The sequence below is a fragment of the Dipteris shenzhenensis genome, chromosome 12 (assembly GCF_047967505.1).
Source record: "Dipteris shenzhenensis isolate YYH24624 ecotype China chromosome 12, Dip_SZ_1.0, whole genome shotgun sequence".
Classification (NCBI taxonomy): domain Eukaryota; kingdom Viridiplantae; phylum Streptophyta; class Polypodiopsida; order Gleicheniales; family Dipteridaceae; genus Dipteris; species Dipteris shenzhenensis.
Window position 1 is genome coordinate 17,462,511 of NC_141607.1, and position 72,089 is coordinate 17,534,599.

At 40.1% G+C, this 72,089-nt stretch overlaps 2 protein-coding genes across 2 annotated transcripts; both read right to left on the reverse strand.

The window, feature by feature from the left end:
• Window positions 1–6,985: 6,985 nt before the first annotated feature.
• On the reverse strand, window positions 6,986–11,041 carry LOC147895905 (putative F-box/LRR-repeat protein 19). The gene is made up of 2 exons (XM_087383242.1): window positions 10,668–11,041; window positions 6,986–7,857 (listed from the first exon to the last, which is right to left on the reverse strand). The coding sequence occupies exons 1-2, from the start codon at window positions 10,991–10,993 to the stop codon at window positions 7,173–7,175; spliced, it is 1,011 nt and encodes a 336-aa protein (XP_087239368.1). The 5' UTR covers window positions 10,994–11,041; the 3' UTR covers window positions 6,986–7,172.
• Window positions 11,042–37,626: 26,585 nt separating this feature from the next.
• LOC147895906 (silicon efflux transporter LSI2-like) lies at window positions 37,627–40,911 on the reverse strand. The gene is made up of 3 exons (XM_087382582.1): window positions 39,543–40,911; window positions 38,704–38,893; window positions 37,627–38,303 (listed from the first exon to the last, which is right to left on the reverse strand). The coding sequence occupies exons 1-3, from the start codon at window positions 40,773–40,775 to the stop codon at window positions 38,038–38,040; spliced, it is 1,689 nt and encodes a 562-aa protein (XP_087238708.1). The 5' UTR covers window positions 40,776–40,911; the 3' UTR covers window positions 37,627–38,037.
• Between the last annotated feature and the right edge of the window lie 31,178 nt (window positions 40,912–72,089).

Sequence of the window (72,089 nt, forward strand, 5' to 3'; positions counted from 1 at the left end):
TTCATGATCATGTGATTTACCTAGCATTTAGGAAAAAGTAAAAAATTTCATGTTTACATTCATCAACCCCAGGTGTACTAGTACCTAGGAGTACAAAAGAAAATAGAAGGGAGGATCCCATTTGCCTTCAAGTATTCTGAGCACTAGATGCAAAGATACCAACACTTGTGAAAGCCCATCTTATGACCAACAACACTAACCCTTATGTTAGTATAATTCCACCAATGAATGCCCGTTTTTGTGTTCCATTAGATGATGAGGAGGTGTAATAATTGCACAAGACTCACTATCCATTTGGCTATCTTCATACTTAATAGCTATAAAGGCTATAGCCAAATTGCAATACAAATTACTATTGTTGTTGCTATTATTGCTAGCTCATTCTACTTGTAATAAAAACTACAACTTTTGCTGATCTACAAGGCTATGTGCACATGTGTTTCCAAACTTTCTAAGGCTAAATCTGTTTACAAGTTGTGCATGCATTCTACAAAGAAGTAACATTGACTTGTAATCTTTCCATGGAATCTATTGCAAGTTTCCACCAAGTATGAAAACTATCATATGAATGAATGCGTACGATGACATAACGGATTTTTGTATGTTTTTTTTGTTTGTGTGTGAAAATGCAATCATTTTCAACATATTAGGGTGTAACCTTGTAGCACTTTGGTGACCACAATCTATAAATGACCCATGACCTTATCACAGTTTTAGAATAGCCAACAATTCCCTAATTATCCATTCAAGCACATGAAATGCAATGATGGGAATGATTGAAGGTTGCCAAGACATGCTCAATTTTAATTAAAGGACCAACCTATTTTTTTCTTGATAGTTCCCATTAATACAATCTCATATGGTCTTATTGCCATGTTTGCCTTTTGAGGAAATGCAAGAAGGTCAAACATGATAATAAAACAATTGGATCCATTTGGTGACATCTTTCGGTTGTATACCTCAACGGATGGTTTTAGAAAGATGCATAATCATCTAGTTTACCTTGCTTAGGGGAAAGTCAAAATTGTACATGTTCAAAGTAGTTAATCCCAAATTTTGTGCTGAGACCTAGGAGAACAAATGATAGCAAAAGGGAGGATCCTATTTTCCTTTAACAGTTGCAAGAGCTAGATCCAAATCAATTTAGCAATTGTAACATCCCGTTGACAAGCCAATATTATGACTAGAATTGACCCTTATCTTAGTACAAGTTCTTATTCACTTTATGTCCTTGGAGAATACTATCATAGAAAGAATTTTCAACGAAATAAAAAAGTGTCAGCAAACCATTGTTCCATCAAGCCTGCAATCTAACTGATTTTTACTATGAAGAATTGCAACTCATATGATGTGGAACAAAGATTAGATGGTCATTCCCTGAAATTAAGAAAAGGGGATTTCTTCTAAAGCTAGTGGTTTGGTCCTTATTTTCTATTCATAGTTTTGTACTCCATTGGCTCAACAGTAGCCACGTTTATTTAGATCAACAACAAAATGTTTACACAAAGGCTAAGAAGAGAACTCAAAGGAAGTACATAATCCTAGACTTGTAAGAAGAGAACTCTATGAAGCACATAATTCTAGACTTGTAAATCTACTAGGAAGTGTAAATTTCTGCAACTACACCTCACTAGAAGTGTAAAAAAATCTTAACAAAATGATGAACAACCTGTGTTTTTCTCAATCTTCATCCCACTCTTTTATCAATGCGAATATTAGAACAATAATGGGCTTTCTCTTTGAATACACCCACCCATGGGATCCCTTTACATGTCTTCTCTATGTTATTAGTTCTCTTTGCTATCTTGTTAACCTTCCTCTTCATTCACCCATGACCAGCCTCTTTTAGAAGTATGTAGACCCTCCCCTAAGCCTAGGCTTGCCACTTGGGAGGGACCTATTTGAGTTCTTTGTGTCCATAATGAACAATAGTAACTCTATTCACTCGTCACTCCACACAATTGCCTAGGCTTGGGATTACCCCCATTATAATATTATGATATTGTAGCATTAAATGGTCAAGTCCATTGATGTCCCATTCATGCAAACACTATCAGGATCTCATGGTTTCCCCCCTACACCATGGTCCCAAGATTATAGTTGACACAAAACATATCCAGATGTTTTACTCTCATCTCTAGGGGTTTTAATACCTTGAGTTCCTAGCACCTTCATATTGGGCTTTGGCGATGAGCCTTAGTGTCCTAGGCAAATTTAATGTTCAATTGTTATGAGAACAGAATGAGATTTTATAAGAGTTAACCATAAGGGGCATAATATTTGGAACCAGTAATCGTGAATGTATTCCATTTTAACCACTCACATGCGCATTAGATAGTACATGATGAACCCTAACTATTGGTTTTAGTTTGGGTGAATTTTGAGAAATGTAGTATGTGTTATGATCATAGAAAGCCTTGGGTGTATTAACTTTTCTAGGCCATAATGTGTTATAAAATGTGCACATAGAGGGAGGGATCTTGGGGTACAAATTACAGAGATTGAAGTTGATTGGAAATAGGAAATTTCAAAGATGAGTCCAAACCCAAAAGCTAGAATAAGTTAATCTAGAACGTGGAAGAAGTGCATCCAAAACTTGGATAAAATGGTTCAACACCCAACAGCCAAAACAAATTAATATAGAGCTTCATACAGATTTTGGAAGAAGTGCATCTAAAACTTGGAATCCAGAACAGTTCATCCAAACACATTAATCTAAAACTCAAAATTTGAAACAAGTTCGAGATAGCTATGGCTGAGGATCAAATAAGCCTCAAATGTACAAGATCATGCTAGAATAAAAAATTAAAAAAATTTTACTCCTCTTAGGCTTTTGTCATAAAAATGAACTAAAGAAAGCACCTTTTAATTTATTTTCTATAAATACATGTGTGTTTTATAAGAAATCTATCCTAAAGGATTGGAAATAAAAAATAGTTAGTTTAATTAAATAGCTTTTTAACACTTGATGCTTTTCAACTCTTTAAGGTTGAGATTTATCTAATTGGAGATAGAAATTTTCAAAGATGACTTCAACTATTTTATCAAATTGACACTTCGTGCTTTTCAACTCTTTAAGGTTGAGATTTATCTGATTGGAGATATAAGTTGTCAAAGATGACTTCAACTATTGAGAGGGCTACATGGACATCTACAAAGTAGGAAAACATGGAACACACACATCTTGAAAATATATTATAGCAAGAGATTAAATGGTGCTAAGATGTATCATGATGTTTGTAAAAAGAAATTTGACCAATCATCAAAGTATGAACTATAGCCTATGCTTGATGTATTTATTTTCCAAATTCAACATATATCGAGCAAATAAAATTTTATTATAGATGCCTTGTCTTGAAGACCACACATTAGTATAATTTTTGTAGCTCATTGTGAGGAGCTAGCTACCATAAATGAGGCATATAAAGGTGATTCTCATATCTCACAAATTTTGATGTAGTTGAGCACAAGGAATGAACATATATATTATTATTTACATGATTGCTACATTTGAAACTAGAATCATAACATCTATAACAAAAAATATGAGAGAAAAGGCACTGGCTGAATGTCATAATCCATAATTCGCTAATCATGTAGGTATGTTTCCCAATCTTGCTCAGTTGGAACATCATTTTTGGCCTTGGATTAAAAAGGATGCCGATGGATTCATCACATCATGCTAGTTTGTCAAAAGGAAACATATAATAGATCAAGGCCATAAGGATTCTTGCAACCTTTGCAAGCTCCTAAAGATAATGGACTTTGCCATGGGTGTTTTAGGGTCTCTCCATGGACATGGCATGATTTGGACTCTGATAGATAGATCTAGTAAGCAAGCTCAATTTATTCATGCAAGAAAAACTTAAAAGCCATTGAAGTAGTATCCTTGTTTATCTAATATATTTTTATGCACATGAAGTCCTTAAGATAATTTTTTCTAATTGTGATAACAAGTTCACTAATAACTTAAAAGTCACTGAAGTAGAATCATTGTTTATCAAATATGTTTTTATGCATCATGAAGTCCTTAAGACAAGTGTCTCAAATCGTGATAACCAATTCACCAGTAACTTCTAGAAAGCACTTTTTTACAATTCAGGGCCCAAACTAAATTCCTTTCCATGGAGAGACAAGTTGCTAACATGCGACCTATAAGGTAAATGGTCAACATGAGGTAGCCTTCTTCTTTCCAAATAGAGACAAATGGTCGACATGAGGCGGCATATAAGGTATTGCTTGAGCTTTTGAGAAGTTATGTTCATGATCATCCAGAATGTATTTGCTAATGATGGATTGTAGTTGTAGCAATAGTCCCATTCAGCTACACCTACTAAGATAATTATGGTAAACCCATGCCCCTACCTGTTTTGTGCACAAAGAGTTTTTGCTCTTAATTAGTTTATAACGACCAAAAATTAGCATATGACTATGTCAAGAGACACATTATGCAGTCACAGGAGTCATTGAGTATAAAGAAGGTGACTAGGCATTGTTGCATGCATAAATCAAGGCTTGAGACAAAAGCTAGAAATCCTGCTATCCATATTAAGCTTGCTTTATGATACTTTGGTCCTTTCTAGATAGAACACATAATTACTGATGTCTCATTTTGCTTGCAATCCCATAATGCTTTTCATTCAACCACAACTAGAGGTCATACATGGAAAGGAGGTTATAGTACCTAAACAAATTCTCTATCATCAAGATAAGTGTACTCGTGCAGGAATGTATGAACACAACTATTGATGCTAAGTGCGTAGATCTTTTTGTGTACTTTCATTAATGAGGAAGCTTTATAGTTGAGCACCTTTACTTAATAGTTCCCAGTTTGGGACAACTACTATCGCGATGGAGGAAATGTAGCATGCCAACACTTTTTGATGGACATTGGTACTACCTTTTCTTCTCTTTTTTTCTTTTAGGGGGAGGGGGGGTCACGTTTTACTAATCAAATAAGTAAGTATTTTGTGTGAATTTTCTTCTTATAAGACTTCACACATCGACTAGTGATTACTTTCCATGGTTTATACACCATCAGCCTACACCATGGTATGATGGTGATGGTCCCTTTCGCAAGGGTAAGCCACAACTCACTTTTTTATAGCGTGTAGCTAGTCACATACAAGTGATAGGATGTTAGGAGCTAGTGCATGGGTTGGACTCCACTATATATGAAGTTATAATATAACTTCACTACTGCATGGGTTGGACTCCACTATAAATGAAGCTATAATATAACCCATAGAGTTGTCCAAGTTTGCAAGCATTGATTTTAATGATTTGCCTCCACTATCGATATGCCTCATGAGAGTAGGATGCTCTGCACATCCATTGAGTTTCCATACCCATCTATAGGGCTATGTTCCTAGTATCTTCATACTGGGCTTAGTAGGTGAGCCTTGGTGTGCTAGGCAATAATGCTGAAATTTTCATGGACAGACTGAGATTACATAGGAGTTCACCATAAGTGGATGTAATCACTGAAACCAATAATCTTTGAGTATTTTTCCATTTTAAGCCGAACATTCATGTGCACATTAGATAATACACGATGAATCATAACCATTGGTTCAATTCGGATAACTTGGGTAAACTTTGAGGAGTCTCGTGTCTGTTATGATCATAGGGTGTATTAGACGTACTAGGCCCATAATGTGTTTCAAATCATGCAAAGCCTAGGGTGAATTAATTGTACTAGGCCCATAATTTGTTTGAAATGTGTGCAAGGATAGCTAATCAAAAAAATATGTATTTATTGAAAAAAAAAACTAAAAGCTATTTTTCACTTATAGTTGCTTTCTTTCTTTCTTACAAACGAGGTGTCAATTTGATTTTGTTTTTCATTCTAGTATAGAGGTTGTTTCCCATGCATAGCAATATCTCATACTTTATTCTGGGTGTCACACTTATTTCGGACTTAGGAGTTCTAGTTCCTGATTATTTGCTCCCGCTTTCGAATTCACCTGTCGCAGCTTTTGGCTTCACCACTTTCATGCTTCGAATTTTCTTGTTTCGTGTTTCATATTTACCTATGCATGCAACTTTTGGAGATATATAGCTGTTAGGCTTCTTTTGGTGGCACCTATTTGGCATTTTGACAGTTTTGAGGCTATTGGGCATTGATTGGAGTGGCCTGCCAAAGTTTGCCGTCGTTTCTAACTGGGACTTGTGTTTCTAGATTGACAAGGCTGACGTGGGTAGTGATTTTTGTGTTGTCATGGAAGATTGGTGGTAGAACCTGAGTTCTACATTCAGCCCATTCTTTTGGCTGAGTATTGGCATCTCCCGGTGGCTGTCAGAGTTCTACCTACATACTGGCTATTGCAGGCTATTTTGGAGGTGTCCTATTTTCTTATTTCATTGTATAATCTCCTCCCTATTCGGACTGGAGTGATATTTTAGTTAGTTTCCTCCTCTAGTTCGTCCAAAGGTCTGCAACATCATTGTATTCAGAACACCAGAATTATTGGAATATAGATATACTATGTGCTTAGCTCTGGCAGGTTCACACCCCATGGTGACGTCATTTCTGTGTTCATAAAATTGAATGTTGTTCCAATTCTCAATTGATGGCTACTTAAACTTCGGGTGTTGATTAAATAAATAATTGGAAACACTATGACATATATCTTAATAGAGCATTTCATGCTTGTCAACTCTTTCTTGTACCCATCTGTTTCATGTCGTACTATAACAGGCCCATTTCGGGCAGTTACTCAATGATTTATAAAACTGGAAAAAAGAAAATCAAAAGCACCACGTGCTTTAAGACGGAGGGAAAACAATCACGTGACTGAAAGAGAGAATAGACAAAGTTGCTCTTTCAAGTTCTGAGAACACATGTTCAGACCTGTCTATGAATTTAGTGACCTATACACACTAAAATAAGCATGTTTAATTGTCCAGTATTCTTCACCTACGTCATGCAATTACGCTGTAACCTAACATTATCACATGCACACCACTGTGAGGTCAACTTGGATTTATAAGAGGCACAATTAGAATAAATTCACTGATAGCATGAGGACAGTAAGTACATAAGTTTCAGTACAATTTTTACATCTGTTTCAGAGAGAGTGTCTCCAAAGATAGTGTAGGAAGCCCACCATTCTCTCCTAATATATATACATATTCAACCCAACAGCACACGAAATGTAAATGTATAGCCCTCACACAGTGAAAGAACCAGAATATGATGGGGTATTCTCCATAAGCTCTCGTTGCCTGTCTGTATGAGTTGGAGCATACCCAAATACAATTCTGGGGAGTGGCAGAATCGAAATGTAGGGCAGATGGAACCTTCTGTATGCTGGATCAGGTAATTGCCAACGATCATACCTGGCACCACGAGGATGGCTCGATTTGGGAAGCCGAGGCCTGATAAACTCTTTCAAACTCTTCAACCTATCTCCCGCATTATCCAATGCTCTCCTTGTCATATTTGAAGATCCGTAGAAGTCCAAATATTCTAGGCTGGAGCATCCATGGACTAGTGCATCCAGGCCTTGATCGGTCAGCTCTGAATATCTCATGACAACACTCTTCAGTTGTGGTGATAATCTTGACAATACAATTGCTTCCTCATCAGCATTCACTGACGAGAGAGCTTCCAGAATTTTCTTAGGGATGATACTCACTCTGGTAATATCAGAGACATGGTTCATCATGCTCCTTTTAATAACCGTCAAAGTTTTGCAATTCTGCCCAAACTGTTGCAGTGAATAACTTGAAATTTGTTGACATTCAGTGAGATCCAAATATTGCAATTTTGGGCAAGCTGCAGCGACTTCAGAGGCAGATAAATCTGTAACACTTGGGCATGATATCAGTGACAATCGCTCCACATTGGGACACCTGCAACGACATAATTTGCACGACAACGAACACCCAATAGAAAAGATATCAGTGAGCAGACGGATAACTTCTGGTGTATATATAACCTTTCTTACTCTTATTCCAGGAGGGCATCCAATATACAACCACTGAAACCACAAACATTGAACAAGCTCCAGCAGGTAGACTCAAAGGACATGCCTCCCTTTTTTATTTTAATAAAGCACAGCCTTTCATCCAAGTATGCCCCTAGTGCATTGTCACATGGACCGTGCTAGACACCCTCCAAAACCCCAGCAACAGCTAGCCGATTGGATTATTCAACACAGGCCTCGATCTCCAGAGAGGTATTTTACACTCGGGTAGGAATTACACGGAGCCTTGGTTAGGTAAACCCTTGAGGCCGCTGCAGGATATGATTTTGGTTCTACAATTTGGTCTGGAGCAGTTGGTCGAAGTGGAGAAGTGTGCATCTAGACTAACCGATCCTTATCTCCAAAGATCTTTGATGAGGGAGGGGTCAACGAAGGAGAGCAGTTTGGAATGGAATATGATTTGGGACCTCAGGACTGGCATTGAATGTGTGGAGACCGTTCTGGCGCTGGCTCATAATACTTGTACAAATAAAATGAGAGACATAAATTGAAAATCAGACACTAGATTCACACTTCAAAGCCAAGCCTCAAAGCTGTCAGCAAGAATACTATGATTGTGAAATATGTATGATGTATCCAAAGGCAAGACTTGGGACTCATACCTTAATGAAGGCTCAATAAGATAATAGATATCACTTGTCTTCCCATGAAAACTTACTTTGAAGATTGGATATATTCAACTCGTTGCCCAACTCTATGGGTCTAATGTCTGATCTAAGTTAGAGACATCTGCTGCTACATTCCCACTGTGTGCACTACTACGATCATCAGCTTCCTCCCTCTCACTCTTCCCCTCCACCTCACCAAGCTTGAGTTCTTGTGCTTCCTCAACATTCCAAGGATCTTCAGTCCTCACATGTGAGGCCTTCAACCCTGGGCTGTACCGCTGTAATTTTCCTCTAATCATGAAACCCATGAGGTCCTTAAAAGCTGCCCATGTCTAGGGCGTCCAAGATGAAGTCCTCAGGTGTGGGGATGGTGCATGCCATTATAAAGAATCTTCTCCTCATCCTCATCATTCATAGGATATATCCTTCCAAAGTTGACAGCCATTCTTCCAGCTCATTAGGATTTTTGTTCTCTCCTTTGAATCTGTGGACCGTCAAAATATCTTGTTAGTATGTACCACACACTGTTCAATCAGGCCCCTGCCAGAATCTAAGAAAGGCAAATTAGCCCTGAACACGATGATAGGCCCATGTAAGCATATGCAACTCTAACAAGGTAACATCAATGTCCCACAAACCCCTTTGCTTATGGCGCAGATGGAGTCCTTCCACATAAACCTGTCCTGGTATAGACTCGTCTCATTGAGATCGCGACCAACTCCTCTCATAGGCCCTGTGCTGAAATAGAGCTGAGAAATAAGTGGTAGAAGGAAAGGCGATGTACAATGCTCCCTTGGCTGGCATGGGCTGCTCATACTGGCATATCTCCCTTTGCTCATAAAAATAGAAAGCAGTCTAAAGGAAAAAGTACCTAAACCCAAAATAACCCCGATAACACTTTGGCTGCTTCCTACATGTGATTGATGCACAACAAGGTATTCTGCACATTTTAAAGAAAGCCTATAAAGAAAATACACAAATTCGTCAGAGAAGTCTTGGCCTTCCACATTTGTCACTTCACAACAAGCTATATCATGGTATAGCCAAGCCTTCGAGATTCCTGCAGGGCTGGAGGGTTGACGGTAAATGCAATGCAGTCAGAAGCTGAAGACGGGCAAAGATTCAGAGGCTCAGGTTTGGGTTCCAAGTCCAATATAACTGCGGTGAATGGACAGACCACAGCACTGTACAGGTGGGGTTAAGAGAATTGAGGAAGGAGGGGAGGGAAAAAAATGACTAATATTCAATTGGCCTACAATTCCCAACATGGGGAGCACCTGTGCCGTGCTCTCACTCATTTCCACTCCTCTAAATCAAAGTACTACTGCTCCCCTCTTTATTGCAGCTTTGCTGGCTTGAAGGTCAATAGAGGCAAGTCGCCCGACCCTTGAGCGAGAGGTACACAATAAACTTTGCATAAAGGCTTGGATGCTGGTCTACATAACCTACCTGTCATTCGAAGGATGCCCAGAAGGGAAAGTCCTCCATCCTGCCCTCTTATTCCCATTATAAGAGTAACCTGCCCCTGATAACGCATTATCTGGCCTTTCTCTCTGCGTGATCAGTTGGCTTCCATAACCAGGTTCTAAGCCCAATCTTCAGTTGCGAAGGCAAACATGAAGCACAGTTTCATCTTATTGTACTCTGCTCACTGGACGAAGTGCCAGATTGAGCTTTTCGCATAATCAATTGGTCGGAGGCAAGTTAAGCCACGCCCGCAGTCACAGCAGGATCTTGTTGTGTACGTGAGCCGCCTATCAGGGCCTTTTTTTTTCCATTTATCAAGCATTGAACTGCAATTCCACAAGCAAGACCAATGAGGCACGTACGAGTGCGCAATTGTTCAGGCCATAAGAGAGAGTATTGAAACGCGCTTCAACCGGGCGTGGACGAAATCATAATATTCATATATTAATCGTCTCGTAAGATTCATGTCGTACTAGGAAACTTTAAGGAAGAACAAATCCATAACACAGCAGCGCGGAAGTGCCTTCCAAGCACCGGAGAAGTGCAGCTGCGATGCCCAATTTGAAAAGAAAGCAATCCAAGGGCGAGTGATATAGCATACCGGGCCGCCAAGTAGCGAACGGGTGCGTCAGAGCAATGCCGGGTGCGAAGCTGGCGCAAACGACCACAGCTACGATCCACGGCAAGAGCAACCATACAATCCATTTTCTTCTCAAAAGCGGAGAGCCACCAAGAAGTGGTCTCCTGACGCTTCAGAAAGGAAGGCTCCATGTCGACGAGCTCCCAGCAGGCGGGGTCGAGGCTAGCGAGACGCCAGCTACGGCAGACGAAGGGGATGGAAAGGTAGAGGTCCTCGAAATCAAGTTTGAGGAGGATCTCGACAAGGGCTTCATGGATGAGATCGGACCAGGAAACGTTGAGCTCCATGGATGCTGCAACAGCGGGAAATTGCTGCTTCAACAACACAGAGATCAACCAAGACGAAGAAGAAGATGAAGAAAATGAATGAAACAAGAAGATGATGATGAAGATGACACTAGCCACGTGTCCATCGCTTGCGTGTCCTTCCCACCATAGCTTGCGTGTCCATCCTAGTCAGCTTCACCTACCCCCTTGCTTGACTGACCCCTTGCGTTTACTTAAGTCCATAGCTTGCTTCTACATCCCAGTAAGCTTTACCTACCCCCTCGTCATCATCTCCCTCCCTTCGTCGTCGCGGACCGGTCTGAGGACTCACCCGCCGCCGCCACCGACCTGTCTAGAGACTTGCCCGCCCATTGTGCATTGAACGCACCTCGCCCGTTGATCGTGCGTGAGCATCCTTTCCTGCCCTTGATCTCGGGGCATGCCCATGATGGCGTATGTCCTTGACCACCCTTAGACAACAAATCGGAGCATCAACGAGGAGATAGAATGCAATCGCGGGCAAAGAACCGAAGCAAAGACATGCCAAAAATTGATGATGAACCAATGGAGCAAAACAAAAGCAATGCAACAAGTGAGTGGGGGCATGGGTGTAGGGCAATTTAGGGGTGCCCACACATGTTTGTGTGTGTGCCGGGGTGCAGTAGCCTACCCTTTTCTCCACCTGCATGTAGTGGATGGAAGGTGTACCAAGGTACACGAAGAAGGCGATGCAAGATGGCTCATGGAATAGAGCAAATCGGCACCTAATTTTGGCCAAGGTTAGCAAAGAAGTGCATTAGTGAACAATTTGGAGAATTGTTATCCTAATGTTATCATCCTTGAAAATCACCCGCATTTTGCAAATTTAGGAATCCCATTAAGAGTGCATTCCCGTGCAGCTGTAATTCTCTTCTAGAACAAGAAAGTAGCAGAATTACTACTATTATTGGAACAATCCACAAGGATTGGGAGATTTCAAGGACTTTCTATTTTCAAGGCTAGCATCAGGCTTTTGAGGGACGGACCCCATAGGGATTGGCAAATTCCAAGGACTTCCTATTTTCAAGGCTAGCATCAGGCTTTTGAGGGACGGACCCTGCAGGGATTAACAAATATCAAGGACTTCCTGTTTTCAAGACTAGCATCAGGTTTTGGGCGATGTTAGCCTTGATAATAGGAGCCCCAAGTTTATCGGGTCATCTCCACCAATGAAACCTGACAGTTCATCTGAGATTCCCACATGAGACAACAATAACTTCAAGAGATTCCCAACCAACCTTGTTCCCACCCATGGTGCATATACTATTAACTCATGTAAATCTATAAGCCAAAGCTTTCCTATATTAAGCATCTATGAGAGAAAGGCTAGCTCTAAATGGATCTACTATGATGAATTGTAGTTAAAGGAGAGTTGAGAGAGCTTTATTGTACATGCATCTATATATAAAATCATAGCAATGAGGTTTAGGTACCGTATTTGACAACTACAAGTATTATTTGTAAATTGTAGTAGCTACTCATCTCTCAACACAAGTAAATGGAGCAAAGGACATCCTCTCAATAAGATGACTTTTGGAGAAGAAATTTACTATATTCAAATAATTACAATAAATTAAGCTATGATGATAACATGAATCCAAGGCGATCAAACCCTAACCAAGGCCATTATCTTTACTTAGCACAATATTTTGTAATAGCACCTACTAGAGAAGATCTAAAGCACGTCAATTAGTTTAACACGTAGTGTTTAAAATATAACAATCTTGTAGCATAAAGCTAACTCATGTAGCCAAAAGGTAAACAAAACCTTGGGTTAACAGTTCTACAGAAGGCGAGTGAAAGATTAACCATATTTGTTATTCTAAAGAGGTATTCACAAGACTTTCCAAGATTATAATTGTAAAGCTACAATGTTTAAAGGTTTGGAACTAGTGTTAATAGTATGGTCCCATGAGGAAATTTGTCTTGGAAGGCTATTTCCAAAAGCAACACATCACTTCATCACTCTAATTCATTTTAATAGATCATCACATCTCTTATATTTTAGCTTGAAATTGCTTTCACGCACTAAGCAAGATTCATGTCATTACTAGTAAATGTTTTAGCTTGAAATTGCTTTCACGCACTAAGCAAGATTCATGTCATTACTAGTAAATGTTTTCAATGCCATATTGAGATTAGTTATTGTAGAGGGCTACAAGAAAAGCACTTGGTCGAAGTCAATAGTGCAAAACTTAAAGAAGCTCATGTTTCATGAGTAATCTAATGAATGATCACTAAATTCATAGTAATTGAATCATTCACAAGAGAACTCAACAAATTCAACCAAAATTTTCATCATTACTTTTAAAAAACAATAGATGAGTGTGTCATTTGTATCCATTTTCAATCCAAAAATCAAGTAGTGCTCATTGAGCACACCTCACCATATTGTTGATAAAGAAGCCGATTAACTATTTTAAATAACTTCTATTGATTGTTCAATGTAAGGAACAGTACATATAAGTGCATGCTTATTGACATGGACATTGTGCATTAGAAAAGACCTTCATTTTACAATAAGCTGTGGAAATACCACCTGACTCCACTCAAAATATACAAGGAATTAATGCACAGAGCTTCATTTTACAAATAATTATAAATAGGCTATGGAAACTCCACTCAAAATGTACAAGGAATTCTTAACTAAGCATGGACATTATAGAGCTTCATTTTACAAATATCTATAAATAGGCTGTGGAAATACCACCAAACTCCACTCAAAATATAATAGGAATTCTTTAATTCTATTGTAAGCACAAATACAAAGCTTTGTGGTTAAATAAGGGGTTGGTATCTAAGGACAACAGAGTCAATATAATAGATTGGGTGTTGATGTAGCTTATTATTAGAATCAATCATCCAATCGATTTTACTGCATGTCATCATCTTTGCAATAAAATCAAAATATACAAACAAACTATCAACTTTGATACCAATCATTATCAAAATGATTGTTTGTTAATAAGGTGGAAAACCTAGTATAAGACCTACTTGAGCTAAGGAATCAATGTAGCATTAATGCATATCTATGTTATGGATTGATCGATCTAGTATGCATGTAATGATGATCCAATTGTGTCGGTTAAAGGCCATTGTGCCTTAACCCCGATTATGTACAATACTTAAACACATATATATATGGATGACATAGAAGATTAGGATGTTCTGCACCCACCAAAAACTTGTGTGGCTCTCTTTTGGCTCTCCCTCTCTCTCATCCTCTTCTGTTCCTCTTCCATTGAGAGCACTCTCAACTGGTATCAGAGCCTGGGTGGTCTATCTGATGCTTGTGGGTGGTCTAGCTGAGCCCTTGTGGGTGCCGAGAGCCTAGAGCCTGCTACTGTAGCTCTATGGGAGGATGAAGCAAGCCTCTGGGTGCTTATTTGAGCTACCCAAGTGGTATTGGAACCTTGTGGAAGCCTACAAGTGGTTTCCAGATGTCTCTGAGTGATTTTTTACAAGCTTGCAGACGGTTTTGGAGCAAAAAGACGTTTTATCACCATTCCCCTATTCCTTTTGACGATGACGATGACTAAGAGTTCGGAATGACTTGCAAAGGCAACCATTGCTTGCTTTTGGTGTCCATTGCACTTCGGGAGTTCGAAAAACCCTTCATTCTTGAATTTGGGATCATTTCATTGGATTTCTGGCTCACTATCTTTGCTTCAACGTTTTTCAACCAGTGTGTTGGAACTCAAGTTTGAAGTAACCATTCACAGATTTGTTAGTTTTAGTGGACTAAGGAGGTCCTCAAACTTTTGTGTTGCTCATCATTCGCACTCCGGTGGTGTTTACAAACAGATCGGTTTGCTTAAATGTTTTCAATTTGTGTGTTGGACTCGGTGAGTGGGACCATGGTGTCCAAAACCATTTGTTCCATTACACTCCAGAGGCCTGAAAATCCCTATCTGTTAGCTCTTGCACGATTCCATGGAGATTTGGAGAAGTTTTGTCTCTCTGAGACCTCAAATCGTCTGTTTCTCTGTCAAAAATCCAAAGGTTCAAACCTTTGATTTTTTGACTCGCGGCATTTTTTATTGAACCGTAGGCTTCTAAGGTTTCATTTACAAGTCCATTGTAAGCTTTGACTTGAGTTTACTTCACATCCAGAGTGATTTTATGAAGTATTTATTGAGTTGCAAAAGCGCAGGTCATGTCATTGATGCCGTGTATGCAAAGATTACAATGGTTTTGAGGCATCTCAGGTTTTATTTTCAGCACCGATCGTTGCCTTGAGGTTGTGATTTTGAGCATACCTTATGCATATCACTTTGGTTGCAGTTTGAGCCATGTGCGCTCATTCGTGGTGTGCATTAGATTACCGTGGATGCATTACAAGCCATTTGGATGCATTGTGATCCTTGTTGGATGCACTGATAGGCCCAAATTGCCTTGCGGGATGCTTTATTGATGGACATTTAGCAAATAGATGCTATTTTATGCTCAGGGACAGCTTTGACACATTGTAGTTGATGCACTAATAGTGCTATGCTCTCTTGGAGGAGACATTATTGGTGCTTATACCCATGGACGGTGTTTATGCTTGAGGCATTTGGCTCTTATTGCATTGGGTTTGCCATTGTTTTTGTCATTGCAAGTTGGCATTTTCTTTTGGGCCAAATTTGCTCATATGGATGCATAGTATATGCACATGATGCTTTGATATTTGAGTTCTTGGTGATATTACCTCCATTGTGGTAGAGATAATTGGGTGCACCTAGTATTTGGTGTGATTCTTTCTTGCAGGCGCTAGCATTTGGAATTTTGCTTTATTTGCATCATGGCATCCTCTTACATGTCTGAAAAGGAGTTTTTCAGCATTTAAAAAGTTTGATGGGACAAACTTTTCTCTGTGGAAAGAATAGATAAGGGATGTGCTTATTCAAAAGAAGCAGACTAAACCCTTAGAAGGGATTGCAGTTAAGCCTGTTGCTATGTCTGAGGATGATTGGAATGAGTTGGATGCATCAGCAAAGTCTATTGTTAGACTTCATCTTTCAAAGTCAGTTTATTTCACAGTAGTAAATGAGAAGACTACGGAAGATTTGTGGAAGAAATTATGTGCCACTTATGAGAAGGAAATTGCTTCTAATAAATTTTACCTCATGAAGAAGTTGTTTGAGCTATAGATGAAGGAAGGGGTCTCCATTGTTTCTCACTTGAATAAATTTGATATTATTTTCATCCAATTTCAGGCTCAGAAGCTGAATTTTGATGTGGAGACTAAGGTGATATTCCTCTTGTGTTCATTGCCATCCTCAAGGGATACCTTCCATACAACTGTAAGTAAATCTGCACCTGGTGGAGTACTGAAGTTTGATGATGTTGTGGGTAGCTTATTGGCTGAGGAGATTAGACGGAAGTCTATGGATGGCAACAAGTAGGATGCAGCCTTAAATGTGCAAAGGGGCAGATAACAGTTTAGGAAAAAGTCCCAAGAAAGAGGGAGGTCTCATAGCAAATCCAGGGTGTGGAACATGTAACCATTGTGGCAAGAAGGACCACATGAAAAAGGATTGCTACAAGCTGAAAAGAGAGCAAAAGGATAAGAAAAAGAATGCATATTGGGGTGCAAATAATGAAAGTGGAGAGATGGACTATCATCTCTAGGATCCAGAAGCAAAGAAGATCATACGAAGCCATGATGAGGTCCTTGATGAGTTGAAGATGCATAAGACACCCATGAGGAATGTGGAAATGAGGAGGATCACTTTCCAAGATGTGAATCCAACTGCATATGTTGATAGATAGCAAGATGTACATGCACTGAATGTGCAAGAAATGGTGCCACCAGGTACACCCAAAAGTACACAATCAAGGGCAGATGATGGATCATCTATTGGTGGATGAGCCAAATGTGGCTGATATGCAGGCAAGATAGTAAGATGAAATGCCCTTGAGAAGATCAACTAGAATGTCTACACTGCCTGATATATTTATTCTAGGGGTAGACTATGTGTTGCTTATTGATTGCAGGAAGTCTTCTTGCTACAGAGAGGCTATCATGCATGAGGATCAACACAAGTGGGAGTATGCTATGCAATCAGAGATGAGTTCACTCATGAAGAATAATACTTGGGACTTGGTTTCTTTGCCACATGGAAAGAAAGCATTGCCACATAAATGGGTCTACAAGATGAAGGTCATAGGTGATGATGTGCCTAAGTACATGGCCCTTGTGGTTGCTAAAGGGTTCAAGAAAGAGAAGGGTGTGTACTTTGATGAGATCTCTCCGATTGTGAAGATGACCATACTTAGATGCGTACTTTTGGACTTGGCAAAAGAGGATATGGAGCTTATGTAGATGGATGTCAAGTTAGCTTTCTTGCATGGGGATCTGCATGAGGAAATTTACGTGGTATAGCTGGAAGGCTTTGAAGGAAAGGGCAAAGAAAAATCAGTTTGCAAGCTGAAAAGGAGTCTCTATGGCCTTAAGCAAGCACCTAGAGAATGGTATCCAAAGTTTGATGCATTGCCTCTACAGTAAAATGTCTAAGGATAATAGTCTGAAAAACTGGCACTTTATGTGGATGATATGCTATTGGATAGCAAGAACACTTATGAGCTGGATGCATCGAAGGCCAAGTTGCATGAGACCTTTGACATGAAGAATTTGAGACCTGTATGTCATATTATTGGTATGCACATCACGCATGACTAGAGTAGAAAACTCCTTTGGCTTTTACAAAAGGAGTATGTTACAAAAGTATTGCAGTGTTTCAATATGGAGGGGGGGAAGGCTATAAGTACTCCATTGCCTCCATATGTGAAACTGAGTTAGGTAGATAGTCCCAAATCAGATGAGGAGAGATTCATTATGCATTAGTGGTTGGGATTCTTATGTATGCTATGATAGCTACTAGACCAGAATTGTATTTGTAGTGGAAGTTGTTAGTGAAGAGGCACTAGGAGGTAGTTAAGTGCATCATGAGGTACATGAAGGGTACCAAGGAGATGTGTATCCACTTTGGCAAAGGAGAGATGTGTGTACCTCGATACATAGATTCAAACTATGCAAGGCATTTGGATAGTAGGAGATCCACTTTTGGTTATGTGTTCACCTTTGCAAGTGGTGCAGTGTCGTGGATGTCTCGTGCACAAAAGTGCATTTCTTTGTCTACCACAAAGGCCGAGTATGTTTCAGCCACCGAGGATTGCAAGGAGGCTATATGGCTTGATTGGCTAGTGGGAGATTTGGGTATTCATATAGGTGTACCGACATTGCATATGATTCCATGAGTGCTATTCAACTAGCATGGAATCCAGTCTTTCATGCAAAGACCAAACACATTGAGGTCAGGTACCATTTCATCAAGAGGACAAGCATATAGATCTTGTCAAGGTTCATACAGATGATAACCCTGTAGATATGCTGACGGAGAGTCTACCTAGTCAGTGGTTTGAGTATTGTCATGTTTTGATGGGCATTGGATAATATGCTCATTGGCTATTCTCCCTTAAAGGCACATTGGCCTTCAAGTGGGAGGTTGTGAGGGTTAAAGGCCACTGTGCCTTAACCTCAGTTATGTCCAATACTCAAACACTCACACACACACACACACATATGTATATGGATGACATAGAAGATTACAATGTTCTACACCCACTAAAATCTTGTGTGGCTCTCTTCTGGCTCTCCCTCTCTCTCACCCTCTTCTGTTTCGCTTCCGTTGAGCGCACTCTCACAAATGATGATAGTCTTTGTGGCTATATTGGACCATATGTGGTACTCAAATTGGTTATATAAAGTAGTTAACTCTAGAAATTGCAAGATGCCTTTGTGACCTATCATTACTTATTTAAAGCTAATAATTGAGGTGTCAATCTGTGCTAGGTGTTGAAGTCTCCTAGGATAACAATTTCCATGTTTGTGTCAATATGCGCTACATGTTGGTGGTTGATAAATATTGATGTCTCTTAGAATACTAATTTCCATATTTGTGTCAATATGTGCTAGGAGTTGTGGTTAACAAATCATTTGATTCATGTTATTTCAAAATTCTTTTCATTGTATATAAATTTGTTTGTAGTACAAGATAATGTGCTTTAATTTTTTCAGAATGTTGTTTTAAATGAAATGACATGTTCTTCCTTATACTATCAAAAGCAACAATACATGGCAATCGGTTTTTCTCAAATTTTGACAAATACCACTATTGCATTCAACATTTTTCACTAAATTTACTTCTCTCACACTGATAGTTCATAAATAAAGTACACAATGCACACCTGTGTCAACTATGTTCTATCCTGTCACTTGAACATTCTTCTAGAATCTGTGCTTTTGGTTTATTCCCCTTCTTACTTATTTTTAAATATTTTTCACAAGCTAGGTCGTCTAATAACCAAAATTATTTCTCGTTTTGTTGTTTTCCTTATTTAAAATGAAAAATCACATGGTGCCACACAGTTTGTCATGGGTTGCAAGAGAACTAGACAAAGGCTATGAGATATGAAAGTTGATACACCCGATCAAGGCACAAGGAGGAGGTTGAAGGCCATGGAAACCAATGATACAATATCCAAATGATAATGGAAGAAAAATTTGCAACGAATGCAGAGGGAGAGACAATGCCAGGAAAAAAACCTCCTTGCTGTGAGCAGATATCCTCGGAGGAAGTAGATCCACCCATTTGAGCAGTGCCAGCAACACATTTCTTGAGCTATAAATTCCAACCTGGTGGGAGCGTTCAAGGCACCAACATCAAGTCATTTTGGGGACTGCCAGGCTCGTGTCCTCAAAATATTTATATTGTACCCAATGATTCATTGAGTGCCCACTCTTCCCAAAGAGGTCATATTCTCTAACTTAAGGGATGTCCTCAACAATGTGAAGGAGTGCATAGCTTAGATCAGCTAGCTATAAAGAGGGCAACATTAGCTATATTATTTTCATCTAAGATAAACAAAAAATTTCTTGGGGCACAACATCGAGGATGTTGTCCATTAGAAGGACCAACATGATTCTAGCGATTGTTGTCAAGTGGAAGTGATGAATCTAGGTATGAGATGTCTGTGAGCATCAACTGATTCCTAGAAAAAGAGAGATTGCCTAAGTGACAAAGTCATCACTCCATTGGCATTCTCCAAGTTCAAGAAGGACATCTATAGGCTATGGATTGGATGCAAGCACCAAGAGAACACATCATACACATGCTCACACAATGCAGATTAGTCCGACTTCCAAAGGATAGCTCATGGTCTTCCGGTCACAAGAGCCTACAACGCTACTAAAGTGTAGGGCCTTGTCACGTGCTATTAGGCACTCTAATATTTTTTCAGAGTGACAACAAGGTCATTTTGGTGCACCACTTGGCTGTTGGCAATTCGTTTGGCTAGAATATTCATGGCCTATTCAACTTTAAAAAAACAAGGTGGGGATCCCACTAAGGATTCACCTTTTGGAATGTTATTGTAGATGCAAGCCATTGATGGTAGAAACTATGTCCTTGCTGTGGCAGGAGAGGATAGCCGGTTTAAATCTAGGTGCCTACTTGCGTCATAGTTCCTAGGCTTGAGCAATTATGATCAAGCAAACAATAAAAGGTTAAGGAAAGATTTGGCAATTCTACCCTTTTGACTTAAAGTAGATTTAGAATGTTCTCCTCTTCTAGGTCCATTAATACAGAGACATGGGGGTGGGTCCATGGGTTGACAAATTGTTTTGTTGCTACTCCCATCATAGTTCCTAGGCCAAAGCAGCAATTGATTTCTAATAAACCATAGGCCTTGTCTTTGCAGGAAAAGGTGATTTTCAAGTAGAGTGGCACATGACCGGGGATCTTAAAACACTCAAGTGCATGTATAACATTAGTAAAGGAGGCAACTCAAAGTCTCCTTGTCTTTACTGCAAAGAATCAGCTCAAGTAATGGATTCAAAATGGTGGAAGAGAGCACCTAATAGAGATAAAGTTGACCCTGACTTCAAGGCCATTCTGGACATTCCACTATGTAATGTTCACATCTGCACATTGCATGGTCTATGTCGAATTATTGAGAAATTGGTATTTTTATATATTGGATTTGCTTGGAAACTCCGTCCCGAAAAAAATAGAAAGGATGCTCTTCAAGCATTGGAAAAAGTGTTATCCGATATAGGTCTGCATGGAGGAGATGTTCAAATCACAAAGGATTTTAAAAAGTCTACCAATGGCAAGGAGGTACCAATCAAGCCCTCTATTGGTGGTGTTAAGGCAAGAAGATTCTTGTCTCGACCCAAACACAGTAAGCAAGTAAGGCAAGGTAGAGCAGTTTCAAAGATTAATTATGGATTGTGGAAGCAAGTCCATAATGCTGTGAAAGATCATGAGGCAGATGGGGAAGCACGAAATAGGAAGGCAGAGGTGTGGAGGTCTCTTGATCAACTCTTCATGTTCTGTGACAAAGTAACATGGACAAAGAGTGATTACAAGAACTTTGAGGAGGCAATTAAACATTTTGGAAAGTCAATGAAAGACGCGTGGACAGCCTGTAATATAACTCACTACATGGTAAGGTTATGTATTTTTCTTTTACTTAAGTGTGATCCTCTTTTTTTTTATTACTTACTATGCATTCTTATGTCTTACAGCATATCATATACAACCACCTTCCCTATTTTGTCAAAAAGTATGGATGCCCAGCTATTTGGTCTACCCAAGGCATGGAGAAGTCTCACTACATGGCACGTAATGCATTTTTTAGACACACACAACACTATGGAGGGAGTCAGAAGGCGAATAGTCTGAAGGAAGTCTTCCAATGGTTTTACCGAGGCATACTACAGAGGTTGCATGCTAAAAGAAAAGTTGCTAGCTCCAAAATCAAGCTTGCTTTTCTTCTAGCCCAAAAGCAAAGACGAAGACAAGCTCTAGACAATTCAATTGCAGCAGAGAGACATAGACAATGGAGGGAATCGAAGATATTTAGAAACCATAAATGGACAAGTAAACATGAATAGGACTCATTTGTAACTTATTGGTGTTATGTCCACATGTTTTCAAACTCATTCAATAGAAATTTTTTTAGTGGAACAAGTGACTCTTGGTGTTATGCATGAAAAGTATTTCAATGTGAAACATATGATCTGAACTTAATACAATTTGTTTACAATTTCAATATATTGTTCATTTAATATTTAACGACACCACTCTATGTAAATGTACAAATCATTTCATCATCAACTTATTAATCATTTATACAAGATCATACCAGATATCAAAGACTTTATACAAATCAGTTCAAATTTAATATAATGTTTGTGCTATATTCGATGACTAAATCCTATTTCTCCCAGGGCCTGCCGATCGGAACTCTCTTTTTTATCTTGATTGGAGTCTTTTTCTTCTTTATTGGCTTGATGTCGACTGTCTCTTTATCCTTTTCTTCAGCTCTCTCCACCTGTTCCTCTTCTTGGACTGTGTCGCCTGATGCAATCATGGGTGGCTCTCAAAACCTTACGAGCTGGTATTTTCCATAGCCCTCCAGATATTTGGGCTCCTTAACACCACATGCTAATGCATAAGAAGTGTAAGACAAAAAGTAAGCGGCCCTAGAGGCCTACTTATTCACATAATCTCCAAATATATCTATGGCAGACAACCTCTCTATCAAAATGATCTTTTCCTTTTGCCATGAAAGAACATGTCCACCTAAAGCCCTGGACAAACATTTTAGGAAGTAAACAATGGCTTCTCCATTGTTGCTCAACTGCCTATGGTAAATCAAGATCTTGGCACTGCCTAGATCATGAATATAATGAGCTAGGCCTGACATTTTGCGAAACCCAACCTGCCTGCTTCCACTTGATCTCTGGAGGAATGTGTCATCCTCAATTTGTAGCTGCAACATATCAAAGGATTGGAGTGAGACAATACACAACCTACAAAAACAAAGTTAAGAAGAAGTCAAAGTATATGATTTGAAGTACCTTCTCATTTTCATCAGCAACAAGCAGTTCATCTTTCCAAAGATTTATCCCTCTCCCTTCTTGTCCAGCCTCTTCTTTAGGCTTTTCTGTGTATAGTGCTGAGAGATTCATAGCTTCCTATGTGAGCTGGAAGGCAGCTTCATCTGGCTCTTGGAACTTTTTAGCCTCTTTGAAACAAAATGAAAGGGCCTCTACAGGATCAAACATTGTTTCCAAAGCCAGTAGTGAATGGTCATCCTCTATGCCAACCTCCTTGTCAAGCCTTAAAGCCTAGGCAATAAGGGAAATGGCATAGTCCTCCCTCAAATCAAACATACACTCTATATCATGGAGGAAAACATAATCCTTTCCACTAATCAACACACCTGGAAGCATGGGCACTGCATAGTTGCTGCTCTGAACATCAAAATCTTCAACTGGCTCTACTCCCCTCAGAGTTTTTGTCCTCAGTTGAACAAGGTCAAGAGCAGCCACTTGCAGCCCCTCATCCTGAAGGTTGATATCTTCTTCTTGCTCTGCCATTTCTGTGACCAAAGAAACATCCTCCTTTTCCTCTGCTTCAGATGTGTCTTCTTCTTCTATTTCCTGCCCTTGTTCATCCAAAGACTCCTGACTGAAGACAATGTACATAAGAAATGCCATGCTCTCCTCCAGCACTCTGCACTTTCTGGTGTGCAAAGTACAGTTGAATTTATAGTGATCAGGTAGGCTGTCAAATCTTCTGTTCACATGGTACCTCAGCCTGTCATTGGAGACAATATGATTTAGGTGCACAAAAACCTTTTCTCCTCCCACAATTCTTCCTGCCTCTGTCAGTTCTTTGAAGGCATCCCAATAGTCTGAAAGAAAATCTTTGTGCTGCTCCAGTATAGAGCTCATTGTGAACTCCATGTTGAAAATACTGTGGTATATATGGAAGTTACTCTGAGCCTTGCATTTGTGAAGAAACTCAAATAGGAGCAAATCTGGAGAATTGTCCTCTTCTGGTTCCATTTGTTTTTTGATGGAAGAATCAGCACTCTGCTCCAGCCTCTTCTTTTTGCCTGTTCAAAAACTTATATACTATGAATTCTATATGCTGACATATGCAATCAGTGAATGCATTGTATATCACCAGATAATTCCTTCATGACATCTCATGACTCACCTGGTGATTGCTGTGGTCTAATAATAGCAGCAGAAAAGTCCAGCTTCCTCTTGAAAGGTGGGGCCTTGGAGCCAGTTGTTCCAAAACAAAAACATTTCTCATCATCAAGGAAGATTTCCACAGGGCTAAAGATAGCAAATTAATGAGGTAGAAGTAAGAACCAAATAATACACAGGAATTTGCAACAAAATGCGATATGGGCTGTTTAGAGAATTATAAACCACTCTCCTCGCATTTTGTTGCAAATTCTCAAATTCTATTCATGTGCATGTCAAATCAAGCACTTGGTTCATCTCAGTGATTCCTGGACACTATGATCTCATATGCAAGAGAAATAATGGAATGAGTGAAACTATTCATGAGGAATGTGTCAACAACAGGAATTTGTAGCAAAATGCGATATGGGCTGTTTAGAGAATTATAAACCACTCTCCTCGCATTTTGTTGCAAATTCTCAAGTTCTGTTCATGTGCATGTCAAATCAAGCACTTGGTTCATCTCAGTGATTCCTGGACACTATGATCTCATATGCAAGAGAAATAATGGAATGAGTGAAACTTTTCATGAGGAAGGTGTCAACAACAGGAATTTGCAGCAAAATGCGATATGGGCTGTTTAGAGAATTATAAACCACTCTCCTCGCCAATGCCATCTTTGACTATCTTTTTTCCTCGCAACTCATAATGTTGGTAAATTTTCATTCGCATCTTTTGAAATTTAGGGGGGGGAGAGAGAGAGAGAGAGAGAGAGAGAGAGAGAGAGAGAGAGAGAGGGAGGGAGGGAGGGAGGGAGGGAGGGAGGGAGAGAGAGAGTATTTTTTGGCAAGCGAAAACCATCATGCTAGTATAAAAATCCAGCTTTTTGGTCAAAGCTAGCATGTTGGTCGAAGCCATCATGCTCGTTGACTTGGACACTCCACCCACCAAATAGGGAACCCCTATTTGGGTTGACTTGGACACTCCACCCTATTTCTTCCCTCTCCCATACCTGTAGGATCCCCTTCCTAACACATTTTTCATTGGCCTCCACAAGTAGATGTGTCCTCTACAACCTCTTCATCATGGGCGTCCCCTTCTTCACCACCATACACATGAACATAACTCTTGAATGGCATCTTACAAGGCTAGGCTGTCTGTTTTCCTAGTTTTTTTAATGTATGATGAGCGTGCGAGTTACGTAACCTCTTCAATAGAGAATAAACTCTTTTCCTTATGTTTTCATACTATTTGAATGTTGAAAGTAACATGAATTCTAGATGAGCATCTAGATGACGTGGAATTTATCTCCCTCGTTATGCTTCTTCCTTGGATTATAGGGAGCACTATGTCATATGTTTCTTCATTGCCCTATGCATATATACTTCATAAAACACTAGGTACCATGTACATTACTAAAAAGTTATGACTGATTATGATTATGATAATGGGCTTTTGAAAAAATCAAATTTTGCATATTCACGAATAATTCGTAGAAGTCACATGGATTGAATTAAGAACTACTAATTAGGGTTGGATTCTCATGCATCACTAGGCCTTGTTGGTAACATAAGATATTAAAGCACCAAAAATATAATGCTTATGCTTGGATTCTAACTCTATGTTGAGTTATGGATGCTAGGCCAAGATGGCAACAAACTCTTTATTTCTTTTTGCTTCCATAACTCAAGAATGGAGATGGCATGAAGAGGGTGTCAAGTCTCTTCTTCCTTTTCCACTCTCTTGCCCCTTTCGCGACTTTGCCTTTCAAACGGATCCAAGTAAGAAGATCCTCCATCAAACTATGAAAACAAAAGGTCTATTTTTTAGTCATAATTAAGGAAGAGAGTGAGGAAACTCAAAAGTCCAAGTGTCTTATGAATTTTATGTGGATTCTCCAATAAAAAGAAAATAAATTCATTATGAAATTCCCTCTTCTCAAAGTGACTTCTTTACAAGAAGGCAACCACATGTGCCACTATGACTAAGAGGCACATGATAGAAATACCTATCATGTGTGGACCATGTCTTTACTAACCACTTGATGAGATAAAAGATATTGGAGATGTAGAATTTGTTTCACGATATTATGTCATGTTACACATTATTAAAGTGAATGTGTAACTCCTCTTAAAGTAACTTTTACATAGGTAGACAACCATGTTGCTAGGTGAGTCACATGATAGGAAAACCTATTATATGTGGACCATGTCCCCATTTTAGCACTTTATTAGGGAACTCATTTTGGAATTTTGACATGATGTTCATTAATGAAGTGACTTTATCTCAAACTACTTTCATCTTTCTAGAGCAGGTAGGTGATTATGTTGCCAAGAGACACTACCCAGGTTAGTGCCTAATTATAATAGGAGACTTCCTCCCCAAAAGATGTGGTAACTTGACTATATGTCACATGTTTTCTCACAAGAGGAGAAGATTGTGCGTTCATATGAACTTGTTTCCTTGGTAAATTTTGTAAGAACAATTATTGAACACTATATTACTATTATGCAAATGGGAATGAGGCTTTTAATAGCATCATACAATGACGTGCATCTTAAGCCACATGCACATCCTTTTTAAAGGACATAGTTTAAAATAAATAAAGAAACATAATTTTGAAAAAGGTGTGGGACATGGTCTCATGATGAACATTTCATCCTTCCCCAACTAGTTAGGATCAATGCTCATAATGACGCTTTCTTGGTTTTTCCCTTTTGTAAATCAATTAAGTTGTGTTGCTATGAGCACTACTGGGATTCTCATAATGGTTTCACAAGATTAGCTTAACATTCAAGTCAAAAGCATTTGAAGTGGTGATTTTGTGTACTTCCAACACCTGTCATGTGCAATGAACAAATGATCAATTTGTGTGTTAACCCAAAACAAGTGTTGCACATCAATGTGTGCAATCCATGCATATTTTAAGTAAAACATCCAAGCAATGAGGATATTAGAACAAGAAAGAAATGTAAAGATTTCTATGTTTTTAGATTAGTAATTTTGCACATAGGACAAATGTACTCACATATCATAAATACAAGGTCTATTCTCAAAGATGGAAGGGAGATGTGGAGAAAGAGGATGAGAACTCTAAATAACAAATTACATGAGGCAATTTCAAAATGGGATGCATTGTATAGGTAGAACCTTGCCATTTGTTTATGGGACAGTCTCTAAATGGAGAGAAAATGGGAGAAAACTAGCAGATGCAAAAGTTCTACACCATAAGGTTTAGGAAAGATGAAGGTGCTCTTAATTAGTGGATGGTTTGTGTCGAAGGGAGATGACAAGGTTTGTTGCATGAACTACCAGTGAGGTTTTTCCACACATAGATAAATGACCTATTCAAGGTCAGGGGCCCTCCCCTCATAAATAGAGACATTCTTATTAGCCACTCTCCTCTTCTTGAGAGGCCACCTCTCCCACCTTTTTTTATTCTTTTCCATTCTTTAAGGAGCCTCTATTATAGAGGTTTACATGCTCGATCTATTGTCCATAACTTTGAAATGTTAATTAACAGGGATGTGCTTATGACGTTTAATCAAAAACCTATTGCTTACTTCAAATTATGTAGGATTAATCATGTTGCCTTTGAATCGGATATTGCTCCTTGTAAGCCAACTTGAGGCCGTTGGGATGGAAAGGTTAACTTTTTGTCCCCAACATTCCCACCATGTTTTTGTTTATGCTTTTCAACAAGAGTGCACAAGTGCTCACGGCCGTAGTCTCCTAGTATAATGGCAAGCAAGTGCTTTTGGATGCAAAAGAGAAAGCACAAGATTTTGTAAAGGGCATAAGGCCATTAAAAGGAAATTTTGTATGATGATATCCATAATGGCAACTTACAACCCACAAAAAAAAATAATTAGAGGCAAATTTTCACAAAAGAGTTTCAATCCTCCTACCTTTGAGGACGGAATGCTAATAAAATTTTGGCCAAGAGTTGTTTTTCCATTTATGTTTTGTGGGGGGGACTTCATTCTCCCCAAGTAGCTTTGCATCACTAGTTGCCTACTCCGTTGCTTCAACAGTAAACTTCATTTTTCAAAGGATACTGGTTAGGTTTATTTTCTTCTGGCTTGTCCTTCCTTCTTGAGTTGTTCATAGCACAAGGCCGAGAGTGTTTAGACCAAGCGGCTAAAGTATGTGGGTGTGTTTGTGCCGGTCCTGAGTCACTCGTAGTCACTCGTATGGGGCCACCACTGGTACTCCCGAGAAAAAAAAAACTTATATGGAAAATTCACATTCAACGAAGATTATAAATAATGCATGCATAAAAACAATATCAAATGCAAAACCCTACTCATAGCTCCCAACCACGAGAGAGCCAAGTTTTTGGGCCTGCCTTTGAAGGCCTAAGTTAGGTGCCTAAGTTAGGTCAACCAATGTATGGAGAAGCAAAATTACGGTATTTTTATAATTATGCATGTTTGTTAACGTGTTTATCATTAGTAGCTTGTTCCATGCGTGGTTCATGGTGCGTTGGTGGTGGTGCCAATGGTTGTCTTTCAGGTGGCGATTTGCATGGCGTCTTCTCTCTCCTTTGTTTGTTCACGTCGTTCGTGTTCGTTTCTAGCATATCGATCGAGCCATGCAGTCAGGATTCCCACCGCTCCTCCTCTCTCTGCTATCGTTGAGGGAAACCTCATTGCCATACAAGTTGCAGCGCACACTCTCATACAGGCATCGAGCTGAGCAATGCATTGGGCAAGCTGAACAAAAGCAGGGGACATACAGCCAGCGCCCGTCTCCAGTTTGTGTTATCGCTATTCGAACTAATCGGCCTTGCATGGCTCGTAACTCTTTGCAGCAGGGATTGTGGAAAACATGTCTATGTTGGTGAGTACCAAGTCTAGCTTTAATCTTCTTGTTTGTGAGAATAGTCTCTAGTGAAAATCAGTTTCCTTCCCAAATCCTCCTAGTGCGCTCTCGTGCACCGTCTTCCCGTAGAGCGGCGTCGCTTGATTCTCATACTTCATTGCTATCTATCTTGCAATCGCTTGTGATTCTGTTCCCAATCCACAAAAGACATCGTCATCACTGCTAAAAGCTCAACTGTATCTTAGCAGGTTGAATGTGTCGACATTCAACATAATTTCAATCTCTCAAAGATACCAGTAATCGAATTCAGTTCTCGACATGATTTCAGTCTCTCATAGATACGGAGAGCAAGATGCAAAATGTCAAGCAAAGAATTGAACGTATGTGGAATAATAACTTACCAAGAATCTTGAAATTGCTATCGTTCAGGACTAGAATCACACCAAAAGGCTGCGCCGGGATGCACATCCACAAAAGACCAATCAAAAGAATCAGTGTGCCAGAAGAAATAGAACACAGTAATTTCTGACAATCTACTCATTAGCTACAGCTGGGCTCTCTTTCTGGACAAAAGTTGGGAGGCCAAGAGAAACATCGAAGACAAAAATTCATTAGTTTTTGGCGTTCATGGCTCTTTGGTTTGAGACGAGAGGGAGTGAGAGCTAACGCTCCCCCAACAAGGTATACTTCTATGCTTTACTTTACAGTAGCGACATTCCATTAGTAAGTAGACGAAGGATAGCCAGCGGTGGAGCGAGGAAAGTATGTCCCTTCATGCTGTTCCTAAATCGAGCTAGTGGTTCTTCATCTATAAAATAGTTTCTACCTCTCGCTTTTGCTCTGTTCGTGCTTTTTTGCTTTGTCAATTATGGCAAACATACTCCTGTCTGTGCTGGAGATGAAGCACAACTATTCGGCGATCATATGGAGACTAGTAGCGGCACTTTTCAGAAAGGTTCACTTGTTTAATCTTTTCACCAATTTTGATTCTGATTTTCAAATTTCCTAACTTTCTCGTCTATTTCAAACGACTGACACTGTGTTTGATTTTAGCACTTATGAGCATGCTGACGATGGTCATTCTGCTCTTTATGAATTGGGCGACGAAATAGAGAAACAGCAACGTCAAGAACATACCCTACGACAACATGGCCTCAAAAATGTCGATGTTCAAACTGTTGCAGGTTTTGATCCATTTTTGCTCCACGACTCTCTTTGCCTTGACTGCACCTGTCGCCATCCTGCGCTTAGCCCTCTCGTTCTCCATTGCCCTTAGACCCTGCTTCTCTCCTTCTCTGAGCTTTCTCTCTTCCTTCCTGCACGACTCTCTCCAGGTCATCTGGACCTCTGGGTACGTAGAAAAAGAGCACGGCGCTGAAGACAATCCAAAACTGAAATGTCACAACGACAAGACCAAGTGCATTGAGGGTATCGGAATACCATCATCTTGCTTTCTTCTACTGTTGTGTTGCTTTAGTGTAGAAATACTTCCACAGTGTCCTTTTTGTTTGGTTGCGGGGTTGTTAAGCAAAACGTATGGCTTCTTCTAGATCTAGGTCCTTCGATGACAAATGCAATTCGAGCACTCGCGAGGCAAGGCTTTGTGTCTACTTCTGGGACATACATGATTAAAACACGCTTGCCTACTCCTGCATCAACCCTCAATTTGCCTTTGGTACTCGCAGCAACCAAGGAGCGACCAAGAGAGATCGGAATCGCTAAAAATCCGAGCACAAACAAGCGAGCAAAGAAAATTTTGAAAACGGCTTTCCATGCTGCCGCAAAACAAGCTTGTGTGATGAAGGTGAGACTTTGGCTTTTAGATAGGACCAATTAAGTTGCAACTCTTTTTCCTACACTCACTTGGTTTTCGGTTGGTTGACCAGTGCGTAATAGCTACAACGTACATGGAGGGGGTCATGCATGGGGTTTGCAAGAAGTGAGTTTAGCGAGAAAAAACTATGTTTTGATGCGGACGTACCATTGCACGGTACTCAGGATTAGGACCATATGGCACAATAATTTGGTCTCTCGGTGGGCCATCTAGATCAACTTTGACGATGATGAATGCAACTGTGTCAATGACGGAGGTGAAAGGTGCTTTCAGGTTCTCTAGTTGGTGCGCTGCGCTGGGCATGTAAACATGTATGACATTGTTGGGGATGAAAGAAATGCTGCCCTCAAAAGGTTTGCCTTTCAATATTATTATTGTTGCGTCCAAGTGTTATGAAAAAGATGATGTTCCTCCTTTCCCTGAACCTCGCTTCGCAACAGATGGGCCTTCTACCTTGATAAAGTCATCAACTTGCAATGCATTGCGAAACTGAGGCACAAATGCATGCGAAATGTGCAAAGTAATGGTTTGGTCACACTCCCGGTTTGTTAAATCAAGACACATAAAGATGGGGTATGTAGCATCCTTGGCTTTAAATGTCCCATACTTCGCGAGGATCTTGCCCTTGGAAGCAAAGTGATGTGGGATGTGTTCTGATAGTGTGTGTATCAAGAGGAACGGCAAGCTGTTTGCGTTTGCGAAAGTCGTAGGTGTTGGCACAATGGCTTGGTTATTTCCTTGTTGTACATCTTCAGTGTCAATGAGTAGCCTTGCAGCACTTGATGTGCCATCGCGAAAACGTTATTGCTCCCCTGGCCTTGAAGTTGAGGTAGCTGGTGGCAAGAAAGAGTTTTAGTATACTAGGCCTTTTGTTTTTCGCTTGTTTTTTTTCTCTAAAGATTTTGTGATTCATGTAGCTTGCAGCAACAAAGAGAAATCAGAGTGCGAGACTATTTCGGTGACGTTTTTCCCTTTTTTTGTACAAGTAATCTAGTAAAATTTGTTGTCGTAAATGCGGAGTGAAGCTTGTTGCAATTTAAGAAATTGCGCATTTTCATTAGTAAATTGGCTTTTGGCCTCGTTCTGAAACAAGTGCACCAATTTATTGGAGAAGTGGTAGCTCATTGTTTGAAAAAAGCATGTTGTATGCAGAAAGAAGTTTAAAAAAGGTCATCTTTGCAAACTAAATTGGAAACACTGCTACAATTCTATGCCTCACTAGTTTCTAAATTAGTATCCTCCTCGGTTGTAGGTGGTGCTATCTCTATCTCTATTCTACACTTCTAAAAAGTATTGCAACCTTTGCGAGATGCAGATAGAAGACAAACACTTACTCAACTCATCGAGGAGTTCGCTGACGAGGGAATTGTGATGTACGTGGCCAAGAACATTTCATACATGCCAGACCAACTCGCACTAGGAGTGTTCGACTTTACCATTCTCGGGAGTGTTCTACAAGGCACCTTGCACGACCTTGGAAAATGCCTTCACACAACAAGTCTCACAATTAGGATATGGAAAGAAGGTACACAATCTCCCTCACAACAATCCCACATATTTTCCAACTTTGCTCCAAGTATAACTCTGTTCTTTGCAAGTTGTTGGTGTGCTCCACTTCGTGGGTTTGAATAATCCATTGGTTGAATACCACTACGACAATTGTAGAGGGGCACGAGTAAGTCAAGACCTTGCCAGGACGTATTGCTACAGTTGCAACAGCATCTAAACAATTGTACAGGTGCCTTGTCTGAAGGGATGTGTCACCTTGCGTGATGGGAACCAAGTGGCTCTACAGCTCCGTGGCACACATCTTGAGTTTGCATTATCCTTTCCTAGAATTTCATAGCCGCAGCATCATTGCAACAAGTTCAATGTTACTGGACAAACACCCAGTGGGGGGGTTCACAATCAATAGTTTAGGCTATGTGACAGACTTTGTAAAGTCTGTGTAGCTAGCATCCAGTGCGTAGTACGCACCACTATGTACATACATTGGCTCTGCTTGTTTTGATTTGTTGCTTGGCCTACAATTTTTCTTATGATGCTATACATAGCCATTTAAAAAGCCATGCGCAACTTACTCTTTGTACATATCTTCGTACACTCAAATTTAAAAAAAAAAACCTGTACAGGTAACCAAAACTCGTAACTCTCGCACTCTGTTTTAATAAAACATGTGTAAAGAAATGGACTTAAACATTGACGTTGGGCCTGAGAACATTGACTAGAACCTACACTTTCTTGCGCAATGCCCACAAAACACCGACGCCTTGGCTTGCCTCCATAGCTTCTACCCTTCAAGCCAGCATGCAACAGTGGCCAGAATAGTGCGAGGAGCTTTCTCTACACTAACTTTTAGCATGGACTTAGCAAGCTATGTTTCCCAACTTAGCCATACAGCCATGACAACATGACTCAAGCAGAAGGGTTTGCCGCTTATTACCCAGCATTGCATGAGTGCCTTGTCAAGCTACACGGAGAAACATCACGTTCTTTTATAGTCTTCACCTACAACGGAGATTCATTGGCGACATCCTTCAAACCTCATGAAAGCTGAAGCAAAAAGAGATGCTTGCTCCTCGTGAATGAGTCAACAGTGCCTCCTACAATTTTGCCAATGCTAAACACCAAGGAGAAATGAACCTACCATGCATGGGCCATGCACGAAGAGGCTTCCTTACTTCAGCTTACATTCACTACAATACTAATTGCCGAGGCCCTCAAGTGCTTTTACTCACACAACACAACAGACGTCGAACTACCAACAATATTGCTTCTAGCGTACACTGGAAAAGTAGCAAGAGCAATCAACGACAACACTCTCCACACAGCCCTACACTTGCCATTGCTACTATGCACATACACGAGCCTCTCAGCAGACAAGCTCCAACTATTGTCATCACAATACAAAAACGTAGAGCTACTACTCATCGATGAAATGTCACTCGTAGGATTGAACACAATACTGGCAACGGACATGCACATGTGCAAGATCAAACACAACCATGCAAAACCTTTCGGTGGAGTGAACATTCTGCTCTGCAGCAACGTGTGCCAGGCAAGCCCAGTGAAAGACTCTTCGGTTTTCACAAACAACACAAACACTGCATCTATGCTAGGTTCCTTCTAGCAAACATATATCTAGTACTATGAACTATCACAACCCGTGCGCCAAGAAAACAAGGGCTTCCTATGCATCCTAAATAAGATCCGCATGGGGTCACAAACAGAAAGTGACATTCAAACGCTCAACAACAACCACTTCAAAACCCCAACAAGCAAAGAAAGCATACCCAATTTATTCTTCACAAACAACAAGACAAACACAACGAGTACATTTTCAACACACTCAAAGGAGACCCCCACATAATTAAAGCAATGGACGTTAGGCATAAAAGCTGCAGCCAAACAATATCAATCCCAAAAGACCATAGGAAAACATGTGGCCTTCATGAGCAACTCCAACTCAAAGTAGGAATGATTGTACAAGTGTGCTTGGGAAATCTCGATATCAATAATGGCATTGTAAATGGGGGAGACAGTGTCTTCAAAGGAAAATGCTTCCTTACCAAACCACACATTTTCTGGACACAATTCAATGACCCCAAAGCAGGAACACGCACTTGCTATGAGAACAAAAAAATATACAACAACTAAATACCATCATCGTGGACACCGATGACACGCGTTTCCAAATAGGAAACAACCAACTCAACATAATCACAAGAAAACAATTTCCAATACAACCCGTCGTTACCAGGACAATCCACCGTTCCCAAGAACTAACACTAGAGACAATGGCCTAGTATACACAGCACTATCAAGAGTATGCTCACCTGAAAACCTATACCTGCTATCCCCATTGCAACATAAACAAATAAAGGTAGACACAACAGTTCTACAGGAAATAACAAGGCTACAAACTAGTTGTCCATGGGCATTTGACCAAGCAAATTTCAGACACAATCAAAACCAAGAAAAACAACTATAAGTCGTGAACTCAAGGTCATTACAAGCACACCACGACAACCTCTTGTATTCAAACAGCATCTTGGCCGCAACCATCCTTTGCCTTCAAGAAACCCACACGAAAGTACAACCAACTTTAGCCATACCACAATTTAAACACACCATCACAACAGAGGACCTAGGCCTTGCCATATATTACAAACACGACCTCACATTACTACATCAAAAAACAGTAGCGGAGAGTAGTGTGCAAGCTTACTGACAATCTTTCATACACAGGACGAACAAGAAATCGCCATCATAAACCTATACAAAGCACTAACTACAAACACAAACATACTAGTACAAAACATACAATCACAAATGACGACGATAAACAAAAAAATCACCACATACGTTGCAGGTGACTTCAACATTAACTACCACTTCAACACAGCATCAGCACATACAATAAAACAACTGATGGCTCAATACAATATGACACAACAAATAACTACACCAACAACAATTCATGGAACTACCATTGACCAAATATGGACAAATGACCCAAACAAAACAAAAAAAATAGGCACAAACTATGTGTACTGGTCCGACCACTCACTACTATACACCGCATTAGTCAATAACTAAAAACCACCACAACTCAGGGGAAACCAAAAGATAGGCCAATTGAAGGAACTTCACCTTGTTCTCAATTTCATGATATAAATCATCTCATAAAATATGAGATGATTCATTAAAGATATACTATGATTGTACACACCATGAGAAAAGCCCAACCGGTAGCTCAGTATGATGTTAGATTTGATTTGCATTTTGCACAAAAAAATTTGCAACTAGTTACGCACGAACATCTCATGGTCACAGAATCAAGTTCAAAATACCCTCACAATTCAAAACAGCAGAAGAAATTTATGCTATCAGTCGGGAGCACATCATTCAAGGTCGAACAACAATTTAGCTAACGCATCCTTGCATACAAAGATTCTTGAACAGGAAATCTTACAGAAATTTGGCCTTTGAATTTAAAATGCATAAACCTGAATAGAACCTTCTAAGCAAGGAATCAAGTTGTTGTGATGCTTGACAAATTGCAAGCTTACATGGCAGCAATGTGTCTCAACTATATATATATATATATATATATATATATATAGAGAGAGAGAGAGAGAGAGAGAGATTGTTTAGGACTAATTTTTTCAAGCTGCAAAAACAAGAGACATGTCATGCTGTCAAATCATTCAAAAGTGACCTATACAACTTCCACTGACCTATATCAACCTCCACGGCTATAATTCCCTTGTGAAAAAGCTTTAGTGGATCAGACTTTAAGCAGGACAGAGCTTTGCCACAAGTCGAACATATTATTTGACTTCAGTGATATAAGTCAAACGAACACAAACTCATTGAAACGAAAGCTATCAGAACTCGTGGATCTTGTAAAAGTATCTGCATGTTCATGCCACTAATTGTTAGAAAAGGTGTAGGCCATGCCGTAATTGTGAGCGCCACATGAGGGCACAGGAAGGGAAACAGTACACGTGCCCGTCCATGGGCTGTGTTTTTGTGCCCAATAGGGGCTGTTTTTGAAGGGCAGATAAGCCAGAGAATGGAAAGAGTTTAGTGTTCCTTTTTGCAGCTGCATTCCAATGCAAACTAGTACTAGGTGTGCCATTGTGCTGGTTCCTCTTTGACACAATTCCCTAGAGCACGGAGTTTCTCCTTTGTTCTGATAAATTTCCCTAAGAAAAAGCTTTTCCAGAAACAGCAAAATATTATTTATTAAATGTCTTCTAAAACTTCAATCGTCCCTACATGCAGAGCTATATTTGCTTGTTGACGATTCCTGGTATTCTACGTGCTAGGCTGTCACTTGGATGGGACATTTGCATTCACGCAATATGCACTCCTAAGCTTAAGTTAAGAGAGCTCCTTCGTTAGCACTGCCTTGCAAGGCAGCTGCTCTACTAACACTTCATAAAGAGTGTCCTCTCAATCAATTTTGGACACTCATCCCCTCCATCAATTCTCTCTCTCGCGCTCTCGCACGGTTAAAAAAGGCAGAGCTGTCGAGCACATCATGTGCTCCCTTGTTATGTGATACGACAAATCCCCATGAAAATAACAGCTTCTAAGTGTTCCAATATTAGCACAAAATGTCAGGCACATACTAGTAGTCCAATAACAAACCTGTTCCCTTTCAGTCCCTCAACAGAGTAAGCATGTGTCAGATCTTGCTCATGCTTCATACTATGCATAAGGTATCTAACTTGCCTTGGAATTCTGTTTCTGATGGATTTTTTATTTTTATATTAGCATTTAATTTTGTCAGACTTCGTCCCAAAGTCCCCATTTCTGCTTGAAAAGGTAAAGCTTGTTCCTTCGGTGTCTGAGAAGTCAGCCACTGGACCAAGATTTTCCCAATTTCATTGTGTTTTCCTTAAAAACCCTGTCATTTTTTCTGACTCTCCCAAAGTTCCCATTTCTTCTTGAGAAGGCAAAAGCTTGTTCCTTTGGTGTCTGAGAAGGCAGCCACTGGACCAAGATGTTTTCAATTTCGTTGTGTTTTTAATCTTAATCAACCTTGAAGACGTTCCTCGTCTATGCCTACAAGCTTTACATGATTGAGGAAAATCGGTTACAGTTCCAATCCAGGTAAATTGACCACGAACCTGAGATGTTGAATAAGGAATTAGGTGTGACCCATATGTAGCAAAAAGATTTATACTCAGTAACCATTCAATTATACCATATGACAATGAATGTCATCGCCCAATTGGTTAAACGCATCTCTCTTATCTCTCACCTCTACAATCTTATTCATTTGAGTTAATGATTGAGAAAATGATCTTTGAAACCATTAAGTAGAATATATTGAATTGAATTCATAACATATTGACCTTTAGAGGCGTGACATGAGATTCAATCCATAAGCATGCACAACCTCATGTTCTACAATATACATACGCAAGTCATACAACAGATGACAGTTCTGGGAGCCTGCAATTATATACATGGAAGTAGAACCTACAGCAATGTTTTTTTTAGCGTGCTGTTGACAAAGGCTGTCATGATGACAGGTGCAGGGAAGCCTTTCACCCCATTATGATATGCTATTAATATGAAGAGATGTACACTGATCAGGAAAACCTTGCTTATTGTACAGAGAAGAACTGTGCCCATCCCACTAAAATTGAATTTTCAAGGGTGGTATTATGCCTTAGCGTATGATTTTGAATAGAGAAGTGAAGTTTAATGGATAGCCCTTGGAAGCACACAGGTCGTGCAGCCCACTTTGACAAATCCACCACTGGTGACTGTAGCAAATGCTTTCAATCCTTTCAGGAATGGATCCAAGCTTGCAGATTATCCTCGTATCATGGGAAGGCCAATTGCAACTATAAACAAGGTTGCTGGAAAACCAAATCGTAAATGTCTCCAAAATGACAGATGGTATTGGAGGAATGGGGCTGTTCTCGCCTTTTCACATACAATCAGATTTGCTGCAGATCCTACCAATGTTAGGTTTCCTGCAATGGTACTTGCCCATGCCAAAATCAGCCAAGATCTTGTAACGCTTGCTCCCGATAATGCCGCAGCTGATGCTGCGACTCGTGGACCAAGCAGCAATACTGAAGGACAGATGACACCATATTAGTTCGTTTTGTAAGTTTTCAAGAACAGAAGTGAAAAAAGTTTACAGTTTTCATGTCTTTAAATTAAGTATTCAGCCATATAACATGGATGCAGGCATAAAATTAGACCTAGGTTTTAGGAAAATTGCATTAGGACACTGTAGCTGCGTCTTGTTACTGCTCTGACTCTACCACACTAAAACCTTCAATCTTGCCTCCAATCTTCATTTTGCAGGTTGAAGCAAATCTTTAGGGCTTGTGATTTTAAATGTACAAACACATAATAGGATTATTAGCATATTATTAGTGCTATGTAGCACTGTCCCAGACCCTGCTAAGTGGTCCAGCTTACCAACCTGAGAGTTGGATGGCAAAAAATTTCATAATGGAATCTTACCAGTTGGAACATTGGATGCAACGTTAGACAGAAGAACAATCACACATGCAAGGACTGCCACACCACTTGCATGATTAATGCGAGCGTGGGGTTCCATAGCATTCCAAAGTGCCCCTGGTATGCCTGTCTTGTTGAATCCGTCCACGGTGATGAACATGCCGGAGAAGAAGACAAGAAGCGAATATGAGACCTGTACAAAGGAGCAAGTAGTTAGCGCATTTATAAGTTTCCTTGCTATTTCGACTCTGGCACTCCACAAGTATTGCTTGCTACAACGACAGTCACTGCTAGTTTAATTTTAAGAGCGGGCTTGATTCAACGTCCTCCACACCTAGCTAATACACATGTGAATCTATATTGTGAAATGACCGAGTATTCTTTCAAATTTTACCCATTGCTCTTATCTCACCTTTCAGGAAAAGGCCCAGAATGGGAAAGACTTCATTTCAACAGAAATAGAATAAGAAGGCCCCATGATATACGGCCACAGCCTTCCAAATCATGAGGAATCTTTTCAAATAAAGCTGTCCTCTTATATCTTTTATAATAGACAACCTTTGTAGCTCAGTAGCGGTCTGGTACAATTTTTGTTTATCTAAAGAGGTAGAGTAGAACTATAACCACTGCTAAGCTTTTCACAAGACCGTCCACGTTCTCACGCTTTCATTCCAATCCTACTCGAATTACGACAGGAAGGACAGTCCCATTGCGTTTCTTTTTTAGAATTATGTCTAGTCCATTCGCTTTTCAAATTGGAAGACTATCAAAACGACTTCACTACGTACTTTCTGCAAGGGCTCTCAATCGAGAATTCGAAAAAGCAGAAGGGTACGGATTACCTTATCCAGAGTTGGTCCAGCATCAGTGAAGTCGAGCACCATGAGAATGATAGCAGCTGACAATGCGCTCCATGAAAGATTTCGGCCTGCAAGAAGGGCCGCTAGCATACCAACTGCCACCAGATATACACACGTCTTCCATATCTTCCTTTTCCATTTCTGGGTAGCAGTAGTTTCCTTTCCTTCAAGAAAAAGAGATGGCGTTTCACATCGAGGGGGCGAGCCTATGCTCCGAATTTCTCTTTCTGATTTCGATCCCAATGATACTGTGAGAACTTGAATTGAACCATTGTAATCTTCTTGAAACGTTTTATGGTTCCCGTCCACAGCGCCATTATCCAAAATAAAGTTCGCATTCTTACTTCCATCTGCCAGTGAATTTGGAAAACTGCCGGCTGGGTAGATGGTCTTCGCGTATTCCAGATTTTCTAAGTCGTAGCCTTGACTCTTGTCTTCGGAAAAACTCAGAGACCGACAGCTCTCGAAGAGGTCTCCTGCGCCAAGGTTCAACTTTGCACTTCTAGTGTCCTCAAAATCTGGAGGCTGCAGCTCATGTACCTGATCCTTACTAACTTCTATAGTCCCCTGATCTTTTCCGACCTCAAGCTTCGAAAGTTGCTTCCAATACATTAAAAGCAGAAAGCCAGTGTTGACAGTTACACCCACCAACATTGCAGGAAGTATTCCCATCATAAACCTTCCGAAAGATATTTTACTCTGTATTGCTATCACTAAATTCTGCGGATTCCCGATTGGCGTTGCGGACGAACCAAGATTGGCACTAGATGCGAGAGCTATCAGAAAAGGCTCAGGAGGCAAGTTCTTCTCCCTACATAACCTCAAAACGAACTCAGTGAATATCACGCAACACGTATCGTTGGTAAAAATTGCACTCGAGAAGGCAATCAGGAAAGAGAGCCTGCACAAAAGGTCCTTACCACCTCTGCACTTCCATGAAAGCGCATGGGCCAGGTATTTGAACATATCTGCTCTTTCTAAGTACACACTCACGACCATCGTGCCGAATAGTAGGCCGAGGATCGGAAGATCCACAGAAGCGTACGCCTCGTCGGGGGAGGCCACTTGAGAGATTACCGTGATAGCAGCCCCAAGTATTGCCCCTGCCGTTCGACCTATGGGAAGGCCTGGGAATGATGGGAAAGTCGCTGTTATCCAGAACACCAAGAATGCAAACGTTCCACAGATGACGACCCTTGTCGCAGCTAATGCCATTGGGATAACCCAACCAAACAGATTATATCGGTCGAATTTCAATCGCACGGCATCTTGCGAATGCTTGGAGCAAGGAAAGGCGTTCCCAAAATGCAGCAATCTCTTGAACAAAAAATGATCACTTGTCGCTGGAGCCTGCAACCATTACCTGCTAACATCATAAAGAGGTTGACAGAGTGAGAAGAAGAAAGCCAAGGACTGCTCCAACACTGCAATGATGAGACGAATCAAGAGAGCAACTTTACAGCGCACCGGCGATGGGCAGGTAGTAGAAACTCGAGTGCAATATACAGTGAGACAAGGAACTATCTTAGGATGAGCAGGTAGTAGAAACACTAGCGTAATTTACAGTGAGACAAAGAGCTATCTTTGGTTTGTATGGAGAAGGACACGCGAGAGACATGGAGGAAGGGGGACGGAAGCGTGTAAAGTATGTACTTTGCATCGTTGAGAGAAGGAGACGAGGACGCCAAAGCTGTGCATTGATCGATCGCGATGGTGAGGGAAAGAGATGGGTAATGAACACATTTGCAAATCAATCATCAAGGGGAAGCAATGGATCAGATGATGGACGATCAACTGTGATATACTGGACTGAATCCGATAGATAGAGTCATACAAGATCGAATCATGCGAAATGATCAAACAACAGCAGTGACTATGGTGGGAATTTGGAAACATCTAACAAGCAACGTAATCATGATTCATAATGATTTCAATTTTTGCATGAGAGATTTAAACAGAGTGCAGACCCGAGATGAGTAAATTAGACAGCTGATCAAACAAGCAAGAGGGAGAGAATCCGGACTCCCGAGCTGATGAGGATCGGAGGATCGTATAATCGCTATTTTACTTTCTGATCTGATCGCTTGAGGACGTTTGCTCCGCTACGACATTAAGGTGGCAACTGACTTACCCACCATCATCGCAAGCCTTGGATTACGTCCGGCTACGACGTTGAGCTTCTGCATATCATCATCGTTCGTCATCCTCACCTCCATCACTCTCCGTGTAGACTCTAAACCCACATGTTGCTTCGCTGTTCGCTCCCCCCGCCGCCTCTCTCTCTCTTTCACGCGATGCTTGCTTGCTCTCTCTGCTATCTTGCTAAATGCTTGCCTGTTCTCTCTTGCTATCGGGACTCTCTCTCTCTCTCTCTCTCTCTCTCTCTCTCTCTCGTGTGGGCAAGATAGGAAAGGACGCGGAAGCGTTGACACGGGAGCTTGGATCGAAGAGCTGATCCAAGACTAACAACGCCAGCACCAACCCATGCTTCCTTACTCCCTTCCTCTTCCGCACCTTGCCCCATGCTACACGCAGAGATAACACTACAAGTTTACAAGTAGAGATAACACTACAAGTTTACAAGTAGAGATAACACTACAAGTTTACAACAAGTTTACAACAACATCCCAAGTACCACCACCACCACAAGCGTACCCAATGACAGTTGATCACCTGACGATCAATCCGCTAGTCCGCATCCCCTAACCCAAGAACAAGGCCTATGCTACTTCAGCAGTATTTACTCAATGTATTTTCTTGCCTGTCCGTTCTTGCTTGACAGATATTCACCGTTGGGCTGGATCCCCGTCGCAGCACAGAGCGTTGGGAGGGTTGATGGTTGCTTCATATAGCAACACCACAAGTTGATAGACCCGTTTCCAGGACAAGGGTTTGACACACAAGGACAAGTGCCCAGTTTCGATCCAGGCTATATAACTTGCCACCTGCCGACGGCAACTCAAACGTATAGCAGGACGGTGCCGGTGGAGACATATTGAATGTGGGTCTGGTTTGAACAAACAGCCAGGATAGAATTCGAGAGTGATCAATAAGACGTCGCCAGGAGCCAAAGCTAGCCACAAACCCGAAAGTAAGCATGACAATTCAGCTAGAATGCAGGCAACAACATGTGCAAACCGAAAAGCAAGCAATCGACCTTAGAATGGACCACTAACAACAACAACGACAACTTGCACTGAGCTCCAAACGATCAGCTGATTTCGCGCTTGCCGCATATCAATCTCGTTGCATTAACACCGTGGCTTAGCGACTCAGCTGATATTCATGATATTGTCAGCACTTGAAAAGATTGGATTCGCTCAATGCGTACACCGGAACATCACAGAGTCGGATTTCCGCAATTTGTACACCAGAACGTCGAACAGCTTTCAGTTTCATTCGTCGGTGGTCGGTCGTAACAAATTTGAGTGCAATAGGAGTCATCAATTGGAATGATCGCAGACATGATTAAACTCATTTGAACACCAAGAAGGCACAAACTCAAAGAATATCGCTAAAGAAAGAATCAACAGACGAATCGCAATCGCAAGGTCTGAGGCAAAGCAAGCTGATCGCTAGTGATTTTTTCACCTGCTACACACCGAAAGTTAGCGAATTTTCGAAAAGCTGGACGTGGTGCGATGCGATATCGCGAGGAACTGAAGACTCAAAAAATCGAACACCAATCTAGTAGCCCGGATTCGATATGGAGAGAAAACAATCACACAGACAACATTCAGATCACGCGCTTAAAATAGCCATCCGAAAAGTTCCTTTTGAAAATATTTAAGAAAATATTTTGATTATTCCATTGATTATATATGTGTGTGTGTTTGTGTGTGTGTGTATTCCATTGATTAAAACCCATTAAGCTTTATTATATCGGCCATTTATATAATAATAATTTTTTACAACAAATTAGCCTCATATTGCCTTCCACCCGAAAAGATAGCTCCACCAAAGTCTCCTCTCTGTCAACAAATAACAAATTGATCACGAGTTTTCAAGATCATCTAAAGATCATTGGAACTACATTGGAATGTCTTTGCCTAGGCAAAATGTGGTCATAGTCACTTCACACAACCAAACAACCCATCATTACCAAAATCAATAATCTATCCACAAGCCAATATTTGTCAATTGCTAAATTTAGCAACTGATTGAAGCTTCTATCAAGCCAGATTAAGAACCTGACTAGCACTAACTCTCCAAGATTTTATACAGTTATAAACATGTCCTTGTCTCTTGGTATTATTTTCAGCAATATTCCCAGAGGTGTTATTTTCACTCATATCCCCACATATATATGGGGTCCATTGACATTGAATATCTCCCCTAGTCCTTTCAAAGTTTTCATCCTTAATTCCCTCTCCTCTTTTGTCTGCCATGCCATTCTACCTACCCACATGCATTGGTCCCCAACATGGCCTCCTCATATCCTATGTTCATGCGATTCTACCTAAATGCATTGTCTCCAACATGACTTTCTCATGTCCTTCGTTTAAGGCTGGGCCGTAGATGCCATACCATTAACCTCCCATTAACACATGCATTTGGTGCAGGTCATGCAAGTCCCCCATATAGTCTTAGGAGCATCAACCTTTGAGTTCCCATAGTAGTTCTAATAAAAGTACAAATCTCAAATTATTCAAATCTTTGAATGGATGACTCCTTGTGGTTGAGCTACTGGAGATTACCCCAAAGAAAAGCTTCCACAAGGCTAAAGATTTAGTAGAGTGAGTGCATCATGCATGGATGCTAGTAATTAGCTAGGTGCATGTAACCATGTAAGTGGGAAACTTGCAAATGCCTTTAGGAAATAATGACTCTCTTGACATGTAGAGTGTGTGCATGGACACTTAGCTAGGTGCATGTAGGCATGTAACTGGGAGTCCATGAATGCACTTAGACAACAATGACTCTCTTGACAAAAAAAAAGTAGGGGGACTTGGAATACACCAACTGTCACTTCCTAATCATTTTTAAAAATGGCTATGAGAAATCGCCAGAAAAAATGGAGTGTGTTGTTAGTCTCCAACTTTCTAGGATTAAACATGCAGTTACAAACATCCATGTCTAAAACTAAAAGGTACCAAAATAATATACATGCAATGCCAAAACATGAACCATTAAAATAAATGATAAGAAAGGAGATGCAACAAATTTTGGCTTCATTAGGTTACTAGTATGCATGTACATGGCTTGGTCTATGTATTTATTCTAAAGTTTTAAGATGTCTCTTTCCTCATGTGCACTATTAACATTCGTAGACATTTTAAGATGCTATTCTCATGCTAATGAGAATGGACAAATGAGGGCCAAACCTAAATATACATTGAAGATAATGGTGTTCGAAAGTCCTCTCAATGGAAGACATCAACTGCATTAATAGTGCCTTTGTGCATGTGGTTCATTTTGCCCTTACATTCATTACAATTAGCCAAAATTGACATCATTACTACCAAGTGTTCCCAAATTTCGAGCATGGGGCAACATAGATGCTTATTTTTCTTAAATCCTCCATCTCACCTCATCACAAGCCTACAATCTCACTTCGGGTTCCACATTTTTAGAATTTAGCTAGACATATTCACAAGATGTGCAATTATCCCAATGGTTTCAGTTTTCACATCATTAAATAATTCCATGACATTTATTACCATTATAAGATCAGTAAGGAGCATGTTCAAGTCAATGGTTAAAAATCTCTACCACAAGTTGTTACTCATAAATAGGATGCCAAAGTTAACTAAAACTAGGCATTTTTTAACGCCATCACTTATGCACAAAAGTAAGCAAATTCCTCAGTAATGGTCCAATCCTTGTGGCCAGTGGGGGAGGCACCTTATAAACATGTAGCATAGAGCCTTAGTTAACAAAGGGATAGTTTTTTAGTTGGGGGACTTATGTAGTTCACAAACATGAGGGGGTTGTAACAGTACATAAACAATGTAATCCTTGGGAAAGTTTGTGAGTATGTACTACCTGGCAAAGTTTGAATTCAATATCAAGGCATGTAGAGGATAAACTCAATGAGAAGGAATTATGCTTTATATGTGCTGCACGTGCTATATAGTTTTTAAAAGTGTAACTCTTCTTCCCCCCACCCCAAGAGATGAATATATGATCAGCTTCTTTTGGTCAATTGCTACAATCTTCAACCACGTATACAAATGCATTAGCACAACATTTCATTTAGGTCTGTAGTGCAAAACATGTGATGAGAAACAATTCATCATGAAAATTTGTTTGTTTATTTTATACCCACTAGTATTTGATCATTAGAAAAACAATCCTCGCTTATACCATATGAAAATTTGTGTAGACATAGCAATACTCATAACAATATCAATAATAGTATGGAAACTCATTGCATAAGTTCAATATTTGAAAACGTGACTCGGTTTTAGCCCACCATGAATTAAGGGATCCACATAACATTGACCACTTTAAACATCTTAAAAGACAAGGATGTATGGAACCTTAAGAAAACGTCAAGTATCATTTTCAACACATCGACCTCAATTCTGATTCATATAACGACACATTCTATCCTTGTGGTCCTTCTCTCAAATTTGATCCACAAACATGGGGGTGTATTCTAAATATTGTGCACCTTTCTTGCATGGATCTCAACCACTTACCAAGAAATTACTATATTTTCTATTCAAGATTATATGCCACTCATTATTAATTTAACCTTTAAAAGATAAGACCATTCAATTAGTTTAACCTTAATGTTTTACCATTGGTCTTCAAATTTTCAAATAGAAATTTAGAAATGCCATTCTAACATTCCCACTCATTAGAAAAATTTGCATGATCGGAAAGGTAAGATGCCTTCTAACAATTGACTTAACTTTGAGAAAAAAAGAAGAAGTGGTAATCACAATTTAAAACTGAAGACATTTGGACGTTCTCAAATCTATTTTCAAACTGTCATATGCCATGTTTAGTTGACATGTGACATAAAGTTGTGAGCACTATCCATTATTTCTTACCATTAATTAAACATCCTAGTTTACATTACATGAGCTTTGCTCAAAATTTCAAGCATGACATCAATGCAACATGCATGAGTGCATCTTCCAAAACACTTAGTAGCATAAAAGAAAGAATACTTTTAATGAGAAATCTTTCATATATTCTAGTCAATAGCTAGAGGGAACTTTAATATGTGCATTGAACTTTAATAGAAAGAGGGAACTTTAATACCCACAATGAACCTTTGTTAGCTTTACCATTTTTCTTGGACCACCTAATGTTATAAAGTAGCACCTACATCAGCATTTCACTATCATGGCAATCATAGAACGTATTCCAATCTTGTAAAGACATAAAAAACCTCTTATGAACTGAGAAATGTACATTCTTAGACAAAATATATAATCCATTAAGCAAGAGTTGGGGTCTCGAAAGGACCACTTATGGAATGGATTAGGGGTTCTATTGAGGTCAATTAGGTGAGTGATTGGGAGCATCCTTACCGGGTGAGTTAAACCCACAATTTGGATCATAATTCTCCCCCCCTCTTGTTTCCTCTCTTTTTTGTCACACCCCCCCCTTCTCATCTTTTCGTGTTCCCTCCCCCTCTTTTTGTTCCCTCTACCCCCTTTCTCTCCCCTCCCCCTTTCTCTTCCCCTTCCCCTTTCTCTCCCCTCCCCCTTTCTCTTCCCCTTCCCCCTCCCTCTACCCCTATTGTTGTTTCCACCCCCACCTTGTTTAACACCGTCTGCTACTATTTTGAGACCCCCCACCCTATTTCCCTCACCTCACTATCTCACTCGGTAAAACCCTTCGAAACCCCCCATTTGTCACCACCCTGCCTCAATGGCCCCCTCCCAACCCCTATCACACCCCCGTCACTTAGGACCCTTAACCCACAAGTTGTGACCCTAATCCTCCCCTCACAAACTCTCGGCCTTGCAAGTTCCACCTCTGCTGGCAACTCATGCCCCTAGCCCGCTTGCCTCACCCATTGTCTCTTATTAATCACGATCGATGAACCCCCCTTCCCCTTACTCATGGACCTTGCACCCTTGCCCCACTGATAACCTTACCCCTCCTCATGGCCATCATCATCCCTTTCACCTTCACAAGGCACCGAGAAGGCACCCCACTCCTACCGCAAGTGCCCTACCTCCTAGTGGCCATTGTCGCCCTTTCTCCTTCACAAGGTAGCTTCTCCTACCATAGGTGCCCCCCTCACAATCAAAAAAACTTAAAACTAACTATCCCTAATCCTGACTCATGCGAACCTAGCATATGAACTAACTATAGGTACTTTTGTTCCTAACTAACCAAAATAATTTAATTAAATCATAGTTATCTCACATAGTAACGTACGTTGAGCTAATTCATAGTCAGGTAACCACAGAGTATTTTTACCTAAGCATAGATAAGTTTATCATAATTAGGTTAACTATATCCAGGTTAGTGACTGTAGCACAGAAAAGTTATTTTTAAGTCTTCTACCCCCAAAAAAGGCATACACCCAAAAAATGGTCTTAATTTTATTTCCCCCCCTTTTTTAAATTTTTTTACTCTTATCTTTTTCCAACCTTTCACATAACTTTTTGAGGCTGATTTGTTGCTATTTGGCCACCATTTTAACCCTGTTTACACCTAGATTTCACACACAAAAACATCGCGGTATGGGGAAAATTTTCAACCCATGAGAACCATTCTGACGTTTGAAAAACTCAACTACTTCATTCCTCTGTGTAGACCATTTTTCATCCTAATTTACCCATAACTTTTTCCCATGACCTCCAAACCACGATTTGTCTGCACGTGCTTCCACCCTCAAGGTGAAATCTTAAACACCATACTGCTAATTTCCCCTCAACTTTCCCACTCCATAACGTGATATTCCCCATTGCACTAACATTTCCCCGACTCACTTGACAAGCAATTTGTGAATGGCACCAGCTCACATCATCTTCAAGACCTAAAAACTACATTGTCGCTTTAAATTCTCAACTCATATGCCTGCAACTAAAATCCAATAGACATCTATGACAACCCTCCTACCCAAATCTCTCATCCACAATTGATGCAATTCCTCTGCTTCCTCCAATTTACAACATGGCTAACCATCATCATGGAGGGAGGGAGCAGTGTTCTCAAAATATGAAAACTGAATAGAGTTTGAAGTTTTGCCTTTTTATGTCAAATTCTATTGGTATTTGTGTTGAAAATTCCCAATAATCTATTTGTATTTGCATTGGTATATCCACGAGGGAAAACTAGTATACTGACAGTTATACCAATAGATATACCCATGAAATAGATTCATTGCTCTATTTTGGGTGTCTGAAAGTAGATAGACAAAGTTAATCATCATCAAAAGAATAAGTAGAGCACCATAGCTTAGAGTGGCTTTGTGAGAGGGTTGAATGTTTGTGCACACAATGCAAGCTATAGACTTGTTGTGAGAGGTGATATGTCCTACAACGCATCCAAGATTATGGGAAGTTTTGGGGAATGATTTTGAATTCTGGAGGTGCTTCGGTGGTGAGAGTTTCAAATTTCCATTTACATGTGTACCTATCCCATCCTATCTTTGACATGATATATAATGTATGTTCCTCATTGTATAGGTCATGAGAGCATGAGAGGACTAGTATTAGCACTCGATATAAGCATGCAATCATATTGTTTTAGGCAAGCTTCTAGGGATGTTGGGGATAGAGGGAGATCATGCTTGGAGCTAAACGAGGGAGGTGACATCCTTGAGGACACGTGTGAGGATAACTATTTTTATGTCAAAGATGAGGGGGGTCTTGATGATATATAGGCCATGTTATGCACCTGATCATTGCAATTTTATCCTAGCATGTGTAAATTACAAGAAGGATATCTTTAAAGTACATCTTCAAATCAGAGCATCAAGCAAGCTAGGTTGGACTCTATTGAAGATGCACGCTTGCTAGAGAAGAAATTTCCCTCAAGCATTATGATGATTCAAGTGCACTTGCTTGTGTATACATGTGTGCTTGCTAGGGAAGCCCTTCCCCTCAATAATTATAATTATTCAATTGCACTTGCTTGTGTATGTAGTGGATGAGATATCCAAGTCAAGAACCATACATGTAGTGGTTGGGTGTTTTTCCTCAAATGGCATATGAAAACCTTAAAGGGATATATGCATGGATCTTGGTATGCCTCTCCCTTGGGACTTTAAAGACAATGATTGTGTGGTGGGTGAGATTTCTCAAGCGAAAAGTATTACAAGAATGATGATAGAATTTTTTAGGGAGAAGAGTTTTGTATTCTCAATAGTAACAACATGTAAAAGTGGATTGTGAGCTACAAGCAGCATACTTCGACAAAGATATAGAATAAAACCATATCCAATGGACCTTGATCTTCTCCCCAAAGACATGTCATGTCATTGGCTGTAAGAAGCTCTTTGTTAAGGTGTCATCAAGTGGTGATCAATGGGGAGATAGTGAGAATGAGGGGGAGATTGCAAGGGGATGTTATCTACATGTAAGGTTCTTACTTATTAATTTAGCTCTTACTTGTAATCATTTGTCTATAGGCCATGTCCATGATCATTATGATGTGCATGCCCATAGTTTCAATGCTTTTAATGTAGTACAAGAAGCATAGTGCATTGTAGTCATATGGGATCATGGATAACTTCATACAATAAGTTGAGCGAATACTTTAGATGTCAATCTTCTCACCTCCCAGTTACATTATTGTGGGAACATACAAGATATCTTAGATGCTAGATTTAGAACTTTTCTTTTTTTCATTTTTTATGTAAAAATGTTTGAGAGTTATCCATAATGGCCCCAATGCTATAATGAGGAAAATCACCAAATTTAGGATAATGAAAGTAATACTTTGTTCTTCATGAACAATGTGAGCAAGTATGTAAAAATGAATCCATATGAACATGACCTTACTTTTAAGTAATGTTTTCATAAAAGCTATACTTATACATTAATATAAAATCCTAGAAGAAGTTTATTTAGCTAGTTTTTATAGTTTCACAATATTGACATAAAACTGTAGGATTTTACATATTTTCTTTTGAAATTGAGATAAAAATCTTAGCACAAGTTCAAATCCTAGAGAATGCTTCTCACCATGGGCAAAACTGGCGCTAATCAAGTGGCCATCGACCCACATTAGTGGCACAGAATGTGACCTAGATTTAGCAAAGGAATAATTGGAATTAGAGAGGCAACTAGAACCAAAGGAGGGGTTGGAACCCCCAAGCATTCTAGGGCCAAGATCAATGTGTACGCTGTAACATGATCCAAGGGTCCAGTTTGAGAACATATAGAGGAAGTGCAGCCAAAGAAGGAGAAAGAAGGAGAAACGTCTGAAGTGGAAGGACCAAGAGGAGGTCAACATTAAAGCAAATTGATAAAATGCAAACGGATGGGTAACAACAAGCAGAACAACAATCAATCACATCAAAATGGGAACCTGAATGCTCTTCTCTAATAGCTAATGCAAAGTCACAGAAGGAGATGGAGGTAAACCCTGTAGTGTGGAATCAGAACACAACTCCCGGATTGGAGAATTTTTCAAAAGGATTGTTGATGGCCTTAAGAAGGCGGAGGTAAAGATTCCAGTGGAGCGTCTGTTACAGATGATCCCAAAAGTAAGAAAGAGGCTGGTGGCAAATCTGATGTGGCCCCACCAAAGTTCCAAACTCAGGAATTTATACCACCAAGTCGATTAGAGAGGCAGGGCCCAATTATATGCCGAGCAAAACCCGAGGATGTGGATTGTATGGTGCCGAAAGTAAAAGTCAAGACCTGGGTCAGAATCTAATAGGTATTTTGCTAGAGATGGGGGTTCTAGGGTCAACATTCTTCCACAATACATGTTTAGGCGGTTGGGACTTTTCGGATTGGAACTTGCCCCATTTCAGGTTCACATGGCGGACTAGAGGAGAATTCAGCCAACAAGAATAACATGGAATCAATTGATACACATGTAGGGTATGGTGTTTCGTATTAATTTTGTAATCCTACAGATGCAGGAAAAGGACGTGCATTACCCCATGTTGCTAGGAAGGCCATGGTTCAAGGCATCCTGGATAAAATAGGAATGGGGATCTTCAATGATCACAATACACAATGGGAAAAAGAAGTTAAAATTGTAGATGATTCCCAGCACCACCTTACAAAAGAAACAAAGACCGGTAATGGCTGACCGGTAATGGCCCAAGGGGTGAATATGGGAACAAAGTTGGATGACAATGAGATGCAAAAGTTTGTGGATGCCAATCCGTTTGGTGGTCCTGCTGCTCAAGATAGACGTGGAAGCAATCATCCAATAGACCTCCAACAGAGCAACAAGGTGAAACAACCTATCACAAAAGTGCACATAGTTATAGCAGAAGATCGGTTACCCGAGGAGCAATCAGAAGAGGACTAGCCTATCATACAGGATGCTGAACTAGATGAGGGGGAGATTGCACTATACCAAAAATATGTAGAGTAGTTAATCTTGAAGGTTGAATCGACATATGAAGATCAGATGTGGAGAACATCGACGGTGAAAGAATATGACTTGGAAGAGTTCAAGCTAGGAATAGAGGCAGAAACAAAATCGCTTAAGATGAGCATATTTGCTACTACATCATTCAAGATAGGAATTGGTGAAGTTGTTGCAAGAATATAAGGATGTATTTGCATGAGAGTATACAGATATGAGGGGAGTAGATCCGGCCCTTTGTGCTCATCATATTAACCTGAAAAAAGACTCCAAGCCCATAATTTATTAACAGTATCAAATGAACCCAAATTACGCAAAGCATGTGAAGAAGGAGATAGACAAGATGTTGATGGTAGGATTCATTACCCGACATATAAAGTCACATGGCTATCACCAATTGTTATTGTGCCAAAGAAAAACGGGAAGCTCTGGATCTACTTGGATTACAGGAAGCTGAATGCAACAACGATCACCATGGATTTATTTCCTTTACCTTTTTGTGATACACTGGCAGGGCATGAAATCTACAATTTTTTGGACGGCTTTAGCGGGTACAATTAGATACAGATGTCTAAGGAAGATAAAGAAAAATGGCATTTGTCATGGAATGGGGAGTGTATGATAGCAATGTCATGACATTTGGATTGAAGAATGCACCACCAATGTTTTAGTCATGGATCCATAAGGTCTTTGAACCATATCTGACCACATTCATGTAGGTGTTCCTAGATGACTTCAGCATGTTTGAAAAGAGAGCTAAGCACCTAGATTAGTTGCATTTGTGCTTTGAGAAGTGCAAAAGTGATAGGTTAAGCTTAAACATTGCAAAGTGTGCATTTGCAGTAAAGAGAGAATTGTTACTAGTAGGTAACATTATTTTTGAAGAGCGAATGGCAATAGATCCTAGGAAAGTGGAGGCCTTTGATTCCGGATTCCAAAGTAAAAATCACCCGTGGAATGGTGCCGAGGGAAAGTCGATGGTGTGCCAACATGATTCAACCATTCAACTTGCCGGGGAGTGCGAGCCAACGCCTCGGGGAGGGGCTTAATGAACCCCCCCCCAGAAGGCCAAGATCACGCAGAATGTTTCGAGAGTTACGAAGATTTGTGGGTCAGGTGAAGTGGCATAATCGGTTTATGCTTTTGTAGTAAAGAGAGGACTGTTACTAGGTAACATTAATTCAGAAGAGAGAATGGCAATAGATCCCAAGAAAGTGGAGGCCATCCAGAAGGCCAAGGTCTTACGAAATGTTCAGGAGTTACAAAGATTTGTGGGTCAGGTGAAGTGGCATAATCACTTTTTGTGGTATCTATCATATGTTTGCCAACCTCTCACCAAGCTAACCAAGACAGACACACCATTTATTTGGGGCCAAAATAGGAGAAAGCATTCCAATTGTTGAAGAAGATCCTAGTAGTTGCCCCACCGGATTGGAGACTGGACTTCCACGTGTTTGTGAAAGCATTCCAGCTGTTGAAGAAGATCTTGGTAGTTGCCTCAATACTACATTCACTGGATTGGAGACTAGACTTCCATGTGTTTGTGGATGCATCAGACACTCCCATTGGTGCAATCTTGATGCAAAAATGACACAAGGGATGGTATCAACCACAGAGTACTATGCAAGTCAGACACTCACTTGTGCAGAAAGGAACTATTCAGTCACGAAGAGAGAAGGTCTAGGAATGATTTATTCTTAGGGCAAATTTCTTCATTACCTATTGGGAAACAAGATCATATTCCATGTAGATCATGAGGGGTTGTTGTACTTGCTAAACAACGTGCAACCAACTAGGAGATTGGCACAATGGATACTCCTTTTGCAAGAATTCGACTACGCATAGGGCATACACCAGGAAGCCAGCACTTGGTGGCAGATTACCTGAGTAGGTTAGAATCAGGTGAGGTACCTTTGGAAGGAATCCCAAATGATTTACCAAATGCAAAGTTGTTTGTAGTAGAGCTTATTCGGGGGATGTATTGGTATGACAATATCATGGGGTTTTTTATGAATGGGGTTTTCCTGAAAGAAATTTGTTACAATTAAATGTTTCAACACTATGTCGCTTATTTGTTATTGGCATGGTTACTAGGTCTTCACTCTCTCTCTCCCTTGCCATGGCATCCTCATTCGCAATGGTCAACGCAAGCTGCATACCAGGAACATACCAATCATGGGACCAAAACATGATGGCAAAGCAAGCCATGAAACATATAATGGATGTGGTTGATGCTACCCTCCTACCAACAAGGAAAGATGAGGCTCGAGCAATTGCCAACACAAGACTCTTTCATGATCCGAATGGTTGGAAGTACGACCGCATGAACAGTGTGGTCTCCAACGATGACATAGCAATAGTTTGGGATTGCAGCAATACCTCACATGAATGGTGGCCCATCAAAAATTATCACCACCAAGCTATGAGGGAGAATGCATAGTATATTCATTGCACGATCAAATCAAAGAAGATGGCACTAAAGAGCTGACCATTTGTGGTAATTGCCAATATGTTATATCGCCAAGGAGTAGATCAAGTGTTACGAGCAATGATGTGTTCTAGAGCATGAACAGAACACAGTGCTAATAGGAGCGCATCACGGGGTATTTGTTGGTCATTTTACAGAAGAGATTACGGCAAAAAGAAATCTTCTAGGCAAGTTTGTGGTGGCCAACAGTTATCAAAGATGCACATGAATTTGCAAAGCAGTGTCGATACTGTCAGAGAAACAATAATTTGGTGAACGCAGATAGGGTGCCTTTGAACCTAATTTTTCCATTTGGAACCTTTCTAAAAGTGATGCTTGGATTTTAATGGGACCATTTAAACTGGCATCCAATATACCAGAAACAAATATGCAGTGATGGGCTATAGACTATTTGACTAAATGGGTGGAAGCACAGGCACTTAGGGATAATACGGCAGCTAGCACAACAAAGTTTATATACAAAAATATCATCACAAGATTCAGGTGCCCAATTGAATTAGTATCAGATCATCATAGTAAAGCAACTGACAGAGGTACACATGGTAGTGCATAAAATGGCCATGAGGTATCACCCGCAAGGAAATGGAGAGGAACAGAGTAGCAACAAGACCATGAAACAGATCTTGAAAATGATCATATCAAAGAATTGAAAGGACTAGGATACAAAGCTTGATTCATCCTTGTGGGCATATAGAATAGCATTTAGAGTATCTATAGGCATAAGACCTTTCCAGTTGGTATATGGTCTAGAGGCAATTGTCCCAATCGGCTTCATCGCATCGAGTTTGCAGATTTTGACCAAAAAAAATACCCTAGAATAATATGTGTAGCTCTAGCATGAGCATTTACTTCACTTAGAGGAAGACCAGATTTAGAGTCAATATATGGTTCAAGTCATTCAAGAACGGTGTAAGGCATGGGTAAACATTAGGTTCAAGTTGTTTAATGTGGGAGATCTGATACTTATCTGATATTGGTGTATACTTTTAGATTGGGGAGATTCCCAGGCAAGCTTAAATTGAGGTATCACGGCCCATACTAGATTGTGGAGGACCTCAAATAGGGGACTTTTTGGATCACCGATCTGCATGGCAATGGCTCCCAACACCAGTTAATGGATTGCGCATGAAGCCATTTATATGGGTATGGGAACCGATGGCTCAGTCGAAGGATCTAAAAGCAGAAATCCTGGTTGGGGTAGTATCCGAGTATAATACAAAAGAGGTGGTGGCCTGAATTCAGCGGAGTGACTATTTGCACATGTGGGTCAAATTGAACAGACGGCTAAACTATCATACGATTGATTCCATGTATTAGTTCACCATCATCTCAATCCTTTAAATCGGTGGAAACGTGTGTACAATCGACTTCACTGATTCAAAACTCAACATGTGCCTCCTAGGCACAAACAGACTGTCACCTACAGCGGACACTGCAAGCACCACTTCACAAGCCCAAGCAGACACAATCAAAAAGTATGGGAAAAAGAAAGGTGTCTTTTGGACCGTCCAGAACACTGCGTTCTAAAGCCCAAAAGTTGAAAGAGCTCGAGGAGCAAGTGGTAGAGTCGGACCTGAAGCGGGCAAAGCGAGTAAGTCAGTATACTATCGCTGAGTCATCTCCCTTTATGGATTTTAAATTTTATCTCGATGTGATATCAGATGGCTCCAGAAATTTAGTATGGTTAAGGAAGATGGAGCTGGAAGGTTACCACAATCCCATTGGTGGAGGTGGCAGATTAATACATAGGCCGACGAGCAATTTTCTTGATTACAAGAATCAAGGGGTTATGTAGCACCAGGAGTACAGTTGACTGAGTAGGTGGTGTCGCAAGTATTTAACTTACCATGGTATCTAGAGGCACCTACAAAGCTAAAAATGAATGCACTTCACAGCATATGGTGGCAGAATTCGGGATGCCTTAAATCACCAGATTTTATTATATGATTAAAAATTGCAGAGACACAATAAGACAAAAGCAATTTTTATGGTTTCTCGAGTGCATAATATTTCTTACAAAATATGACATGTTGGAATCCAATTACTCATTCTTTCAGCAAAAAGTGGATGTTAGTACAACTAGGCAAGGATAGTGCATGCTTGAATAATGCGAGAAGTTCTAGGTAAGGAAAAACACAAAAAACTTAGACAGATGTTGGTGGGATTGTTTGAGTATGTAGATATAGTTACATGATCAGACCGACCTTTAAATGAAGGGGATGATATAACCATCCCAAACATAATTCCACTCACATAAGAAGAAAGGGTGCCAAACTCCAAATATTCACATGATGTTGTGGAGAATGGCACCGGCGCCATTCTCCAATCTCTGGTGAAAAAATTCTGCACCACAGCTATTCTGAGGAGAGGGCCATATAGACAAAACGTTAGCTAGAGTAGTTATGGTGCCACTCTCCAGATGTCAGGGTTGTCACAGATCATGGTTGGATATTGGCACTACTGCCATTATCTTAAAAACAATATGATTGTATTGAGAATGGCAGTAGTGCCATTAATCACATGGATTGAGGAGAATGGCACCAATGCCATTCTCCATTCTCTAGGTGATGAATGGCATTGGTGCCATTCTCCAAATATTCATATAATGTTTTGTTCCAACACTTCAACTAATCTGATGAAGATATTGGATACATAGACAAAGATATTGATGAGTCCTGCAAGAGGGTTAAAATTGGTGAAGATGTGTTACCATCTCCACCCCGGAGTACTAATCTACAAGAAGATTAATGAAGTTGAGAAGCCATTTCTTAGCAATAGGTGGATTGGCCAGTAAGTCAAATTGTATCTTCTGTTAATGTTTTAACCACATTTCATCAACAACAAAGGCTAAGATTTTAGCATGAATACATGTTGCTAGAAGAATTAGAAACAAAAAGACAGATGCATAAGAGTTATAGGGAAGGTCAGGAGAAATTTACAAAACATATGCATATTAAGGTGACAAGATTGACTCAGATTAAATAGTTACAGATGAAAAGGTAGGGTTAATTCAAGAGAAAAATAAATTGCTACAACAACAAAAGGAGGCCCGGGAGAGAGAAATAGCTAATATGTTGATGATGGGGGAATTACAACAACAAAATGCATGAATCAAGGAGAAGACCGAGAAGTTGCAGAATTTATTAATTGCTAAAGCTAGTATGGTAGAAGATATACAAAAGTGGCTAGTGGATGTCAAAAGCACCCTAACCAAATAGTTAAGTATCTTGAGGGAGGGAATTTCAAAATTGTCCATTAAGAATACATTATTACAAGCAAGGGTGGATGCATTGACAGAGGTAGAGGCTTAGATCAAGGTCATGAATGATGAGTATACTCTTAAGGTAGAAGGCATGTTTATGAGCAGTAAGAGTGTAGAAGAGTTGCATAGAATATTGTATGATTATTGATGAAAATGTGGATGAACATAAAATGAAATTTGTAAGCTACACTTGAGTAACCATTTGGAGACCATGTCAAAGCTGCAGAGTCAATCCAGGTGAATATACTACATGAGCAGTTGGACATACTACAGAGAGAGTTATATGAAGAGAAGAAGTCAAAATAGATAATATTAGCAGCCTCTATATCGAAGTTGGGAGAGTCCCAATTCACAGAAGAAGGATTCAGAACATCTAAAGAACAAGAGGTAGTCAATGTAGTAGTTACTTAAGTGGGGCAAACTTTGCAATTAAAGAAGAAGAAGGAGATGTCCAAACTAAGGTAGCAATGCATACTGAATTTAATGATGAGCAGGAAGATGTGGATCTACAATCATTTGTAGCACAGACACTCTCAAAATTGGTAGATAGAATTTGTGATATATCAGAACAAAGGAAGTATGCAAGAGTAGTGGAAATACAGGGAAGGCTAGAAAGAGATGCGGATCATGGGCCAGTTCATTTCAATAGAGAATTGAAAAACCAGCAGTTTGAGATAGAGAAACAAGTTGAGCACCTAGAATTTCACCCAAACTGATCTTTTAAAGATCATTCTATATCTTCTTCTTCCAAAACCATTACCAACTATGTTTTTTAACATAGCAACATCTTTACCAAATAAAAACCAACTGTATTTTTCAACACAAAAACAAATATACAGTGATGTTTATATTTTGTATATAGTTTTAATTTTTCCTATCAAATAGAATGAAACAGGGTCCATAATTTTTTTTTGTATACTATGTAAGAAGCTATGTGTAGGAGTGGTGTAAATCTTGGTACTGCACTAGGCTCTTTACTCTATCTAGCATAGTCTTGGATTGGTGGGTTCAAGTCTACGAATTTGCTTCAAATTCCTATCCACCGGGTGTGCCAGTGATGAACAATATTATTCAAATAGTATTTTAGGTATATTTTAGCAAAGCTTAATGCTTACAGACACGAAGGGTCACCATTTATCAGGTGTACCTCTTCAATCCACACTTGGAAATGTAAGAAAGTCAGAACGTGATGTTCCGAGATTATGAGTATGGAGAGAGTTTTTGAATCTACTATTGTAAGAATTTTGCATTCTGAAATGGATATCACTTCTTCTGTATATGTATTGATCTATTTCAAGTAGTTCAAATGGTGTTGTGAGTTTTTTATTCCAATTATGTATTCTCTACATTATCCATAATGACGTCTTGCATTCTGTATATGAACTGCACATTGTGCTTTGAGTTTTTGTTATTATAAAATACTTTTATGGGTTCCAGATGAACCCTAAACAAGTGCTTAGGCACAATATGTCAATCGTGCCAAGCTTTTCTTCTACATTGTATCATTATCTGTGACCATGCAGCTTGTAGGCGTAACTCATCCATGTGGCTTAGCTAATGCGATTGCCCCTTGATTGCCTTTGTTTCATCTAAATGATGCTCGACAACAACATGAAGACTTGGGACTACAAACTCTAAGGGAAGAATTTTCTTTAAGGCGAAGGCCATACAAAATGGTACAAGATTTATAATGACCTTATAAGTAGTGCAATAAGCCCACAAAGTAGATTGTAACTTGGAGTCCCATTCACCCTTACCAAATTGTATCGTCTTAGTGAGAATGAGTTTCAATGTCTTGTGGGTTGACTTGGCTTTACCATTACCACGAGCATTATAATAAGTAGTGGAGACTATATGCATGATTTTGAATTCCTTTTTGAGTAATTTCATCAGTGACATCATTAAGGAAATGTGTCCCTTGTTCACTGAGAAGCTGCAAAGGGCATCCATACCTCCACATGATATTTTCATAAACAAATTTAGCTATGCTCGGAGCTGAGTTATCTTGGAGGGCCTTAGCTTATGCCCACTTAGTAGCATAGTCAGTAGCAATGAGTGTATAGGTATTCTACGTGAATCTAGTTGGCTTTAATGGACCAACAAAATCCAGACCTCAGTGTCCATTGAAAGGCTTCACATGGCCTGGCGTGTTGCAACGGCATAGACTAATTAGCCAATAACCATCGAGTGCGCTAACACACATCACATAGCATACACCTAGTTTGAGCCTCCTTGAATAATGTTTCCCACCATAATCCTACTTATAACACTTTTCTAGAAGTTAACTCTCCTTGGAAATGCGCTCCTAATGGTCCCAAGTGAGGCCCCTACAACACAATAGCTCGTTCCTGTAGTAACACCCAATGATGCAATAGAATCCCATCTACACACTGTCAATAGAGCTGCCCACCAATGAGAGTGTATCTCCAAGCCTTTAGAGCTAGTTGCCTACGTTTGTCCCGAGGAATAGTTTCAAGAAATGTGCCTTTAGACAAGTAATTGACCAACTCGGCATATTCATTCTCACAATAATCAATTGCAAATGATTTAGCATGTGGCGATTCCATATCAACTCCATTTGTTTGCTCGGATGCTAGTAATCTGGACAAACAATCAGCTCCCACTTGGCTCTTTCCTAGCTTATGAATAATTTTGAAGCTGAACTCTTGCAATAGAAGCATCAACAAATAAGACATCCTTGAATAATAGTCTTATTAATAAGATAAAGTAAGGCCTGATGGTCCACATAAAACACAAGAGTTTATAGAGTAAATAATGCCTTAGTTTTGCACACTGAAAACCATTCCCAAAGCTTTTCACTCGATGGTACTATAGTCTAACTCGGTGGGTGTTAGCAATTAGTAAGCATAATATGCTGGATAGTCCAAGCGACCATCCGACTGAGCCAAAATAATACCCAAAGCATAACCAAAAGCATCCACATGCACATGGAAGATGGCATCCCACTTTGGCTATCTGAGAACTGGAGTAGCCATTGCTTGGCTTTTTAAATGATTGAAACCACACTCAACTCGGCATACCATTCAAACTTAGCGTCCTTTTTTGTCAATTCATATAAAGGCACCACAATAGTAGCAAAGTCCCTTATGAATCTATGGTTGTAGAAACTAATAAACCCCACAAAAGAACATATTTGAGTTAAGTTCTGAGTCTCAGGCATCTGTTGTATAGCTTTTATTTTACCTGGCTTGATTTTGATTCCATCCTTAGAAATAACATGACCGAGAAGAATAACAACTCAGACACACAACACACTCTTCGTTGTATTCAAATAGATACTCGCTTGTCTGCATCTCAAGAAAGTATCCCACGTGATCAATATCTAAGGAATATACACAGAAATCATCTAAGTATATTGTAATGAACTCGGTGAGGTAATCTCAAAAAGTTTCAACCATAAACTTCTGGAAGGTTGATGTCGAGGAAATACCCTATCGAAAACTGATTGAACCACCTTTGAGCATTTTTCATTAAGGTACATGGGAAATAGTCCATACTCTTCATCTATTGTTGCACTAGTGATGTAGCAGACACACAAGAAACTCTGCAGATGACTGTAAAGATCTTCATCATCTGTGCCTTTAAAATTTTGGAACTTTACCTTGATGTTGGAGCTAGACTTAATCTTTTTTGCTCCAAAACCCAAGTAGGCATGCCTATCGCTCAGAAGAATTGACTCGCTAGCTTCTCTCCTCTCATAGTTGCCTTCATGGTTGTGGGGTCACTGAAGACTCCTCCTGACTGAGTTGGTGCTATCTTTAGGCCTCAAGAGCACAGGCTTGATGTATACCTATATGCATTATGAGAGAAACTCGGCCAAACTACCTTAGCTACCCCTCATTCACTTTAGATCTACAGTGGCGCCTCTCTCCATTAGAAGCATGCTTGTCTTCATAACCATGGGTCCTTTGTCCAGCATCAGTCGTAGCCAGTCTTCTGGTTCATACCTTTCTTCATGCACTCCTTGTGGGATGACAACTGAGTATCATTAAAGACATTCTTGTCGCTCTCTAATTTGGTCTTTGCATTCAATCTATTGTTCTACCGAGGAGATGGCCGTCTATTCGAAACCAACTCTCTGTAGATGAGTGCTCGAATTCAATTTGCCATGATGGGCCTTCACCTGCCAATCTTTTGGGATGCCTTGGCCTGACACCATTGTTTTGACCTCCTAACTCTACATAGTAGTCAGCTTCCACCCCTGAGGTAGCATAGCCGAGTCTCTCTTCTCATGCTTGTCACTCGTGTTGGACAGTTTCTTCTGCTAGCCTCCTTCGAGCATTGAACTCTGGTTTTTAGCCTGCTCCATTTCACATAGTTGGACATAGCCACTACCTCTGGCTCAGATACTCTTCACGCCTAGTCACGTATCTTCTTTATCTCTCCAAGCATGTGTTAGCCATTGCCTAAGTCAAATGTAGTCAAAGAGCAATATGAGTACTTTTTGTGCTCCATGCCCCAATCTTCAAGCACACTACGAGTTGATGCCACTCATCTAGAGTTACTTGAATAAATTTCTTGTAGTAGCCCATGACCCCAATAGTTGTTTCACTTCATCGCGGGATAACATGAACTCTCCCTGATCTAGTGACACAACTTACCAACTCAATTCTCTAATTCTCTTACCCTGATAACTCATCAACTCGAAATTCACTTGACCATTCCCTAGTAGGATCACCAAAATGTTGATGGTTCTAATCTCTCACCTGGCTAACCTAGAAGTGCTCAGTTTACTTCCAAAATCAGTACTCTACTCAGTGAATATGCTTGCTCTTGTACTCATAAGGTGAGTGTGCTCGGATGCATAACATTTGCCAACAAATAAATCTCAGAGGTCAAGGTTAGCTAACGGAGGAGAACCATATGATGACAAGAGAACATCGAGTTGCCACGCATGTAACTCTTCTACAACGAAGCATTATAATAGAGTTGAATAGAAGAGACAGTCAATTGCTTGTTCATTTCCATTAAATGAAATCAACTTGATTCAACCAAGCCACCTATTGGCTCTTTCCCACGGCTTCCACAAGAAGAGCATGGTATTCTCAGTATGCAGGGTTCTAAGGCTTTTTGTCACCTACAGATATATCGGTGCTGTTGTTTATAGTATAAGTGTAGCTTAGGACCTCGTATTTCGGTGAGAGATGTAGGCTTAAGTGGGGTAAGCAAACATAGTGCAAGCATGCATGAAAGGAAGGTGCATCATCATGGTTGGGGTAATGAAGGCTTTCGCCTTCATTGGGGGATTGAGGGGTTTAGGGGGAGTTGAAGGGTTAGAGGGAGGTTCAGGGTTTAGAGGGAGGTTCCAAGGTTCAGAGAGAGGTTCCAGAGTTTAGAAGAGGTTCAAGGGTTAGAAGGAGGATCCATGGTTCAGGGTAGAGTACATGGTGGAGAACTCATCTCCCTCATAGATCATGGAGGTTAAGGGTTGAGGAACTAAGGGTTTAGGCAGAGCATAGGAGTGGGAGAGAAAGAATATGTAAGAGCATGGGGGGGAAGGAGTGAGAGAAGGAGGGAGGAGAAGGAGGAGGGAGGGAGGAGGAGGAGGAGGAGGAGGGAGGAAGGGGGAGGGAGGAGGAGGAAGGAGGAGGAGGGAGGAGGAGGGAGGAAGGAGGAGGGAGGAGGAGAGGGAGAGGATGGGTTGCAAGGTTGGAGGAGAGGGGAGGAGGAGTTGCAAGGTTAGGACATGCTTTTGGACGTGGAGTGCAAGGAAGCATGGACACTTAAGACAATTGCTTGGAATACCAAAGTAGAACTCAACCCAATGCCCCAAAGAGTGTGGGCTTCATTCCATTATGGGGTATTTATACAAGTTAGAGAGCTACATGTAGGAATTGTAAGATATTCTCTCTCTACATGTAGAACTTGCATATAGAAGTTGCACGTAGGAGTTGCAAGTTGCATGTAGGAGTTGCATGTTGCATGTAGGAGTTGCATGTAGAACTCGCATGTAGAACATGCATGTAGGACTTGCATGTGCATGTAGGAATTGCAAGTAGAACTTGCATGTAGAACTTGCATGTAGGAATTGCAAGTGGAAATTACATGTTGACGATTCCTAAGCAATATTATTCCTATCCTTATGCAAGTATAAGCGAAGCTTTGCCGCTCCTCTACACACACAGTCTATTTACGTAAGTCCATGTTGGTGGAACAGAGACAACATACTCCCGAATCCATTTTATTACCCGTCCTCGGGTTATGTCTTATTGTGATCACATAGCTAGGATGCCATGCGTGAAATCCAGTGGCTTTGGAACTTGTGTCATGCCAATCAATCCTACTGTAAAGCCTTGGCACAATACAATTTTTACTCTGTTTCCAGGTAACCTATATCCACCATTTGTTCGAACAAAGATATGTGGTGTGCTTCTAAGAAGATGACTCTTTGATAGAGTCGGCTTGTAATATCTGAGCATCGATCTGTTCATTGGGATTGAAACTAAGTGGAGGAAAATGGCAGTCAATGTGGCTGGGGGCCTCCAAAATGTATTCCAATGTTTTGCAAAAGATAGCACTTTGGCGAAGGAAGCGGTTTTGCCGCACATTATTTGCTCATGCTGCTGAAGTGCTCGGATCAATGTGCCTTGGATATTCCAGAGTATGGCTCAATCATTGGCCAATTAATGGTGCGATCTTCACCCAAAGTGTGTATGTTGGCTTCCCATCTGTGACATCCTGGAACTGCATAGAACTTGGGATGGGTTCTGAGACATGGAGGTGCATGCAGGTACTCTTTCAAGAAGATTACATCAAAGAGCTTGGGATGGCACCAATCAGGTTGGGGATCCAACTTGCTTATCCAATCTTCACTAATTTGATGTGGACAAAGGTTGGTAGGGAAGTTGTCCAGGGTCCATCCACCTCAAGTTTTCATATTAGGATATTTCCTCCAAATTTCCTTGATGGGGTTACTGGGAAGTGGTATCTCATCAAAATCATACTCATCATTGGAATTTGGCATGGGAGTACGAATTGGATTATCCGAATCCTGATATTCAAAATCAAATACTATGTCATTTTCTATTGATGGCAGCACAAGTAGTGTCGGAGGTGATGAGAGAGCAAGGAGAGAATCTGGGGACATGGGGGAGAAATATGGAAGAGTGTTAGTTGTGGAAGGGGGAGCAGAGGGGAGGGAGGGAAGAACTGGGCAAATGGTTTGAGCAGCTTGGTAATTCTCGAGGGTAGGATTAGCAAGGGAAGGGAAGAAGCTAGGTGTGAGGGGCTCGTAAGTTTGTGACTGTTGGGTTAATCGAAAGTGGTGAGAGGCATGAGCAAAGAGATGATGAAGGGAATAGATGTTAGGATGGAGCTCAGGGAAGGTTAAGAGGGTGGTAGAGCAGCAAGGGTAAGTGAGGTTATGAGGTTCGCAGAGAGAGTGGTTAGATATGGGAAGTTGGATGTGAGATAGGCCCTGTCATCTTCTGACACTTCTTTTTGCTGGTGCGATGGGATCATCAGCTACAAGGGTGGGTTGTTGGTTATCTTATGCCTTATAAATAATAGTGATGGCCTTTGTAGCAATGGCAACAAACCAACAATAACCCTGAGGGGAGGACTACCCATGAGGCATACATATGCGATGAAAGCATCCGTCCGGAGTGCTATAAACCCGGCATGTATAGATAGGCAGAAGATATTTTTCTCATCTTCAGACAAGTCTTAGCAAATTATGCACAGAGTTTTGGTCCCTATGGAACATTCTCATTTGATTTTTGGATGAGCGGATATGATCCTAATTTGGAGTTGCTTCCATTGGATAAGCACTCATGCATTCTCAGAGGGTCCACCTTACATAAGCTAGCTATATAACGTGCGTTCAAAAGGTATTTAAAAAACCCCTCTGTAATCACTTTCTATCTATTTTATGTACCCCTACTGTGAATTTTTGGTTCAATAATTATATCCCTTCAATAAATATGAAATTTGAGAAGCTTATATTTTTTGCCCTCCTCTTGTACATTTCAGTGTAAGTTGAAACAGATGCTACTTATGAGAAATTGTATTGAATAATTAAATAAAGCACTTTAATTTGTATGTCGCGGAGATGCATGCTTTACACCCATACTAGTACCTAATAGAACATATTTTCAACTTTTGATCTTTCAATTCCGAAAATCTCATGTATTTACTTCACCTTATCTAATTTTGCTTCCCTTGCATGCTCCCAAATTGTCACTAGCTACTAGAGTTTTGCATGAAGTAACTTGAATTGAACCATGAATAAAATAGAACAAACTTATTAGAAGATGGCCAAAACTTTAGCCTTATGTTGATCTTATGGGAGTTTTTATATTAAATATGATGCATGTAGTAGCATTATGTTGATTTAGTGCAAGTGTTTATATTCAATATGATGCATACACTAGCATCACGTTGCCTATATGCCACTTTTCCTATTAGGAAAAGGTAGTATTTATCATCTCATCATAAAGACTCCATGTTACCTTCTGCACATAATACAAAATTAGTTGCTTTTGTAAGATTTTCTCTCTCCCTCTCTCCCTCTCTCTCTCTCTCTCAACTATACGATTTGATTCGTGTGAGCATGTAGATGTGTTTCCAATCATTGACTGACATGCAAGATCAAAGGAATGAAGGCAAATCCCTAGGTCTAAATTTTTGTTCGATCATCATGAGAGACATGCACACCAATAAGGATAGCATAGAGGTGGTTTAATCAATCTCCCATTGGACACTTCTGTGTCAAGAGACCGGAGTGCTCCTGAGGCTAGATTGCTTACATACTATACATTGCATGACTTGATTCTCTAAGCATTCTGCCAAGGGAATTACAGACCGTGTCAAGACACCAGAGTACTCTCAAGGCTAGATTGCTTAGTACATAATATACATTGCACGACTTGATTCTGTAAACATTTTGCCAAGGGAATTGCAGACTGTGTCAAGAGACCCGAGTGCTCCCGAGGCTAGATTGCTTCCATATTATACATTGCACGACTTGATTCTGTAAGCATTCTGCTAAGGAATTGCAGATCGTGTCAAGAAATTGGAGTGCTCCCGAGGCTAGATGTCTTACATACTATACCATTGCACGACTTGATTCTCTAAGCGTTTTGCTAGAGGGATTGCAGACCGTGTCAAGAGATTGAAGTGTTCCCGAGGCTAGATTACTTACATACTATACATTACATGACCTAACTCTCTAAGCATTTTGTTAAGGGAATTGCAAACTATAAGAGATCGGAGTGCTCTTAAGGTTTAATTGCTTACATATGTAACTTGATTGTCTAAGCATTCTGCCAAGGGAATTATAGACCGTGTCAAGAGACCAGAGTGCTCTTGAGGCTAGTTGCTTAGATACTAAGATTGGATTCTCATTAAAGTAATGGATTTCAAAGTTACGAGCTAAGACAACAAAGGAGTAAAATTCAAATACAATTTCTTACAGTGTTTAAATAGTTATTCAAACATAACGAATATGCATAATCATAAAGTAAATATAAACTTAGACCTTCTCATTCAAATAATGACTTTCCAATTAAAAACCAGAACACTCCACAAACGAGTTATATCATTCAATAAATATTTGACTAGAAAGACCTTCAAGGACTTAAACCAACTCAACTTAACTCTTAAATTTTGATCTATAAGGCCAAACTTATCATTTTTAATAGAAAGGTCAAATCCTCTTAAACAATAAAAATATTATATGTGGGTGTATGTGTGTGTACACACACACACTTTTTTTTTAAATGAAACCACAAAATTTATATTAGAAAAAAGTTTTTAAAATGAGAATAGTCTCAAGAAAAGACTATTCTAAAAAACCAAAAGCACTGGGAAAACACCTTTAGAGAAGAGACATCCAAGTCATTCTCATGACAAGCAACACACACACATACACACGAAAATAAACCAAAAGACTCAAATAGAATAATTAATGATGGGAAAGAACATGCTAACTACATGTCCATGTAACAAAACATAAAGAAGAATATAGAAGAAACATAATGACATAGACATGAAAAATTATAAGTACCTGGATTAATTGAGGATAAACAGAAGTGTATGTATATGAGGCGCTCACCTCTGTTCGTGCAGCCTACAACCAACCATAAGCACACAATAAGGTCAACTAAACATCACAAATTTTATAGTTAAGGACATCACTCTCGATTCTCTCTCTCTCTCTCTCTGTGTCTCTCTCTATCATACACACACATGATAGTTTCCCTGTTAATTAAGGGCGTTCAATTGTGATTTCACACCCCCATCATCTCTAATTTTAGGAGGGAGGACTAAGAAGACAATGGCAAGTGCTTGAGACTTTCCCACGACAAGCCAGAGACAAAACGAAAACAAATTCTACTGTAATATCCAACGTAAGTTTGGAGCTTTCCCCAAAGAATCAACCGAGATTTAGGGAGGATTATTTTGGGACGATGCTTGAATTGCGAGTCAATGAGAATCCTATATACAATCTCATAATTCAAGCTGCTCGCCCCATCAATTTCTATGATCAGATTCGTTTTTAATCTGGCTACATGATCCAACCTTCAAATTTTTCCTTCACCATGGTGATTTAAACATCTATTGAAGCGTCTGTGTGTGCCAGTAATGACTGAGCAAGCCACATTATCAACTGGTGAGAAAATACACGATTCCCAGTTGCAAATAATGGATGAAGCCTCCGCCATAGCTGGACACAACTTGCTGATCGTAGGTTGCTGTTTGACACTCAATACCAATCGTTGCCATGAGCAAACTTTTGATGCAGCCAGACCAATCGTTCATAATTCTCTCATACTCACTCTCAGCTGTTTATGGTCTTTGACACAGGCCAGACTTATTTTTCATAATTCTCTCATACTCACTCTCAGCTGTTTATGGTCTTTGACACAGGCCAAACTTGTTTTCGGCTACATAGACCTAGGATTTTCCTTTGCTAATACCCAAAGCCTCCTTGCCTAAGTTTTCCTTTAGCTACCACAACAAAGCACATAAAGGGAGGACCACAAGAGTTACGACCCTCGTAGATATTGCTTTACCATGCTATTTCTCAAGTCCGTCCAATATGTCGTTTTGCAGGATAAAAAATCATAGCCTCAGGCAAAAGACGAGACAAGACTTTGAAGTTGAAGTTCGATTCCTGATCATGGATTAGGGGAGGCATCATGAAGGGAGTCGCAAGCTTTTGTTGAGTCCCTACTCCCTATGACGAAAATCTCTCTGGCTCAATAGTCTCCTCTTTCTTCTCACAGTCACTTTGAAAAGCAATCGAACATCTTTTAAGTTTTCACACCTTGCATTGAATCACGAGATTTTATGATGCAGGTCTCGCTGGATTGTCGATCACCTATGCGCTTGCCTTGAATAACTGTCAGATTTACTTGCCGTTCCGCCAATGCATGCTTGCAATCTTCATCAATGGATTTCTAGAGCCCAAGCTGCGGGAGGGACTCCATAGTAGCAACCCTCATTCATGAATGACGAGTCATGATGACCGGGCAAAACTCACAGTGGAATGACGGTGGATGAATGAAACAGTGGCAAACATCACGCCAGGACTGAGGAGACCCACTCGTGAAGGCGACTTCTATCCGAACTCAAGAATATATGAAGGCTTGAACTTTTCTATTTCGATGTTCAATGCACAAGCAATGAGGGAGCTGGGCCTAGTCTATGGGATGAGACTCGAGAGGGCTGCTGATGTGGAAGTGTGAGACCAGGAAGCTTCAAAGGCATAAGAGTGAGCACTGAGGTGGGAGAAGCAGCAGAAGCTTGTTGAGAGACAACATGAAGAAGTCCCAACAAATAGAGTTTCCTCAGCGAGCCACTGTACAACGCAACGGAGCTTGGAAGAAACACAAAGCATGTAGTCACGACTCACCAGCGTCCTGCTTCTACTCCCCAAACTAAAATGAGCAAAAAGAACACGGAAAGGAGGGAGGAAGCAAGAGGGAGGTGGGGAAGGACTCTCTCTCTTCCCTCTCTCTCACTCGCACATTCTAATTCTCGCATCCTCTGCTTATTTTGGGTGCCCCTCCTCTATGCATGCAACACTACAAACGCCAGAGCAGGATGATGAAAATCTCTCTATTGCGCGCATTTCAATTCTCACAGATTGGGTGCCGCTACTCTATCCATGTAACGCTACAAGGCGAGAGCGGGATGCTGAAAAGCTCACACTTGAGCGCATTTCAATTCAATTGAGAGAAAGAGAAAAAACCCAGAGAGAGAGAGAGGGGGGGGGGAAGGAGGAACCAAGGAGGAGTGGAGGGAGTTGGCAGCAGCAGCGAGGGCAGCGACGGAGGAAGCCATGGGCGAAGGAGCAGAGCAAGCGAGAGCAGAGAAGGGCGAGAAGAGGATGGCAACAAGGGAGGCTAAGCGAGAGAGAGAGAGAGAGAGGCGAGATGGCACAAGCTCAAGGTGGAAAGAGGAGGTACAATCTAGTCTTCCAAAAAATCAAAAAATTTTCAATATATATCTTTTTTGTTGGTTGGTTTGTTTACATTGTGGCAACCCCATGTGGATACCTGATCGAGGTATTCCTTGCCACCTCAGCACCACTTTGTCCACCTCACTAAGTCATGTGTGTCATTTGTGCCCTCCTCTATTGGGATTTGCATGTTGTTTGACAATAGTTAGAATAAGAAAACTTTTGAAAATACTAATTTAAGAGAACATCTAGATAGGGTACAATTGGATGAAGGAATTGACTTATTAAAAGAATACAATGTTTCACTATATAAGGTTTGGTTACAAATTTTCAAGTGCATGCTTATCTGTAATGCATGCTAATTGAAACGAATCCGACCACCACACAAGGAGTCTTGGCCACCTTCATTGTTGATTCCAAGCACAAGTCTACCTTAGTTTTGGTCTTCTTGGGAAATTGAGACACCATCCTTATAGCAATGATCAAAAGTAATCTAAACCACAAGATTTTGAGATACCATGATAACACCTCCACCAACTTTGAAATCTTTCAATAGGTACAACAAGCCTCGCTCCTGCCTCACTCCTGGTGCAACTTGTTATCTTCCAAGTAGCTTAAGGAGGGAGGATGTTGAGAGCCCCGTCACGTCAACTAGTCAATTACCAAACGAGTTAGCAAGTTCAATCACCCTGCTCACACTGAGGGGGCCGTGTAGGACTCAAAGCACCCTACAATAATGCTTTAATACACTTATCAACAATACGTAAAACTCCGTATGCATAAAATCTTCGTGACTCATTTACTCATAGGGTTAAACAAAAAGAACAAAACCTGTGAAATAGACCATCATCCTTCAGTGTTTTGCCACATACAATGGCGCATCAGAATAGTGTTTCTACGATGCTTTGAAGCTTTTGAATCTCTCCCTCTTAGGAGGATCTCCATAGCATTCTCACATACTCCAAAAACTTGACCATTCCACTCAACATTCTCAGCTGCCATTTGAGAAGCAAGGGGGGATATTTTTCCCCCAAATGCATTTTTGTGCCCCCCTCCCCTGAACGTCCCTTCTTTAACTTTCACCCTCTTAACTCACACTGAATCGATTGATTGTCGTTGCAAGAGATTAATTTGATGAATTGCAACTAAATGCTTGATTTTATAGTGGCATGGCATTCATTTCATCTTATATTGTATTTCATTCTTCATGAATTAATTCAACATAGGATATTTCTTATATGCAAGCTAGTGGGATAGCTTATACACGTTGCTTAAAAAGGAACTAAGAAATTTTAGTCGTATAGCTCATGTTTTTAAGTTTACATATATCAAAGATTAAATTATGAACAAGTGGTATTGATAATACCATATGTAATGTTTTATTATCAAATTATTAAATTTGATTTACAATTATTGAGCAATTATTGAGACCTTTGCATGAGTTGCAATGCCTCTCCAATGCCTACATGATCAAAACTTTTGCAATGTAAATATTTTCTTTTAATAAAATTTTTCCTCTTTCGCAAAAAAAATTAATCAATAATGGGATAGATTTTAATGAGACCTTTGCAGGAGTTGCAATGTCTACATGATCAAACCATGGATGACAAGATATAGTTGCATTTGTGTGAAGTCATATGATATGGTCCATAGAAGGATGATGGATTGTTGCAAGACGACCATATTACAGAATAATAATTATTTATCTAAACTATATAGGTCACAGATGTGAAGGATATGCATTCACATAAGCACATAGAAGGATAGGCATTCATTAAATCGGCATAAAGCATATGCTAGCATTCACATATAGCATAAACATACATCGTAATGCATATAAACGTAGAAGCATGAGGAAGCATGGACATAGGCATATATATGCAG

What these genes read in the sequence shown, in the direction of transcription:
- LOC147895905 (XM_087383242.1), bottom strand. Translation starts at nt 10,993, where the DNA reads ATGGAGCTCAACGTTTCCTGGTCCGATCTCATCCATGAAGCCCTTGTC. An exon ending in GTTCGCTACTTGGCGGCCCG is followed by an intron (nt 7,858 to 10,667) that starts GTATGCTATATC and finishes ATGTCGTTGCAG; the next exon opens with GTGTCCCAATGTGGAGCGAT.
- LOC147895906 (XM_087382582.1), bottom strand. Translation starts at nt 40,775, where the DNA reads ATGGCATTAGCTGCGACAAGGGTCGTCATCTGTGGAACGTTTGCATTC. An exon ending in CTGGACCAACTCTGGATAAG is followed by an intron (nt 38,894 to 39,542) that starts GTAATCCGTACC and finishes TCCTTTGTACAG; the next exon opens with GTCTCATATTCGCTTCTTGT. An exon ending in TGCATCCAATGTTCCAACTG is followed by an intron (nt 38,304 to 38,703) that starts GTAAGATTCCAT and finishes TCTGTCCTTCAG; the next exon opens with TATTGCTGCTTGGTCCACGA.